The following is a 72,089-nucleotide window of genomic DNA, read 5'->3' on the forward strand; positions in this document are numbered from 1 at the left end:
TGTGTTTAAAGGAGGGATCCCTTCCCCTAAAGGGGATAGCAGTCCGGAGTAGGCCGTGAAGGTGGTTTGGTGTCTCAAAACCCCAGCCTTCAACACCTGGCCAAATGCAAGATTCCTCTTGAAGGCTAAGGTGGAGCATATATCCTTGACTTTGTAATCTATGGTCCAAGCTGGACCATAGCGGTTGAGGCATACAATTTACGGATCGTTTCACAAAACCAAAAAGGGATTGTATTCCTTGACATCTCTTTCTTGGTGTAGGGTGCTCTTCAGATAGCACAACAGAGACCACACAGGACACAAACGCATCTCCTCTCAACCACCATGAAGAGAGGGGATAAAGAAGGTCTTGAACCTGGGATTGTGCACCGACGGGTTTTGAGTTTTAGCCAAAAAACTTGGCTTAAAACTAAAAACCTCTTTCCATCCCTCAGTGTGGGTGACTAAGTAAAAGAGTCTGTGTGAAACTCATGCACTCTCTTTGCTGATGCTAAAGCTACCAAGACGACAGTCTTGAGAGTCAGATCTCTGTCTAACAACCTTCTCAAAGGCTTGAATGGGGTACACTTCAGATCCTTAAGAACAAGGATTATGTCCCACTCCGGGGTGGGCAAAACTGCTCGAATCTCCTCATTTGCAGAGACAACTCCTTTAGCCGAAAGACTATGCCTAAGGTTTAGTAGGTAGCCTTTGACAAACCTGACAAAGAGGTGCTTCCTTCATTGAAGGAAGCCGAGGAAATCCGCAATCTGTACTAGAGATGCTCTAGCTGGAAAAGTATCCCTTCTATGGCACCAATCGCAAAAGATGGTTCATTTTCCCTGTTAGACAGCTGCAGAGAACTGTTGCAGGTACAGTATCCAGATATCTCCTGTGCAGTACCATGCAAAAAGCCCCCATTTGTGAAGTTCCAGCAACCTCTTCCTCTTATTCTTCTTAGAAGAGGCATCTGAGTCCAAATAGGAAGTCAAAGAGAAGAACGAATAAGAGGAGTGGAGGAGGAAGAAGAATGTGTACATTTTTTCTTTTTTCCAACACTCACCTCCTACTCTGCAAGCAGTGGAGTTAAGTCTGAGTGACCATCAATGGCAACACTACCCTGAGAGGAGAAAGCAAATAGGTTGCTCTAACAGGAACCATAACACAGAGGAACACTGTCTCTGGGGAGACGGTAGGACCACTCACAGGGGTTGGCAGCACAGAGTAAAAAGAGCTGTGATCTTGGGCACAGAGATATAAGGGGCTTATGGCCCCGAAACTATAGGCACAAAGGTCGTGGTGACAAGCACAGTGGTAGGGGTGGCATACACAGGGGTGATACCCGCTACCAGTGCAACATGCACCCCTTTCGGCTCCGGGAGTTGACTAACGCCCAACTTTAGGTATGGCACCTACTAATGCCAGAGCTTTTTATGCTGGCACTGGCATCACAGGATGCAATTTAACAATCCTTTTGGGTTTTGGAGGTGACACCACTAGGGACATCACTGACACTAGACACACCTTTCGACAATGGCATCACCAAGGGAGACACTGGGGGCCAGGTAGCCTTCGCTACTAGCTCCCTCAGCAAGGTCATAGAGGGCCTACCTGAAAGACCTGAGGAGGACCAAACCTTTCTCAGGTCAAACTCCTTATCAACAGTCTGCACGGCAACAGGAGAAGAGCCTTCAACTTTTGATAAGGTGCAGCAGACAATGGGAGAACCCTACATGCCACCAGAACCTGAGAAGCCCACTCACAAAGATTCGGGGGCTACTTGTTCCTCACGCATACTACTTAGGGACTGAGCCAAGGGAATATGCCCAGAACTGGTGGTAGCAGGTGCACTCGAAGAGAGAAGCGCAGAGGCAAATTACTTCTCTGATGTCATTTGGGAGTTGCTAAGACAGACCCTGGAGAAAACTTAGCTCTCTTACTCTCCTTCAAGGCATACGCCTGCCACTACACAGGAGGCCACAGGGTTGATTGTGAGTAACTAAAGCCAGTTTAGCTATTAAGTGGTTACAATATCCACCCTTTCCCCAGAAAATACAAATTTCCTTGACATCCATACCAAACAGTAACAGCCAACATTCACTTTCTGAAAGAAACAAAAAGATAAAAAACTTTAGCTGGAGCACAATGGTATGCCAGTGCATGTTGTGGTTGAAGACAAAAGTGAAGAGCTTCCAACAGGTGGGAGGGGGTACTCTCTGAAGCTCACCACCTGTCGTTAACTATCTCGTTGACATTTTCAACAGCCGACCCAGCTCTGCTAAAGACATGCTTCATATTTAAAGGGACAAAAAGCTTGTATAAAAGTAGGAACAAATTTAAAATGGCGTGATTATGCAATGCTTAAATTCATGGCTAAAAGGTATTGAGAACATCATATTACAAAAAAAGAAGTGGGGTGAGATTTAGTGTTAAGAGGATGGAAAATAGACAGATCTAGATGTTTTGTAATGATTTGAGATTGCAATAAGAAAGTTAAAGAATGAGGACCTATGCCTGAAAGGAGTTTGTAGATAAGGTGCAAAAGGCAGGAGAATGAAAAGATCTCATTACAAGTCCACACTCCAAAAGGGAAAAAGCAGATGTAACACATTAATGATGATGAAGACATGCTTAGATATGAGGGAAATTATGCACATGCACTTACACCCATAAAAACCGTACCTGAATAAATACAGGATAATGATAAGGAGGGAAATATATGAGTTTTATAAAATCAATAAAAAAAGATACATGCATAATAAAAGTCAGACCATAAACATTGAAATAAATAAATCAGGAAAAGTTATTGCATCAGAATCATAGTGGGTCTACCCAAAATTGTAGCACATACATAAGTTATAAACCACTGGACTGAGCAAGCCAGGAGTTCACCCTCACTCCAACAATCCCAGCTGATAGCTCCAAGAAACTTCTGTCAAACTTTAGATACTTATTTCTCCACCTACATGAAAATATGTTGAGTGTCGAAACATGCATCATGCATTCATGCAAATGGAAACTAAATGAAATAGGCAGACAAGATAGCAGAAACAATTTATGTGCTGACAACACAAAATCCAGTAATAACCTGAAGGGTCTCGCTTATTTAGGATTGCTCCTTTTATGGAAAAGGATATTTAATCACCAATATCTATTCAATCTGTTTTTCCTGAAGGTACTAGCTTACCAATAAGCAACATCAATGAAGGCACTTATAAAATTATGAATTACTATGTATAAAGACAACTATATTTAAAAAAAAAAAGACACAAAACATTTCAGATATGGAAAAACCATATTCGTGAAAGACAACTGAGAAAAACAAAGCAGACGAATATGCTCGAATTTCTGCGATAACACGAACAGGAATCAAATAAAACTACAATCAATGCTATTTTGAAGGACACTTTTGTGGCAGTTACTGAAATAATCAACATATATCACAATCTTGCTTTGAAGCATGTAACCTTAACGTTTCTTGAGGTCAAGGGGTCTTCTTTGATAGGAACGCCAAACGCTTTTCTCGTATTTCTTGAAGGTCTGGTTCCTTTTCAGGGCATACTGAAATAGATTTCATAACATGAAATTAGGGACATGAAAGGGAGTATTTTCCTTAAATGATAACTCAAGCAAATATAATACATTAATTCTGTAAATAACCCATGAAAGAAGTCAGATACTAAGTATTTTTTAGTGTTCCTATAACTTTGAAAACAAGTTACTGGACAAATTATCATAATGGGGGATAGATATTACCTACAGTGTGATACTTTGTAAACTTTGCAAGGTGGGGAGAAGTACTGGTGCATCACGGTAAAAATTATCTCGGTTAGGGAGGAGTATTTCCTACGGTACATTACACTGTACAATTTAGCCCTTCTGTGGAGTACTGCCTTAGACTGTATAAATTCTTGAAAGAGAGAGGTCCTGTCTACGCTGTGTCTTCCCCACACACTGTAGATGATTTTTAAGATTTTTTGCTGTTCCTTTTACCCCAAAAGCTGCAATTCTTTCTGTTTAACTTCCTTTATTTTGTATTTTACCAGTCTTTACCTTATGTTCAATAATATATACTTCAGGTAAGCCTTATGAGATTCTAGAAACAGATCTCAGTGGTCTCAGCATAATAATAATAATATTAATCCAACTATATAAAATCAAAAGAGTATTGCACTGTATTTCATGTGTGCATAGCTGCTACCACCACCATCCCCCAGGGCCAGGATCAAATTGTTTCCATTGGCCTATTAAACATCAAGAATTAATATACCTTGGTCCAAGCTTTGGGATGGTAAGCAACGTCCTTTCAGGTTGAGACGACACTCTAGAGGTTAGGTCGACTCTCTTTCACCACTGGCCTGCCTATAAAGTACTGTATGCAAAATGATTGTGCCCTGGTCTAGCAAATATAAATGTAAAGCTTACTGCCTGTAAGACCATCATCCCTCCTCTTTTATATTACAGTATAGTCACACCTTAGGAAAATAACATCAGCGAATGTTGAAAATCTGCAAATAACTAATGCTCCCCTTAATGATACCCTCAGGCACCTATTTCCTTATACAATATGTGCAGGTATAACCATAACAATATTTGTGTATCTTAGCCTTGAGAGGAGATAAAAAGTAACAGTAGTAATATATAGTTACAAAACCACAAATACGGTAAAGCATTCAGTTTTACAAAGTACAGTATAGTACTGTATAACACCAAATATAACAACAAAATTACAGAATAGCACCTTGATAGAAAAGACAAAATACCATTATTATTATTACTAGCTAAGCTATAAACCTAGTTGGAAAAGATGCTATAAGCCCAAGGGCTCCAACAGGGAAAAATAGCCCAGTAAGGAAAGGAAATAGATAATCGATATAAGAAGTTATGAACAATTAAAATAAAATATTTTAAAAACAATAACATTAAAATGACAAATTCGGAGATAATTTGTATTTTTCCCTAACTAAAACAAACCTGTAGTTATCCCTGTAGACATATTTTCACTGGAGCTGGAAGGCATCAACCAGATACAAAATGCAAAGCGGTAACACCGTCCAACCACCCAAGTGGGCAGGCAGGGGGGCACCCAGCCGCCCACATACACCCTCACAGCTGCGAGCCACGTCACTTTTTTATTGCAGGCAGGACTTACTGGGGGACAGTTGATGGCGGGCCAATTTATATAAATAACTACAGGTTTGTATTAGGGAAAAATACCAATTATCTAAGAATTTGTCATTTGTTCCCACACTAACAAGCCTTACGTTATTTATGTGGATGACTCACTCTTAGGGGCGTAGTAAGTTTGACTACTGGCTTAGTCACTGACCCAGGTTAACCTAGTACAGTATTAGACTGTAATTAAGGGAAACCATGCCACCGCGCTTATCAATACAAGTGAGTATGATAGTAGCCTGAGCAACTAAGTAGTTGTGAGATATCATAAAATGTCTAGGTAAGAATATTCCTAGTTTAAATAGGAACCCTACACATAAATAGACATTTCCCAAGGCCTACCTCGCAGGAGGTGCTGGGGACGTGTACAAGTATACTGTACAAGAATAAACTATACTTGGTTACACAAGGGAAGTGGTTATTATACAAAAGGTTGAAAATCGACTTATACAGTAAGTATAACAGTATCAGGCTCAACTTCCTCTCTCCTGTCAAGTTACTGTATTGCAAACGCTATGCTGTATTTAGGCTCATATAATAAATTGCTATGAAAATAGTAATGGATGTATGTAAATCTTTAATAAACTTCAAGTCTTTGCAATTAAGGTACATATATATAACTGTAAATGCTTTCCTGTATTTGATGCGATACAATGTAACTGAATCATGCAAATACCCCAAAAACCAAAATTTTTAAAATTTGCATTTTCCCTAAATATACAAACACAAGTCCTTTGATAGGAGTATGATTTCAGCAAAACGGAAACTTGGCCGTAAATATTTATAATGAGGTATTGGTAGTTACTGTTGGGTGGCGGGTAAGCCAAGACTCGACTTTTCTTAATTGACTATGATCCCCAGATCATGGTAAAGGGAAAGACGTTTGTCTTGATCGTGACGTAACTGCCTCCAGGAAGGAGACAGAATCTGCCATTCACCCAGGTATCTCAGGAGCCTGAGACAGATACCATTGGCTTGTAACTAAGTTGAAATGAATGTGAACACTCAGGTCAAAACTTGGGGTGCGGTAGCCAGTCTGAAGCATGGAACTTTGAAATAATACACTACTTCCCCGTGGACAAAGTAGTAGTACATCCTGTAGGACCGGTGGATGCAGATCTGCAAAATCATGAAGTCTTTCTTCCTGATGGTGGATCATATCGTATTCGCAGTTTCCATCTTGAGGGGAGCCAGTTGGACCAACTCTTTCAAGGGGGAGAGGTCAGTTATTGATCTCCATCCCTCAGTTGCTTTCTACACTAGGAAAAGAAGACTGTAAAAGCATGGAACACCGCCCCATATGACTTTTAGAGCGCTTTATTCCATAATCATCTTCACATCTGTTCAGAGGGTAAGGGGTTTCCTTGAACTTGGGTGGTAGTAGTCGAAGGTAATTGAACAGAACGATGTATCCGTCCTGGAGGACTTCTACTGCCCAATTTTCCACTTTGTGGTATTGCCACCTTGCTCAACGGCATGACAGGCATCCTCCTACTCAAGGTAGCTGAAGGAGGGGAATGGCAATCACAGGGTTTCCTTCCTCCCTTCCTACTTTTACGCCTCTGGACTGCCCAGGATGGGACCGAAGGGGCACAGCATTGTCCCCATCTTTTCTAGAGGTTGAAGGGACGAGGGACAGACTTGGACCTGGATGTCTCTGGCTACTTCTTCAATGCCAACTTTATTAGAACAGGGGATGACACTCTAGAAGTTACCTTTGAAGTGGAGTTCCCTATTCTAAAGGGTAAGAGACTTGTATATATGTTGGAACAAAGATATTTCTTCAATGGAAAAAATAATGTGTAAAACATGCAATACAAATTATGACCAAAACTGATTAAAATGTAATAAAAGCACATCATTAAAATGCGTCTAAATGTGGACTTCTTACCCGCTTCCTCTGGAGTTTTCTGATCAAGGCTCATTCTAAGGGCAGCTTTTAGTTGATCGTCTTCACTCAATGCCTCTGTTGATGTGCTGGGACCTGCCGAGTTATTCCCTTCACTGGACATACTTAACTGAATGGCTCTTTGTAGATCACTTTCCTCACTGTCGTCTGCAATGCATATTTATTATTAATCTCTCTACTATACATACCTTTAACAATGAAAAGATATCAAAAGCAAATTCTCAGTCAAATTTGATAATTATAAAAAATACTGTCCAAAAGAAAAAACTTGAAGCACAAGATAATGTTAAATATTAATCATGGATAAGTTTGCATACAGAATTGTAAAAAAAATAAGTACATTAATTCATCTAAGGTTACAACTTTTACCCTTAGATGTTTTTATCATGTTTGTATGAAGGGTTTGTGACCTGGAAGTTTATCATGGTTATGAAATACCGTATCTATATTTTGTATGTTTGTCGATTTTTGTATCTACATGTACTTATATATTTCTCTTTCACATGGACAAGGGCACTTGATATGACCCCCTCATCTGGGAGCTCATTTCCAGAATACTACTACATTCCTATCTTCTTCTGTACATTTTAGTATGTAAATAATGATGAAGACTTTTGTGTCTGAGGATCTAACTCACTCCTATGTTCTTAAACCCAAAACCCCTTACTCGAAGACATACATGTCACATTTCTTCATTGAGGCAGTGTGCTCTACAAAGCAAGCAAAACTTAGACCTTTACTACATTTCTTATGAGATTCTTAACACTTTTAAATACACCCCCTTAGGTGCACCCCGTTTTAGATCTATGATATCATCCATTAAGAACTTTGAATTAAAGCATACAATAAGCTTTAATTTCCTTTTTGTGAGGGCGTACCAAGTTTAATAATGTTCAAAATAAACAAAAAGTAGATACTATACAATGTAGCAATACAAAAGTCCCCTTAACAACAAGATGATTCTTAATTTACAAAACCCTCATATCTAATCCATAATAGGAATTACCATATTTACCCGGTGAATCCGAATTCTGTAATGATAAATTGATAGCTGCATCAAGATCACCACCGTCTGTTGTCTGGCGGCGCGATGATGCGGCAACATTAGCAAGACTATTGGCTAAAGCAGCCTTGAGATCTTTTTCTTCTATATTATTCTTTGCTTCCTCAGCCAGCTGTTCAGAAAAAATAAATATCAAATTTAAGAAAAATAATTTGTATTTCTCATAATTATAGGCTACAAACCTCAGTCCTAATAGGAGTATGTTATCAGTACACCTAGAAATTGTCTGTTATAATTTACGATGAGGTGCCGGTAGTCACTGGCGGGTGGGTGATTTGTTCCCACACAAATGCAAACCTTCGTCCTTTAATAGGAGACTTATCCTAAGGAGGTAGGAATTCCCTATAACATAACTGGGTGATTTACTATCCCAGGAAATCCCCCAGTACTTTGGTCCTGTATAGGGGGGGGGGGGGGGGCGCTTCCCTACTACCCTCTAGTAACCACCAACACTTTGTTATAAATTTCAACCACCAAAGTTTCAGCCAAGCTCAAATTATACTCCTATTAAAGGACTGGTTTGCACTTGTATCGGAACAAATGACTTGATTCATTTTGTTTTAATGTGTTGCATGCTAGGTTATTTTCTGATTCAATCAAAATAAATAATTTGAGTACTTTTATTATGAATGTATCTTTCACTTATGTATACTACTGACAATTAGTAATTGGCCTCCCAAAAACCATAGTACAGTATATACAATGGTGTACTGCACTGAATAAAATATTTTCATTAAAAATTATATTGTACTGCCAAATAAATCACTTTAATAGAAGCAATAAAATGGCTTGTAATTAAACAATTCAGACACCTATCCTTTGCTGTGATTCTAGAAGCCAACGACTCTTCAGAAGTCTATCTTTTTTTATGATCCAAATACCTTAAGGGTTTTACTTACCTCTGGAAGAAGCTTCGGTTTGATGGTCTGCACAGCTGGCTGGACTCGTAGCGTCTGGTCCGCTTCTGACTCCGGCAATCTACCTTCTACTAAGAATATGGAATAACCTGTTGAAAATGAAATAAACATCATGAATAACATGTTACTTGAGAGATATAAAAACCAGAGGCTATAAATCATATACTGTATTGTACATTAACGAATAACCAAGTTTCACACAAATTATGTATATACAATAAACGTAAATATCATTATAAGGAAAAATATAAAGTATTTCGGTAACCATTTTTCCTGACCAATGTTCAGTATCATAAAAAAAGTGTTTATGACTTTTTCTGCACCATAACACTTTGCAATAATGTACTAAATATTACTGCTACTATTAAATACAGTATTCAGATCTGACCCTTTTTGCAATAGAATGAAAATAAGATAATCAGATAAAAATTAACAATTAATTGAATAAAACTATTAAAAACTAGATATTAAATACAGAACAGATAATCATGGTGACCAAAATTTACACAAACCACAATTGCAAGTAAATCAACAGAAGAAAGCATAAACTTAAAAATTCATCATCATCCTCATGAACAATTTATGGCATTTGTAATTCTACCTAAATTTTCTAGAAGCTCTGTAACAGAGAGAGAAAAAGAAAAAACAGGATTAAATTCAAAGGAAAATAAGGAGTTATGCCACAAAGTCTTACCTTCATGCTGCAACTGCGTCAAAAACAGCGACAAATATGTATCAGAAATTAGCTCAGGAAAGGAAAGTAGACTATTCAAGTTGAACCACTGGTAGCCAAGCTTTCTGACAGTAAACCAATGTTCTTTGAAGTTGCACACGTATGCCTGATGATCTCTAGAAGGAAAAAATGATAAAATGATATTTTAATTATAAAATAAATTTTTGAATATACTTACCCGGTGAATATATAATAGCTGCAACTCTGCGGCTCGACAGACAACACACTTAAAAAACTCGCGAGCGATCGCTATGCAGGTTGCGGGTGTGCCCACCAGCGCCAACTGTCGGCCAGATACCACTCTCGGATGTAAACAAAACCTTCAATTCTTCTCGTCCCACTGCGTCTCTATTGGGGAGGAAGGGAGGGTCGTTTAATTTATATATTCACCGGGTAAGTATATTCAAAAATTTATTTTATAATTAAAATATCATTTTTAAATATTTAACTTAGCCGGTGAATATATAATAGCTGATTCACACCCAAGGAGGTGGGTAGAGACCAGAGTTAAATATGTTTACATCGTATAAGCTAAGAGTTTTTTCATTTTGACAGTTATCAATATAACAAAACCAAAATAAATAGGTACCTGGTAAGGAAGTCGACTTAGACGATTACTCTGCCTTGTAAGTACGTCTTCCTTACGGAGCCCAGCGATCCTCTTAGGAAGCTGACAGACTCCCAGGAGCTGAAGTATCAAGGGCTGCTACCCCTCCAACAGGACCTCATCAAATCCCTAATCTGGGCGCTCTCAAGAAATGACTTTGACCACCCGCCAAATCAACCAGGATGCGAAAGGCTTCTTAGCCTTCCGGACAACCCATAAAAACAACATTAAAAAACATTTCAAGAGACAGATTAAAAGGATATGGAATTAGGGAATTGTAGTGGTGAGCCCTCACCCACTACTGCACTCGCTGCTACGAATGGTCCCAGTGTGTAGCAGTTCTCGTAAAGAGTCTGGACATCTTTCAAGTAAAATGACGCGAACACTGACTTGCTTCTCCAATAGGTTGCGTCCATGATACTTTGCAGAGATCTATTTTGCTTAAAGGCCACGGAAGTTGCTACAGCTCTAACCTCGTGCGTCTTAACCTTAAGCAAAGATCGGTCTTCCTCACTCAAGTGTGAATGAGCTTCTCGTATTAACAATCTGATAAAATATGACAAAGCATTCTTTGACATAGGTAAGGATGGTTTCTTAACCGAACACCATAACGCTTCAGATTTGCCTCGTAAAGGTTTAGTACGAGCTAAGTAGAACTTAAGAGCTCTAACAGGGCATAATACTCTTTCTAGTTCATTGCCTACGATCTCCGATAAGCTAGGAATATCGAAAGATTTAGGCCAAGGACGAGAAGGCAGCTCATTCTTGGCTAGGAAACCAAGCTGCAGAGAACAAGTAGCTTTTTCTGACGAAAACCCGATGTTCTTGCTGAAGGCATGAAGCTCACTGACTCTTTTAGCCGAGGCCAAGCATACCAGGAAAAGAGTCTTAAGAGTGAGATCTTTCAGGGAGGCTGAATGTAAAGGCTCAAACCTGTCTGACATGAGGAATCTTAGGACCACGTCTAAATTCCACCCAGGTGTAGCCAAACGACGTTCCTTAGAGGTCTCAAAAGACTTAAGGAGGTCTTGCAGATCTTTATTATTGGAAAGATCTAAGCCTCTATGCCGGAAGACCGAGGCCAACATGCTTCTGTAGCCCTTGATCGTAGGAGCTGAAAGGGAGCGAACTTTTCTCAGGTATAAGAGAAAATCAGCTATTTGGGCTACAGAGGTACTGGACGAGGATACGGAAACTGACTTGCACCAGTCTCGGAAGACTTCCCACTTCGATTGGTAAACTCTAATGGTAGAAGCTCTCCTCGCTCTAGCAATCGCACTGGCTGCCTCCTTCGAAAAGCCTCTAGCTCTCGAGAGTCTTTCGATAGTCTGAAGGCAGTCAGACGAAGAGCGTGGAGGCTTTGGTGTACCTTCTTTACGTGAGGCTGACGTAAAAGGTCTACTCTTAGAGGAAGACTTCTGGGAAAGTCTACCAGCCATCGAAGTACCTCGGTGAACCATTCTCTCGCGGGCCAGAGGGGAGCAACTAACGTCAACCTTGTCCCTTCGTGAGAGGCGAATTTCTGCAGTACCTTGTTGACAATCTTGAATGGTGGGAATGCGTAAAGATCTAGGTGTGACCAATCTAGGAGAAAGGCATCTACAGTGAACCCTCGTTTATCGCGGTAGATAGGTTCCAGACGCGGGCGCGATAGGTGAAAATCCGCGAAGTAGTGACATCATATTTACCTATTTATTTAATATGTATATTCGGACTTTTAAAACCTTCCCTTGTACGTAGTACTGTTAACAAACCACCCTTTAATGTACAGAACACTTAATGCATGTACTACAGCACCCTAAACTAAAACAGGCACAAATATTAAAGGCGATTTTATATCATGCGTTTCCTAAACACCTAAAAAGCACGATAAAAAATGGCAACCAATGTTTTGTTTACGTTCATCTCTGATCATAATGAAGAAACAAACTCATTTAGTGTACAGTACACATATATGTATAGGTTAGTTTTTGCATCGATTATATTGATTATACAGTACTGTATGTTGATTTTTTTATTACCAATGTTTTAGTTTACGTATTTTTCTTAGGACTTCCAAATGAAATGTTTTTCTTTATGACGCCGCCTGAAACGACGGCGTGTACTCAGTAAACAACCACGCTCAGAACAAACAAGGCATTTAACGCGCATGATGATAGTGATAAATAATGATACAGTACATACAATATTTACAGTAAAAGCATTTACAAAATATGTTACCTTACAAATATAAATTATACAGTATTGTACGTAGCAAAGCAGGAAAACAATTTACGAGAGAGAGAGAGAGAGAGAGAGAGAGAGAGAGAGAGAGAGAGAGAGAGAGATTGTTTTACGTACGTAAATGTAGATTTTAAACAAAAAAAATATGATAGGTTACAACATTTAGACTTTTAAAACCTTCCCTTTAACTTAATGCATACAGTACGTACAGTACTAAACTATAAAACAGGCACAAATACAGTTTTAGAATGTACAGTAAGAATATTAAAGTAAAAAATAAAGATTGTTACTGTACTCACCACGAAAGAAGTTGAAGAAAAACTTGAATGGTGATGGCGATGAATTTGCTGCACAGTAGAAATGATGATGATGAAGCTGATGATGTGTTCTACTGTGCAGCCAATGATAGTATTTTACGTCTCTTCAGACGGAGGTGTCTTTTCCTGGGACACCTCTTCAACTTCTTCCTGGGAAACTTCTTCAATTTCTTCTGAAGGCGTACTAGCAGGAGGAACTGGCTCTTTTTTGCGAGGCTGGAAGAAGATTGTGATCGGAAGTTGTTGCCGCTGCTTCTTTTTTCGATCCAAGAGCATTTTGTAGGGAGTCATGTCTTCATCGATCTTGTTGCAGAATTGCATCGAGCGAACCATATCCTCGTCCCACTCTTGCAACATTTCTTTCAACTCCTTCGCATGGTTGCAGGCCTTGGCAAGCCGTTCTAATGTTAAGCCCGTTTCTTCGACATTTTCTTGGGTCTCTTCCTGGGTATCACTCTCTTCCTCACTTGCCGATTTCATCAGGTCTTCGAGGTCTGCGTCAGTTAGGGGCTGGGAATGGCAGTCCAACAACTCGTCGACGTCTTCAGTCGTCATGTCGCCAAACCCGTCACCTCCAATTATGGCAGCCAACTGCACAGATTTCCGTATTGCAGAGTGTTGGATTTCCGACGGAGTAAATCCCTTGTCGTCGTAAACAATATCGGGCCACAACTTCTTCCAGCTCGCATTCACGGTTGCAGGTTTCATCTCTTGAAGTGCCTTCTGAATATTCTGCAGGCACGTGGCTATGGTGTACTGCCGCCAGTACGCCTTCAAGTTAAAATCTTCATCCTCGTCATCTTGGGCAGCATCCACACACGCAACGAGGTCCGCCAAGGTATTCTTCGTGTAGAGGGCCTTGAACGCCCTGATAACCCCCTGGTCCATCGGTTGAATTAATGACGTGGTGTTGGGTGGCAGGAACTCAACCTGAATGCCCTCATGCGACAGGTCAGTTGCGTGTCCACCAGCGTTATCCATAAGGAGAAGGATCTTGAATGGCAAGCCCTTCTCTAAGAGATATTTGCTGACTTGCGGGATAAAACACTGATGGAACCAGTTGGAGGTCAGCATCTTCGTAATCCATGCTTTTTGATTATGCATCCAGTACACGGGAAGGAGATTCTTATTTTTATTTTTCAAAGCGCGAGGATTTTTCGACTTATAAATAAGCACCGGCTTTAACAAAAATCCAGCAGCATTGCCACACATCACGAGGGTAACGCGATCCTTGAATGCTTTAAAGCCAGAGGCTTTGGCTTCCTCTTTGAACAGGAAAGTTCGCGACGGCATTCTCTTCCAAAACAAGCCAGTCTCATCCATATTAAAGACTTGTTCCGGCTTGTATCCACCTTCGGCGATAATATTCTTGAACGTCTGGTTCACGTAAGTTTCAGCAGCGGCAGTGTCAGCGGAAGCAGACTCCCCATGCAGGGAAACGCTTTTCAGGGCGAAGCGTTTCTGAAACTTAGCGAACCATCCTTTGCTTGCGGAAAAACGTTTCTGAGGCTGGGAATCAGTGGATGTCCCTGGTTGAGGATCATCTGCATCATCATCATCTTCAGCATGGTTGCCGTCGTCGTCTTTAGGTTCCTTTGCAGCAAAATTCTCATATAAGCTCAAAGCCTTTGTTTGGATGGTGTTCGTATCCAACGCTATGTTCTTCTTCCGGCAGTCGGCAATCCACACAGCTAAAGCACCTTCCATGCGTACGATCGTTTTATTACGCGTTGTAACGACTCGCTTCGCTGATCTGCTAAAGGTGATTGCAGCCGTCTTTCTAATGTTCGCCTCGTCCTTCTTGATATAGCGAACAGTAGATTCGTTGATGCCAAAATGGCGGCCGGCGGCCGCGTAACTTCTACCATCTTTTAACATGTCGAGAAGCGTAACCTTCTCAGCTATCGTCATCATCCTTCGGTGGCGTTTAGGCTCACTACCAGCCTTAAGAGAAGCAGAACGCTTGGGAGCCATTACAGTAGGATTTACAGTAACAAAAAGTTCAACTTAAAAAAGTCGCACACAGCACAGATTCACACACTTAAGAACGTCTACTCAGCGATACGCGGTAACAGAGAGTGGACGATCCAGCCCCGCGAGAACTTTGATGCTGCGGGTAGGAGATGCGGGCAAAACACCAATCACAGGCTAGATAACAAAACTTGAGTTCTGATTCGTCATCTATCAGCGCTTGAACCAATCACAACCCGTCTTACAGTACTATGATGCGTTGGTTACCTACTCATAGAAGATGCCCCGCGCATACCGAACGTACGTAGATTAAGTACAATACCGTAATAATAATAAATAATGATAATAATACTGTACAGTAATAATAATAATAATAATGATAATAATAATAACAATAATAATTTTATTAACAACAACAACAATAATAATAATAACAATAATAATAATACGTACAGCTTTACGTACGCTATTTTACGCCTCTCTCTCTCTCTCTCTCTCTCTCTCTCGTACGCTTATTCGAAATGTGATTTTTGCAACAAAGAATATTATTGGATGCAGTACTGTACTACGTACGTATACATACAAAAGATTCATGGAAAAAAAGCACATCCATTACAGTACACACCATTCTAATATGGTATGACTGCATCTGATTTGCGTTTCATGTTCGATTTAATTTTACTACGTACTGTATACAGTACTGAATTATCGTATGATCACATTCTCTTTTCGTGTTTTATTTCTTTCTGTGCCGAATTATATATCATATGTAATGCAATGAACAATCAGTAAGAACAGATATTACTAATTACAGTATTAATGGAATTACAGGTAACAAAATATCGTATTTGGTTGTCTTCAGATTTCGCGGTATTTTCGAATTTTCCGGAAAATCCGCGATATGTATATATATATGGGTTATGGGAAAACCCCGCGAAGTGGTGAATCCGCGATTGTCGAACCGCGAAGTAGCGAGGGTTCACTGTATATGTATTGCTGCTGGGTCTGGGACTGGAGAGCAATAGATTGGAAGCCTCTTGGTCAGCGAGGTTGCAAAGAGATCTATGGTGGGTTGGCCCCAAGTCGCCCAAAGTCTCTTGCACACATCCTTGTGGAGGGTCCATTCGGTTGTAATTACTTGCCCTTTCCGACTGAGACAATCTGCTAGGACGTTCAAGTCGCCTTGGATGAACCTCGTAACTAGGGAGATGCCTCGATCTTTTGACCAGATGAGCAGGTCCCTTGCGATCTCGTACAGAGTCAGTGAGTGGGTACCTCCCTGTTTGGAAATGTACGCCAAGGCCGTGGTGTTGTCCGAGTTGACCTCCACCACCTTGCCTCGAAGGAGATTCTCGAAGCTTATCAAGGCCAGATGAACCGCCAAAAGCTCCTTGCTGTTGATATGCATGCTCCTCTGACTCGAGTTCCACAGACCTGAGCATTCCCGACCGTCCAGCGTCGCGCCCCAGCCCAAGTCCGATGCGTCTGAAAAGAGAACGTGGTTGGGTTTCAGAACTGCTAGGGGAAGACCCTCTCGTAGACTGATATTGTCTTTCCACCAAGTCAGACAAGTCTTTATCTTTTCGGAAATCGGGATCGAGACCGCCTCTAGCGTCTTGTCCTTTTTCCAGTGAAAAGCTAGATGGAATTGTAGAGGTCGGAGGTGTAGCCTTCCTAGCGAGACAAATTGCTCCAGGGATGATAGCGTTCCTACCAGACTCATCCAATTCCTGACTGAGCAACGTTCTTTCTTCAACATCTTCTGGATGACGAGCAGGGCTTGATCTATTCTGGGGGCCGACGGAAAAGCCCGAAAAACTGGACTGTGAATCTCCATCCCTAAATACAGAATAGTTTGGGATGGGATCAGTTGGGACTTTTCCAAGTTGACTAGGAGTCCCAATTCCTTGGTCAGATCTAGAGTCCAATTGAGATCCTTCAGACAGCGATGACTGGAAGAGGCTCTGAGAAGCCAGTCGTCCAAATAAAGGGAGGCTCGGATGTCCGATAAGTGGAGGAATTTTGCCACATTCCTCATAAGCCTCGTAAACACGAGAGGAGCCGTGCTTAGGCCAAAGCACAGTGCCCGAAACTGGTACACCACATCGTCGAAGACGAATCTCAGAAAAGGTTGGGAATCTGAGTGAATGGGGATGTGGAAGTAAGCGTCCCTTAGGTCGAGAGAGACCATCCAGTCTCCCTTTCTGACCGCTGCTAAGACTGACTTTGTGGTCTCCATGGTGAACTTCGTCTTTGTGACAAAGACATTCAGAGCACTGATGTCTAGCACCGGTCTCCAACCTCCTGTCTTCTTCGATACTAGGAAGAGACGGTTGTAAAACCCCGGTGATTGAAGGTCCGAGACTTTGACCACCGCTCCCTTCTCTAGTAAAAGAGACACTTCCAGTTTCAGGGCTTGTCTCTTTGCTTCCTTTCGGTACCTGGGAGAGATATCGATGGGGGACGTCGCTAGAGGAGGTCTGCGTACAAAAGGGATTTTGTACCCCTCTCTGAGCAACCTCACAGATTGTTGGTCTGCGCCTCTCTTCTCCCAGGCTTGCCAGAAGTTCTTGAGTCTGGCACCTACTGCTGTCTGAAGTTGCGGGCAGTCAGACTCTGCCCCGCGAGGACTTGGATCCTTTCTTCTTTCCTCTCTTCCCTTCGGCACGAGCACCTCCCCTGCTGGGGGCTCTGCCACGAAAGGGCGGAATAAACCTGGACGCTGGAGTGTCTATCCTAGGTCTAGCAGACAAGGCAGGCAAAGGGGGAGCTTTGCGAGCCGAGGATGCAACTAAATCGTGGGTGTCCTTCTGCACTAAAGACAAGGCAATTTCCTTAACTAAGACTTCAGGAAACAAGCACTTAGACAAGGGCGCAAAGAGTAGCTCAGATCTTTGGCATGGCGTCACTCCTGCTGAAAGAAAAGAGCACAGAGACTCTCGTTTCTTTAGGACTCCGGACGTGAAAGAAGCGGCAAGCTCGTTGGATCCATCGCGGACGGCCTTGTCCATGCAGGACATAATGAGTAAGGAAACATCCCTATCGGTAGATGAGATTTTCCTACTCAGGGCTCCCAAACACCAGTCCAGGAAGTTAAAAACTTCAAACGCCCTAAAGATGCCTTTGAGAAGGTGGTCCAGGTCCGAGGATGACCAACTAGTCTTCGCACGTCTCATGGCAAGGCGGCGGGGAGAGTCTACAAGACTTGAGAAGTCGCCCTGGGCAGAGGCAGGAACTCCCAAGCCGAGAACTTCTCCCGTGGCATACCAGACGCTCGATCTAGACGAGAGCTTAGATGGGGGGAAGGCAAAGGCCGTCTTCCCTAAACTCCTCTTGGTTTCTAACCAATCGCCTAACAGCCGTAAAGCTCTCTTGGATGAGCGAGAGAGAACGAGTTTCGTAAAGGCTGGCATGGCAGCAGGAACGCCTAAAACGAACTCAGACGGCGGCGAACGAGGAGCCACAGAGATAAAGTGTTCAGGGAACAACTCTTTAAACACAAGCATGACTTTTCTAAAGTCCATAGATGGTGGAACTGCTTTAGGCTCATCTAATTCTGAAGGCTGATCCTCAGGCTGTGGTTCAGCAACGTCCTCATCTGACAGTTCCTCATCTGATAACTGATGAGAAAACGGCAAAGGGGTAGGCAACGTTTGACTCACAGCGTCCGGCCGCACTGGTGCATACGTGACGGAGCAGGACGCAGCGTCCTGAAACTGCTGAACAGTCTGGGAACTGTCAACAACAACAGGTGCGCGGGGACGCACAGCGTCCACCCGAGACTGTTTAGACCGTCTGGGTTGTGCAGTCAACACCATACTGGGTCGCGGAGGTTGACGCACCGCGTCAAAACAAGTCAACTTTGATGGTTGGTGACCGTCCTGAACGTCACCAGTCGCATCAGTGAGTTGCCTAACGTCAACGTGCGGCTGGAAATCCACACGGGATCACATCGGGGGAGGTACAACCCCAACTGGTTGACGCGAGAAAGCTACATCAACGTCAACAGGACGCACAACAGAACGCTTGGATGGCTGACGGCCAGTAGGTTCAACGGAAACCTTCTCTGAGTTGAAGTCCTCCATAAGGGACGCAAGCTTAGACTGCATGTCTTGCAGTAACACCCATTTAGGGTCTACGGAAGCGGGTGCGGTAACAGACGGGGTTAGCGACTGAGACGGCACAACTTTGCCTCTCTTAGGCGGCGAGCAGTCATCAGATGACGGCAACGGGTCCGAACTGTCCCAGTGGCTACATCCGGGACGTTGGACTTGTCCTGAAGGGACCGACTTGCGTTTTAAAGGTCTAGAGACCTGGGTCCAAGGTTTCTTACGTGAAACGCCTTCGGACGACGAGGTAAAAATGGGCTCTCTCGTCTTATGGTAGGGGCGATCTTGACGAGATACGCCTGATACCAAAGAGGGAACGTCTGTTCGCTGATCAAGGCCTCTCGAACCCATAAGTCGTACGACATTGCTTCTCCCCTGGGCTTGGGAGCTTGCAAGAGGTCCCGGACTAGGTGGACGACAGGCACGAACAGACGAACCCTCGGTCGCAACACTGTTCACAACACTTTGCGTAACACTAGGCACTTTCCCACTTTCCGCCGTGGCACTTTGGCACTTGAGTTCCTTCACGTCTGCCATGAGTTGGTTACGGTCACTTGCTAAAGCCTCAACTCTCTCCCCCAAGGCATGGATAGCACGCATCATGTCTTGCATAGACGGTTCCTGAGTGCTAGGAGGGGGGTTAGGAACAACCACTACAGGGGAAGGATTAGGTTCAGGGGCATGTGGAGAGGAAAAATCTACGGACCTAGAAGAACTTCTCCTTACCCTATCTCTCTCTAGTCTGCGTGTATATTTATCAAATTCGATCCAATCGAATTCCGAAAGGCCCACGCATTCCTCACACCAATCTCCCAATTGACAGGTTTTACCCCGACAATTGGAACAAACAGTGTGAGGGTCGAGAGAAGCCTTTGGAAGACGCCTATTACAGTCCCTAGCATTACACTTTCGAAACTTAGGAACTTGAGAAGGGTCAGCCATTTTGAATTAGTCAAAGGAAAATTCCAAAAAAACGATCTAGGTCATCAACAAATAATCCGATTCAAAAAAGAGTTCAAGGGTTTATTTTGAAGAAAAACACCTGTACTGCGAAAGCTCAAACCAAATTAAAGTACTTCACCAAATATGATGGGAAAACTCCAGGTTCTACAGCGAGTAAAAGTATGTCTTGTCGCCAACGTCGACAGAGAAGAATTGAAGGTTTTGTTTACATCCGAGAGTGGTATCTGGCCGACAGTTGGCACTGATGGGCACACCCGCAACCTGCATAGCGATCGCTCGCGAGTTTTTTAAGTGTGTTGTCTGTCGAGCCGCAGAGTTGCAGCTATTATATATTCACCGGCTAAGTTAAATATTTAAAAAGTGAGTTTTTATACTAATATTAATAATAATAATATAGTTTTCATCCCTTCCTAACTTTTTAAAGAGTTGTATGTCTGTCGTCTCAACTGAAGAATCTCGTCTTGATTTCAGATCTTTGTTTGCTTATGATATTACCGTATAGCTTTCACTTGACTATAAAGTACAAGGTGAAACAAAGGAAGTAATTTATAGTCAAATTCTTTGCAGTTTTCTTCTACCTTTACAGGTCAATATTCATTATTCTAAAAGCAACGCCTGTTTAACCTACAATCTACATGAGTAAAGACATGAAGAATAAACATACTGTATGCTGATTTTCAGGCATTATAAGCCTTTATGTACCCTCTCCATGCTGTTATAAACCTTTCCCACACTCCTGTAACACTTTTAGTTGTACATAATTTTTAATATATACATATATATATATATATCGTCGTCGGCGCCCACTCGTGTCCGAGTATTGGGTTCTGTCGTTAGCCATCAGCCTCCTATCTATGGGGTGGGTGCTTATGTCTGATGTGGCTGTTAAGTCCTAGTCTGAGGTGGAAGAGTCGCGGACAGTGTTCACAGGGGAGGGTAGGTGGTGGGCGGGGCTGTTCTAATCGCTCTCTCCTTCTTCTCCTCCTAGCCTCCTCATTTTGTCTCCTCCTCTCCTCGAAGTCCACGGTGCCATGGTGTGCTGTACTCCTCCATGTTTTCCTGTCCCTGGCTGTTTCTTCCCATGAGGAAGGATCGATGTCAGCTAGAGCCAGGGTGTGAAGTTAGGCTAGCCTAGCTTAGCTGACAGGTACACGGCTAGAGTACATTGTGCTATAGTACAAATTGACTATCATATATGTACGACATTAAGTAAAATATTTTAAGGCTACAGGACATGGAGAATTTCTCTGATACATTACTATGCAGTTTAAGGCTGCGAGACAGAGCATTTCTCTGAAATTATTTCAAAATGATATTTTGTTACATATGTACCTTATCTTATTCCTAAATAATTTCAACTAAATTCTGCATGAAACTTGAATGATGACAATGACGATGAATTAGCTGTGCAGTAGGTGATAATAAAGACGATTATATTTACTGCACAGCCAATCGTAGGTAATATCGTAGGGTCTGACTGAAAGTAATTAAAGAAAAAACTTTAACGAAAGTATCACAAAACATAAATAAAGTAACACTTGTAGATGTACAGCTTGCAAAATGCACAGTAGAATGCAACAACGGGAGATGCTGCCTAGCCTAGCATCATTCTTTTGGGAGATGCTGCGCAATGTGGGCCAATAATCAGCTAGGATACAGATTACCATATCTTAATTGGTTGACTCTTTGCCAATATTTTGTGGTATACAATTTCGTGTAAGCAACACAAACGACATACGCAGTCTCAGCAGATGCAGGGCTAGGGTATTTTCTATCACGCTCTTGTTCAATCATGCTTTCTTTATTTGTGATATTTTCACAATGTTTTGATCTAGTTTTATCATATTTTTATCATTTTTTTTTGTCGAGGTATAAAGTTATTATTTTACTGTTGAAAAACTCGTTAAAGTGAATTCTCAACAGACGAATTCGCAAAAAGTGGGGGAGGACTGTAACGTAAGTAATATGATTGTTCATGTATACAGTATTTATTATACTGAACAGTGATTAATTACATTTATAAAACAACGCCAAAATACTCGTTCATGCGGTTAATATGCATAGCTCAATAGGTACTGCTTGCCAGAGCAGAGGTGCAATGAGATAATGTTAAATTGAGAACAAAGCGAGCCATGGCAGAACAAAGACCAACTGAACTAAATAATTAACTAGATAAATAAAATAATGCCAAAATACTCAGCCGTGCAGCTAACGTGCAGAGCACAACAGATAACACTTACCAGAGCAGAAGATCAAGGAGATGAATGTTTAACCCTTTTACCCCCAAAGGACGTACTGGTACGTTTCACAAAAGCCATCCCTTTACCCCCATGGACGTACCGGTACGTCCTTGCAAAAAAATGCTATAAAAAATTTTTTTTTCATATTTTTTATAATTTTTTGAGAAAATTCAGGCATTTTCCAAGAGAATGAGACCAACCTGACCTCTCTATGGCAAAAATTAAGGCTGTTAGAGCAATTTAAACAAAATATACTGCAAAATGTGGTGGGAAAAAATAACCCCCTGGGGGTTAAGGGTTGGAAATTTCCAAATAGCCTGGGGGTAAAAGGGTTAATTGCAAGAGGCAAGCCAAGGCGGAGTACAAACCAACTGAACCAACTGATTAATTACATAGCTAAAAAAATGACAAAATACTTGCCCAAATGGCTAAGGGGCACAGCGGAACATGTACCGCCGGCCAAAACAGTGGAGCAATGAGATACAATAATGTTAAACTGTGAGTGAAGCGAGCAATGGCAGAGCAAAGACCAATAAGAGATTAAACAGTGTTAATTCAGTGGACCAATATACAAGAAAAAATGCATAATTAAATGGGGGTTTACGGTACGACAGATTACCTAGAAAATGGGATGGGAAGGCCTGATCTGTTGTTCTATTTGTAAAGCATCAGCTTGCACTTTAGAGAGAGTCATCAAAAAATATGAATTCATGCTCTAAAAAGGCATTTTTTTCTCAGGAAAACCACAATACTGTAGTTTCAATATTCAACTTGGAACAGATGTATGATCTGCAATGGCAGCTAGCTAGTTTTAAAATGTTATTTTCATTAGTAAAATAAATTTTTGAATATACTTACCCGGTGATCATATAGCTGTCAGCTCTGCTGCCCGACAGAAAAACTCTACGTTCAAAATCCGCCAGCGATCGCTATGCAGGTAGGGGGTGTACATCAACAGCGCCATCTGTCGAGCAGGTACTCAGTACTCAATGTAAACACAGAACTCAATTTTCTCCTCGGTCCACTGGGTCTCTATTGGGGAGGAAGGGAGGGTCCTTTAATATATAATCACCAGGTAAGTATATTCAAAAATTTATTTTATTAATAAAAATAACATTTTTCAATATTAAACTTAGCCGGTGATTATATAAGCTGATTCACACCCAGGGGGGTGGGTAGAGACCAGCATTATTTGTTTACATTATTATGAGCTAAGGATTTTGTATTTCATTTTAGCAGTTATTCAAAATAACAAACATAAAATAAATAAGTACCTGGTAAGGAAGTCGACTTGAACAATTACTCTGCCTTTTTTAAGTACGTCTTCCTTACTGAGCCTCGCGATCCTCTTAGGATGCTGAGCGACTCCTAGGAGCTGAAGTATCAAGGGTTGCAACCCATACTAAAGGACCTCATCAAAACCTCTAATCTAGGCGCTTCTCAAGAAAAGAATTTGACCACCCGCCAAATCAACCAGGATGCGAAAGGCTTCTTAGCCTTCCGGACAACCCAAAAAACAACAATAAAAAACATTTCAAGAGAAAGATTAAAAAAGGTTATGGAATTAGGAGAATGTAGTGGTTGAGCCCTCACCCACTACTGCACTCGCTGCTACGAATGGTCCCAGGGTGTAGCAGTTCTCGTAAAGAGACTGGACATCTTTAAGATAAAAAGACGCGAACACTGACTTGCTTCTCCAATAGGTTGCGTCCATTATACTCTGCAGAGATCTATTCTGTTTAAAGGCCACTGAAGTTGCGACAGCTCTAACTTCATGTGTCCTTACCTTCAGCAAAGCATGGTCTTCCTCATTCAGATGGGAATGAGCTTCTCGTATCAACAGTCTGATATAATAGGAAACTGCATTCTTTGACATAGGTAAAGAAGGTTTCTTAATAGCACACCATAAAGCTTCTGACTGTCCTCGTAAAGGTTTAGTTCGTCTTAAATAGAACTTAAGAACTCTAACAGGGCATAAGACTCTTTCTAGTTCATTTCCAACCAAATTTGAAAGGCTTGGAATATCGAACGATTTCGGCCAAGGACGAGAAGGTAGCTCGTTTTTGGCTAGAAAACCAAGCTGTAAAGAACATGTAGCCGTTTCAGATGAAAATCCGATGTTCCTGCTGAAGGCGTGTATCTCACTGACTCTTTTAGCTGTTGCTAAGCAAACGAGGAAAAGAGTCTTTAAAGTGAGATCTTTAAAGGAGGCTGATTGTAGTGGCTCGAACCTTTCTGACATAAGGAATCTTAGTACCACGTCTAAATTCCAACCCGGTGTAGCCAAACGACGCTCCTTCGAGGTCTCAAAAGACTTAAGGAGGTCCTGTAGATCTTTGTTGTTAGAAAGATCTAAGCCTCTGTGATGGAAGACTGCTGCCAACATGCTTCTGTAACCTTTGATCGTGGGAGCTGAAAGAGATCTTTCCTTCCTCAGGTATAATAGGAAGTCAGCTATTTGGGTTACAGAGGTACTGGTTGAGGATACTGATACCGACTTGCACCAGTTTCGGAAGACTTCCCACTTCGACTGGTAGACTCTAAGAGTGGATGTCCTCCTTGCTCTAGCAATCGCCCTGGCTGCCTCCTTCGAAAAGCCTCTAGCTCTCGAGAGTCTTTCGATAGTCTGAAGGCAGTCAGACGAAGAGCGTGGAGGCCTGGGTGTACCTTCTTTACGTGTGGCTGACGTAGAAGGTCCACTCTTAGAGGAAGAGTTCTGGGAACGTCCACCAGCCATTGAAGTACCTCGGTGAACCATTCTCTCGCGGGCCAGAGGGGAGCAACTAACGTCAACCTTGTCCCTTCGTGAGAGGCGAACTTCTGCAGTACCTTGTTGACAATCTTGAACGGGGGGAATGCATAAAGGTCTAGATGGGACCAATCCAGTAGAAAGGCATCTATATGAACTGCTGCTGGGTCCGGGATTGGCGAGCAATAAATTGGGAGCCTCTTGGTCATCGAGGTTGCAAAGAGATCTATGGTAGGTTGGCCCCATGTGGCCCATAGTCTCTTGCGCACATCCTTGTGTAGGGTCCATTCTGTTGGAATGATTTGACCCTTCCGACTGAGGCAATCCGCCATGACATTCATGTTGCCTTGAATGAACCTCGTTACTAGAGAAAGGTTTAGATCTCTTGACCAGGTGAGGAGGTCCCTTGCGATCTCGTACAACGTCATAGAATGGGTCCCTCCTTGCTTGGAGATGTACGCCAAGGCCGTGGTGTTGTCTGAGTTCACCTCCACCACCTTGCCTAGAAGGAGGGACTTGAAGCTTTTCAAGGCCAGATGAACTGCCAGTAGCTCCTTGTAGTTGATATGTAACATTCTTTGATTCGAGTTCCAAGTTCCCGAGCATTCCCGACCGTCTAATGTCGCACCCCAGCCCGTGTCCGATGCGTCCGAGAAGAGAACGTGGTTGGGGGTCTGAACAGCCAGGGGCAGACCCTCTCTGAGGTTGATGTTGTCCTTCCACCAAGTCAGTGATGACTTCATCTTCTCGGAAATGGGGATCGAGACCGCTTCTAGCGTCTTGTCCTTTTTCCAGTGAACAGCTAGGTGAAATTGAAGGGGACGGAGGTGCAGTCTCCCTAATGAAATGAACTGTTCTAGGGATGAAAGCGTCCCTATCAGACTCATCCACTGTCTGACTGAACATCGGTCCTTCTTTAGCATGTTCTGGATGCATCCTTGGGCTTGACTTGTTCTGGGGGCCGACGGAAAAGCCCGAAAAGCTTGACTGTGAATCTCCATCCCTAAGTATACTATAGTTTGGGATGGGACCAGTTGGGACTTTTCCATATTGACCAGGAGACCCAATTCCTTGGTCAGATCTAGAGTACACTTTAGATTCTCCAGACAGCGACGACTGGAAGAAGCTCTTAGAAGCCAGTCGTCCAAATAGAGGGAGGCTCTGATATCCGCTAAATGCAGGAATTTGGCAATATTCCTCATCAGTTTCGTAAAGACAAGAGGAGCCGTGCTTAGGCCAAAGCACAGGGCTTGAAATTGGTAGACAACCTTTTCGTAAACGAACCTCAGAAAAGGTTGGGATTCTGGGTGGATGGGGACGTGAAAGTAAGCGTCCCTTAGGTCTAAAGAGACCATCCAGTCTTCCTTCCTGACCGCTGCTAGAACAGACTTTGTGGTCTCCATGGCGAACGTCTGCTTTGTGACAAAGACATTCAGCGCACTGACGTCTAGCACCGGCCTCCACCCTCCTGTCTTCTTTACCACTAAGAAGAGACGGTTGTAGAAGCCCGGGGATTGATGGTCCCGGACTTTGACTACCGCTCCCTTTTCTAGTAAGAGAGACACCTCTTGCTTCAAAGCTAGTCTCTTGTCCTCCTCTCTGTACCTGGGAGAGAGATCGATGGGAGACGTTGCTAGAGGGGGTTTGCGTACAAACGGGATCTTGTACCCTTCTCTGAGCAACTTCACAGATTGTGCATCTGCGCCCCTTTTCTCCCAGGTCTGCCAGAAGTTCTTGAGTCTGGCTCCCACTGCTGTCTGAAGAAGGTGGCAGTCAGACTCTGCCCTTAAAGGACTTGGTACCTTTCTTCTTCCCACGTCTCCCTTCGGCACGAGCACCTCCTCTGCTGGAGGCTCTGCCACGAAAGGGCGGAATGAATCTGGACGCTGGAGTGTCCATCCTGGGTCTAGACAAGGTAGGCAAAGGGGTGGCTTTGCGGGCCGAGGACGCAACCAGGTCATGAGTGTCTTTTTGAATCAAGGAGGCAGCAATCTCCTTTATCAACTCCTCTGGGAAAAGGCACTTTGAGAGAGGAGCAAACATAAGTTCCGATCTCTGACACGGTGTTACTCCAGCTGACAAGAAGGAGCAAAGGTTTTCCCGTTTCTTGAGGACCCCGGAAACGAACGAAGCCGCAAGCTCACTGGAACCGTCCCGTATGGCCTTGTCCATGCAGGACATAATGAGCATGGAAGTTTCCTTGTCAGAAGGGGAGATCTTCCTGCTCAACGCTCCCAGACACCAATCCAAAAAGTTAAAAACCTCGAAGGCTCTGAACACTCCTTTCAACAGATGGTCTAAGTCTGAAGGAGACCAACAAATCTTAGAGCGTCTCATGGCTAGCCTGCGGGGAGAGTCTACTAGACTTGAGAAGTCGCCCTGGGCAGAGGCAGGAACTCCCAAGCCGAGAACTTCTCCCGTGGCATACCAGACGCTCGATCTGGAAGAGAGTCTTGCAGGGGGAAACGTGAATGCTGTCTTCCCAAGGTTCTTTTTGGACTGCATCCATTCTCCCAACACTCGTAAAGCTCTCTTAGACGAGCGGGCGAGGACGAGCTTCGTAAAGGCAGGCGCGGATGACTGCGTGCCTAAAGCGAACTCAGATGGAGGAGAGCGTGGGGCCGCAGAAACAAACTGATCAGGATACATCTCCCTGAACAGTGCAAGAACTTTCCTAAAGTCCAAGGAGGGTTGCGTGGTCTTGGGTTCGTCGATGTCCGTATGCGGGTCGTCAATGTGTGCAGCGTCGTCATCATCAGAGAGTCCATCATCTGAAAACTGAGGAGGAAGCGGCAAAGGAGTAGGAAACGGCTGGTCAGCTGAGTCCGGCAGCACGGGTGCATGCGTGACTGAACCGGACGCAACGCCATGGAACTGTTGCTCAGTCTGTGAACTGGCAACAACCATAGCAGCGCGGGGGCGCAAAGCGTCTACTCCAGACTGTCTAGTCTGCTGTGGGCGAGTTGTGGTAACCACACTGGGTTGCGGAGGTTGACGCACCGCGTCAAAACAAAATAACTTAGGTTCCGTGCGTCGCTGAACGTCAACATGCGGCTGGCAGGGTACACTGGAACACATGGGTGGCGGGACTCTCACAGCTGGAGTGCGGGAGAAGGTAGCCTCAGCGTCCACTGGACGCACAACCGTGGGTGGTTGTAGGCTAGCGGTTGGTGCAGCGTCAACCTTCTCCGCACGAAAGTCCTGCATCAATGACGTTAACTGTGTCTGCATGGTCTGCAGCAAAGACCACTTAGGGTCTACAGTAGCAGGTGCGGCAACAGACGGTGTTACTGCCTGATGCGGTACCGCTTTGCCTCTCTTAGGAGGTGTGCAGTCATCGGAAGACTGCAGCGAGTCCGAACTGACCCAGTGGCTACAACTGGGCCGTTGGACTTGCGCGGAAGGGACCGACTTGCGCTTAAGAGGCCGCGAGACCTTGGTCCATGGTTTCTTTCGAGAAACCTCTTCCGCAGACGAGGAATAAATGGGCTCTCTCGTCTTCGTGTGGGTGGGGCGATCTTGGTTAGATACGTCCGAAACCACAGAGGGAACGTCTGTTCGCTGATTAAAGCCTCTCGAACCCTTTGGTCGTACGACATTGCTTCTCCCCTGGGCTTGGGAGCTTGCAAGAGGTCCCGGACTGGGAGGACGACAGGCACGAACAGACGAACCCTCAAGCGCAACACTATCTACAACACTTTCCACAACACTACCACTCACTTTGTCACTACCCACTGCACTCTTACACTTCAACTCCTTGACGTCTGCCATGAGTTGGTTACGGTCACTCGCCAATGACTCGACTCTCTCACCCAGAGCCTGGATGGCACGCATCATATCTGCCATCGAAGGTTGTTGAGTGCTAGAAGGGGGATCAGGAGCAACCACTACAGGGGAAGGAATAGGTTGTGGGGCATGAGGAGAGGAAAAATCAACGGAGCGAGATGAACTTCTCCTGACTCTATCTCTCTCTAGCCTACGTGTGTATTTCTGGAATTCGATGAAATCGAATTCCGAAAGCCCAACGCATTCCTCACATCGATCTTCCAATTGACAGGTCTTATCCCGACAATTGGAACAAACGGTGTGAGGATCGATAGAGGCCTTCGGAAGACGCCTTGAATAGTCCCTAGCATTACATTTCCTGAATTTAGGGACTTGAGAAGGGTCAGCCATCTTGAATTAGTCAAAGGGGAATTCAAAATCTACCCAAAGTCGTCAACAAATAATCCAAAATCAATAAAAGAATGCAAGGATGTATTGAAGATAACGTCTGCAAAGCGAAAGCTCAAAACTAGAAATGTGTACTTCACCAAAATATGTGAAAACCAATCCAGTAAGCAACAGCGAATTTAGTAGGTCTTGCCGGTGGCACGACAGAGAGAAAATTGAGTTCTGTGTTTACATTGAGTACTGAGTACCTGCTCGACAGATGGCGCTGTTGATGTACACCCCCTACCTGCATAGCGATCGCTGGCGGATTTTGAATGTAGAGTTTCTGGGCTCCGACCTGTGCCGCGCAGTGAAATACTCCTAGAGCACTATTTCTAAGGAATATAACTGCTATATATTACCAGAGAAAAAAAGCATAGGAATGCCAGGTTGAACCCAGCTCGCTCACCTATATAAGGTGTCGGTACTGGGGCGTGATAATTCACAACCAGAGGTCTCGCACTATTTAGATATCTCCTCTTCAAAATCCCCGCCACAGCGAGGTGCCGTTCAACACTACTACCACTAACCCAACCCACGCCAGTGACGTCACTCCTTTATAGCACTTGTTGTTATTAAGTCCAACATGTTTTTTTCTTGTGTTTACCCTTGGATTTATCATTATTTTATAATCGATGGCCGATTCCCATGATACCCCATCGAAGTTAAGTACTTTATCCATGAGTTTTAGCGAGATTGGGCAGTGTAACCTCTGTTTTTATTAATTGAGAAGTGTTTATATATGAACGGCGTCCCCGTTCTTACCGTTCATGGTTCGGCTCTGCCCTTTTTCTCGTTAGTTCGTCCGTCATTAATATTTGTTCGAACTTTTAGGAGTTTTTTCCTTACATTTATATAGTACTCCATCTTTATGCTTTCATCTAGCATTAATTTTAAGTTATCCTATGATATCAGTGTTAGCGTTTCATCAAGGAGTAGGTTATGTTGGTATGCCTGCATTCGTGCATGTTGGTGGATTGCGTCACCTTTGAGATTGTTTCGCTAGTTCTAGGAAGACGACCATCTCACTCATTATTAAACCTTTTAGTTTTATTACGCTCCACCTAGTTTTACATTTGGTTCGAGTGGGACTCTCGCGTATTTTGTTGTTTTTACTGTTCGATCTACCGCTTCAGTAACTAGGTTGGTACCCCTGCTTTCCATCTGCTGATGGCGTCATGCTCCTCCCTTACCACTCGCCCGAGTCCCTCTCTCGCCATATTATTTCTGCATGCCTAACCTTACTTACGTGATTTCGCTTTTAATTCATTAATTATTTTTATGTATTTGTGCATTGATATTATATTTATTGCTTTACTCCGTTATGATCATATTTTTGGGATTTTCATGTCATGTTGAGGGGATCTCCAGTTGGTAGCCCTGTCTACCACTACGCACTGGTGATTCCCCGGTTCCATACCCCCCCCCCCCCCCACAGGTTGGGGAGGCTATTCCATCCCCCCCTCCTCCAGTGTACACCCATCCTCTCACTCGATGGTTGTTGGTTATGACATACGGGTCAAGTATGCTTGTTCCTCAGTCTTCCCTCAACGTTCCGACATATTGAGGACTGAGTGTACCCACGGGGTGTGACTTAGTCTCATTCATTCATACCGGGCGGTTTCGTCTCCCCCCCTCCCGTCGCCCCGATTGGCCATCGGTCGGGGGAGGGGGAGGGCCGGGACCACCGGGGACTATCACACGTGATTAGTCGGTATGACTGCACCTTGGTGTAAATTTTGCTTTTAGCTATGGTTGTAAGAATGAGCACTTATATTAGGAGTGTCCCCACCTACGGTACCTCCTGCTATTATCGTCCGCATAGGACTTATTAATATCCCATATCATTATATTATATTCTACATGAATCATTACCTTCGTCCCGGTACCTCCGGTTGGGTAGTGGGGGTTCCATTGGCTCCCCCCGCGCTCTCCAGTGGTACCCATCGTCATCAGACATCGGAGCCTTCGGGCTCTTAAATACAAGATCTGTTGACACTGACACAGTTTTGATTAATATCCTCCCTCCGGGAGCCCTATTCAATTACAGACATTAGTTTTAGATCATAACTGGAGTTTTCTATTTATGTATTTTAAGGATGTATCTTTGGTTACTTTAAGTTTACTTTAAGTTACTTTAAGTTACTTTAAGTTTACTTTACCAACCCTGTTCCCCGGCCCCGGAACTAGTTTTGATTATATTTATTCATCACTGTTTTTTGCATCCTTTTTCATCCCTTTTTATTTTATACCTCCCTGGTAATGACGGGATGGTATATTCCTCGCTATGACAATATTATTTCATTGATAATCCTAACTTATTACGGAATTGTTTCAACAATGTCTGTTAATTTTTATAATTTTTTCCCCGGTTACTATACCGGTTCGAAATTTTGTTCATAGCCTTTTGTCCCGATTTCATATCGGTCTATTTTAAGAATCCGGAACACCCGGATCTTTTTAGGTTATTAACCTATTAAGGGATACTCACGTATCTGTATTTTATTCTATACTTCCCAAGTAGCGACGGGATAGTGTATTTCAAGCTATGACAATATTATTTCATTGATAACCTTAACTTATTTCGGGATTGTTTTAACAATGTCAGTTTATTTATAAGTTTTTCCCCGGTTACTAAACCGGTCCTAGAGTTGTTCATAGCCTTTTGTCCCGGTTTCATATCGGTCTACTTTAAGAACCCGGAACACCCGGATCCTTTTAGGTTACTAACCTATTATGGGACACTCACGTATCTTTATTTTATTCTATACTTCCCAAGTAGTAACGGGATAGTATATTTCTCGCTATGACAATATTTTTTCATTGATAACCTTAACTTATTATGGAATTGTTTTAACAAAGTCAGTTAATTTATGATAAGTTTTTCCCCGGTTACTGTACCGATCTGAACTTTGTTCATAGTCTTTTGTCCCGATTTCATATTGGTCTAATTCAAGAATTCGGAGCATCCGGATCTCTTTAGGTTACTGACCTGCTATGGGATACTTATGTATCTTTATGTTATTCTATACTTCCCCAGTACCGACGGGATAGTATATTTCGCGCTATGACAATATTATTTCATTGATAATCTTCACCTTTTATGGAATTATTTTGACAATGTCAGTTAATTTATGAAAGTTTTCTCCCCGGTTATTATACCGGTCCGAAATTTTGTTCATAGCCTTTTCTCCCGGTTTCATACCGGTCTATTTTAAGAATTCGGAACACCCGGATCTTTTTGGGTTACTACCCTACTATGGGACACTGTAGGTGCCCCTGTCGTTACTATCTATAATTATAACTTCGGATATATTATTTTGGGATTTTCATTTTATTTCCTTTGTGATTGATCGATTTAAACATTATTCTCGATCTATTTATTTTACATTCCCAACGGAGTTACCTTGTTCATTAGTAACGATATACCCTCTTTCGGAGCTCGCAGTCTCTTCTACCTTGGCGACTCTTTAGATCTGGGTTGGCGGGTTTGCCTGGAGTGTCAGGGCAAAGAGACCCTGTGTCTCTTCCTTTTAGGGTTTTCAAGGAAGCACGTGGCTGATGTCTGGCCACGTCCCGTTGTCCCTAAAGTTAAAGCTACCTGCCAGCCCTACCAAAGACTCACAGGTCTTCAAAATCACCAAACCAGTTAAGACTTCTCTTGGGTCGAGAGCGAAGCCCGGCCTGAAACCTACGACCCCGGAGGCTCCCTTCGATCCGGCAACCCTTTCCAGATTGATGCATGGCCTCTCGTGGCATGGTTAGTTTCAACCTGACCTTTCATTAGAAGAGGCCAGCGACCGATCCCAGGGATGAGGTAGAAATTTATTTCTATTTGAACACGATGTTGTGCTGATATTTATCCATATATATACATATATATATAAATTACGGACCTCTGTAGCTCACTGGCTCAAACCTCGTGTCACATACCGAGTCACCACGAATTATAGGATGGAAGATTCCTGGTGCCTCTGTGAACTTGACAATTGAATGGAATTATTGCCCATTAGGGGGAAGAGAGAGTGCTAAACCAGATAGCCTCTTACAGGGTCTCATTTGTTATGGGCTACCTCAACAGCACAATATATCATCCCGGAATTCGTCGAAAGCAATCCGTGGAAGGGGGCCTTGCACTCTCCCTTCAAAGATGGTATGTTAACCATCGAAGGGTTTGGCACCCGGACTGTAGAAGATTTTGAATTCTACCCGCCGGGTCTACAGTTCCCTCTCTCTGGTTTCGCATGCCTTACCGAGGAGACACTCGTAAGGTTTGACAAGGTCCCCAAAGAAACCAAAATGTACCCAAAGGGGCAGGCTCAGTCCACCTGGGTCCGGCCCTTAAACGAGTGGGAGTGTGTTAACACTACGTTAACACCTCACAAGAGCCCGTACACGATGTTTCTAGTGGAGGAGTAAACCCCTACTCCGTGTGTCACTAAGATATCGGACCTTGCTCAGCAGGCAATAAACGAGGACAAGCCGTTACCGCAGCTGAAGGAAACGCATCCGACCTCCCTCCTGTCCCTGGGGGATCACGATTGCTGGACTAACGCCCCGGCGACCTTCACATCGGGTAAATTAAGCGCTGACTGTGCTCCCATTCAGTTCAGTGAGTGGCTACCCAGGCTTCCGGAATCTCTGATATGCCTCGAGCTCGAAGCCTGTATGCGCCTGAGTAGACATATCAACTCGGCTACAATGGCAGAAAAGACCTCTTTAATGTATGAAGAAGAACCACCTTTTAAGGTCTTGACGAAGTCATTACTTCAAACCTTACTGTCTGATTCCTACGACTTCTTTGCGGCCAGACGTCGTTGCTGTAGGCATGTCTTGTCTGAGGCCACTATCAGACATGAGCCTAACAAGCTCATTAAAGCCCCAGTCTGGAGCTGCTAGGGTCAATCAGAGCCTCAAGGTTCGATGGGCTTAGTCCCCAAGCACAAGTTCGAACCGGCCAGCAACCAATCTCGAGGTAGAAAGAGTCTGAGATCTTTCCATTCCTTCCAATCCGGCAGTCCCAACAGGTGGTTCAAACCATCCCGGTGGCACAAGGGAGTCAACCTTTCACTTCGAAGGGTCAACCCCAACAGCAATACGTGCTGGTTCCTCAGTCCCAAGTAGCAACTACCTCCTATGCTACTTCCCCAGCCCTTAGGCCCACCTTTGAAACTCAGGATGCTTTCCAGGGTTACCAGCGCCCCAGAGGCGCTAGCTCGAGAGGAACTTTTCGCAACAGCTACTCTCGAGGCCGAGGAGGTAAATCCGCAGCAAATCACTGGGAGTTCTCAGGTAGGGGTAGGACTTTACATCTTCCGGAACCGTTGAACGTTCAACATTTGGGCTTTCAGTATAATTTCCAAAGGTCTGGGGTGGAGTTGGATAGAATGGCCCCCTCCACCAACCAGTTTTCATCAACATCCAACGGAAGAGCTAGTCTTATATGAAAACGATTTATTGCAAAAGGAAGCAATAAAGAAAGTAAATCGTTTGTAATTTCAGGATCACTTGTTCAGCGGGCCAAAGAAAGACTCAGAATAGCGAAGAGTAATCCTAGACCTGTCGCTTCTGAATTCTTACATTTAATGCGACAAGTTTCACATGCTGACCATCTCTCAGGTGCGGACCTTGCTTCTCTGTGGGGCCGTCACCTCCCCTATGGATCTTGCAGACGTTTGCTATCATGTTCCGAAAGCAAGGCATTTTCGTCCGTTTCTAGGCTTCAACTAGGCAAACTGCCTCACAGCAACTACAGAGTGATCATCTCTTACAACAGTTTTGGTTCCAAATCAACTTCGAGAAATCTCGTTTGGTCCCGAGGACAAGTTTCATGGTTAGGATTCAATGGGTTCTATGCTCCCACACTCTGTCTCCCAACAGCCAAGAGGAACGATATAGCAAAACACAATACGTTTTCTCAAAGACAAATTATCTTCCAGAAGAAATCAAGAGAGAATCCTGGGTGCCCTCCAGTTTGCCTCAGTAACAGATATACTACTGAAGGCCAGACTGAAAGATATAAGCCGAGTATGGTGCTCCAGGAAAACGAGTAATATCGAGACAAAGGGCTCGACTCCAACCAATTCTGAAGAAAAGACTTCAACCATGGACAAAGGTCAAAATCTGGCAAATCCGTTTCCTTACAATATCCACCCCCAAGCTCGTCATTTACACAGACGCCTCCCTAACAGGCGGGGGGGGGGGGGATACTCTCAGTACACGAAAGTCCTGGAACTATGGTCGACAATATTCCGCCAACTTCATATCAATGTTTTAGAGGCCATGGCGGTATTTTTGACCTTAAGCAACCGGCTCCAGCCAAAAACCAACATATCAGGTTTCTTCTAGATAGATAGTGGCGGACGCACTTTCGAGGACAACTCCGCTGGAGTCGGAGTGGTCACTAGACCCAATGTCCTTCAGTTGGATTCTTTCTCAGGTTCCGGATCTCCAGATAGATCTGTTTGCAACAAAGTGCAACTACAACTGGAGTGCTACGTAGCTCCCAGCCCGGATCCTCGGGCTTACGCCACAGACGCACTATCATTAGTCTGGAACACTTGGGAGAGAATTTACCTATTCCCACCAATAAATCTGTCGATGAAAGTGTTAGACAAGTTCAGGACTTTCAAAGGCCAAGTTGCTCTAGTAGTCCCCATCTGGCCCAAGCACAACGGGTTTCCCCTTCTGGTGGAACTGGGTCTCCACCTCGACAGATCCCCAATCCAATACTAACACAAGCAGTACAACTCGCTGTGTGTTAGCTTCCTCAAATTCAGAATGCCCTACCTTTCTGGACTTTATGAAATTTGCAGCTCAAGAGGTGCAGATATTGATCCTCAAATACGTTATTTTTAGAATCAGATAAGAGGGGATCCACCCTTCGACAGTATGATTCGGCTGTTATGAAACTTGCCAGTTTTTAAGGGACTCAAAGGTTGAGACGATGACTATGAATCTGACAGTAACCTTCTTCAGAATTTTATTTGAATCAGACTTAGCGACTTGTACTATTACCACAAATTAAGTCAGCCTTGAAGGTTTTACAATTGGCTTTAATATTGCCCTTACAGATTCATACTTCTCATCCATCCCGAGAACCTGCGCCAGATTGAAACCATCAACTCACCCTAGCTCAGTTTCCTGGTTTCTGAATGACGTACTTAAGTTGGCTTCAGACACTCTTAACGAGACTTGCCATTATATTCCATTGGTTAGGAAATCCTTGTTCTTAATGAACCTGACTTCTGGCGCCAGAATATCAGAACTTTCAGCCTTGTCTAGAGATCCAGGTCATATTGAATTTCTCTCGTCAGGGGAAGTACTCCTTTCCCCTGACAAAAGATTTTTAGCGAAAATGAGGACCCCCAGGACAGACGGTTCCCCTGAAAGATTGTCCCACTTCCGCAGGACCCATCTTTATGTCCAGTAAACACTCTGGAAGCCTACTTAAACATATCTCCCGTTCAGTCCTCGGGGCCCTTACCCATTAGAGAAGCTGAAGAACCATCATCCTGAAAGGACTCAGACAGAAGATTCTGCATTTCATTAACGGGCTACCTAGAATCATTCCCACATCACTCCCTCACGTCCATGATATATGAGCTGTAGCTACCTCAGTTATTTACTATGAACTTCACTGGACTTACTAAATATATAGGCCGGAAGTCTCCAACATTATTTAAACGCCACTGCTTAAAACCTCTGGAAGCCTTATATTTGCTACAGTGGCAGCAGGGAATGTGATTCCTCCTGAACATAGTGAACCTTAATCAACTATGTCTTGCTATCCTCTTACCTGTTATTTTGGATTTTATTTTACTTCCTCAGGTATTGTTCCAAGATTTGGGACCATTTCTCTGGTACTATTTCACTGCGCGGCACAGGTCGGAGCCCAGAAAAGGGATTTTGACGAAGGAAAAATCTATTTCTGGGCGAGAGACCTGTGCCGCCCAGTGAACCCTCCCTTGACTTCCCTCCCAACATGGGCCCCAAACCTTGGGTGCTATGAGGAGTGACGTCACTGGCGTGGGTTGGGTTAGTGGTAGTAGTGTTGAACGGCACCTCGCTGTGGCGGGGATTTTGAAGAGGAGATATCTAAATAGTGCGAGACCTCTGGTTGTGAATTATCACGCCCCAGTATTTTATACCGACACCTTATATAGGTGAGCGAGCTGGGTTCAACCTGGCATTCCTATGCTTTTTTTCTCTGGTAATATATAGCAGTTATATTCCTTAGAAATAGTGCTCTAGGAGTATTTCACTGGGCGGCACAGGTCTCTCGCCCAGAAATAGATTTTTCCTTCGTCAAAATCCCTTTTTTCTGTCGGGCAGCAGAGCTGCAGCTTATATAATCACCGGCTAAGTTTAATATTGAAAAATGCAAAATTAAATGGGGGTTTACGGTACGACAGATTACCTAGAAAATGGGATGAAAATTCGCGTTTTTATGCATATGGAAGGCCTGATCTGTTGTTCTATTTGTAAAGCATCAGCTTGCACTTTAGAGAGAGTCATCAACAAATATGAATTCATGCTCTAAATAGGCATTTTTTTCTCATGAAAACCACAATACTGTAGTTTCAATATTCAACTTGGAACAGATGTATGGTCTGCAATGGCAGCTAGCTAGTTTTCAACCATAATTTACTTGATTTGGATGATCAAACATTTTTTTTTTTACAAAAAATTAACAAAAATATTGAATAATAATTCAATAAATAACGATAAATCAAGCAATGGTATTGATTTAACCTATCTTTCCTACAGCACAAAGCACCAGGGAAGCTTACGTTGGATTGCCACGGGCAGCTTTTGCCAACGCATGTGATGAAGCAAAGGGTATTAGGGTTAAATCCCATACACGAAGAGCTGAGGTAAGAACTTGGATACTGAACATTCCACTATCGTCCATATTTACAGATGGTTGCTGCAACAGAAAGAAGAAATAGAAGTCTTATCAAATAACAGAAAAATAACATTTCTTATTTCTATACTTGCCTGCTTTTCGTACTGCTGATTCTTCAGGAGCCTGGTTTGATCAGCCCTTACTAGGAAACTTTTCCCATTTTCTTTCACTTCAATGAATACATACATACATACATACATATACCAAGGCACTTCCCCCCAATTTTGGGGGGTAGCCAACATCAACAAATGAAACAAAACAAAAAGGGGACCTCTACTCTCTACGTTCCTTCCAACCTGACAAGGGACTCAACAAAGGAATGAAACCCTCCAGCAGTAAGGGTGAAGACCTGCGGTTGCTGCCACTATTATTCTAGTCTTCAGTTTTGACGTTGACATTATCTCTCCTCTTGGTACTATGAGTCAGTGGAGATGATGGTCAATATGTACTGTATATGAACATCAGGAGAGTATAGAAAAAAAGAAATTCTATAATCAAAATGATTAAAATTATACTCATTTCTAAATCTGCCCTGATATTCTTATTGCCGACTCCCACACACTGTTGGAGGCAAGGCGCAATTGAAGGATAAGCGTAAAAAAAATGAAGCGTCATTATTTCCTCAGCTCAAAGAAATTTCTGAAACACTAGAATAAACTGCTCAGTAAATCCTTCCAATAACATTTCACATATTCTTATCCACAAAGAGCCACTAGTCAATTATCAGGCAAACTACGCATCAATGATTTCGTTTAATAGCGTCAATAATAAACTTCCAAGACTGCTTTATGTTCTATAACAAAGTTAGGTAACTGATTAATTTCATCCATGCAAACAACTGAATTTAGTTAAAAGTTTGATAAAACTTCACACTACGCAGTGATTTTAATTGAAAGTGATAACCACCTAATACATAACGTAAATTTAGAGATTTTCTTTTATCAGGTATGATGATTGGATCAACTAACATATTTCTATAATAAGGAGGGTTTAATTCATAATGAAGTTGGAGAATTGCGGTGTGTAAACTTACTTGGAAGTAGCCACTTTATTTATTCAGCATGCTATGATACAGTATTCCTGAAATTACTGTACCTTAAAGCCTTCATTAGGTTTTATGTCAGCAATAAGGTTACGTAAAGATTACAAAGGTTGTTCTCCCTCACTTTCATTACTGACTCCTGAGTTTCCTCTACCTCATTTTCATGTCCTGTAGGAGGTTTACAGTAGAATGAACATCAGCCGATTTCTTGGTTTGTTTATGGTTTGAAAAGGAGGTAGCAGTGGGAACGGGTGGAATCATATCATATTTGTATTCGCTAGTGCCTGGTTAAAATTATGTAAGACGAGCTAGTAGCGGAGTTTGTAAGTGAATTGCGACCATTGTTGGCTGAAATATGATGAAAACAATCCAAATTAGTTGAAACTTTGTTCACCTCTTCAGAATTTTTACCACCTTTAGGGTGAGAAATGCTTACAGTACTTCAGCAAGGGGAGAAGAATTAGGATCAGTCCAACCTCCTCAGTCTTCTGCCTCAAAACCTAGTTTAGTTTTATAGAGCGACTAGGATTATGGATTGCAAGGATCTGGCAGCAGAAAGAAAAGTATGTTAAGATTTTGAGGTTGTGTGAGGTTTTCAAGTCTGTGGAGCACAGCGCATGTTCGGAACCCCTCCTGGATGAAACATGATCAATAATAGAATTACTATGGGGTAGTTGAGTTAGGTATGGCTATGGTTTGATAAGGACCAGAATTACATAGCTAAGTCTAAGGGGGGTCACTGAACTTCTGATATGTAACAAAGGAAGCAAGTGAAGTCAAAAGCTTATGAAGCTCACCACTATTGAAAGATGGCTGAACACTTGTGTTGTCAAAAGGTGGAAGCGTGCCAATATCGTCGTCATCTATATTCAACTAACCTAGCCTTCCTCGGCTTCTCCCCAGAACTAACAGCAAGGTTCTTTTTTCACTTAGAACTGATAACTTGACCAACAACCAATGCAAATACTTTTCCATAAATCTTATCAAGAGTGAAACAAATTCTTCACCATGATTTTTTTTAAATCATAGCATTGGCCCCGACACAACCCACAAATGGAATGGGGATCATGATATCCAAGAAATAATTAATGCACACATTCCATGTAATAATTGCTAACTAAAGCAGGGGAAGACATATTAATTAAGAGAGTAACCAATCATACTGTGATCATGGCCGGTTGATGAAGATAACTGAAGATAATTGATTAACAGCGGCAGCAACCTGCGGTTTTCACCCTTACCATTAGAAAGATCCATTCCCTTGTTAAGGGCCTATATTCATTGAAGTGAAAGAAAATGGGTAAATTTTTCACATTTTAAATCTAACGGGTAATTGTTAATCAAACCAGGCTTCAGGAGAAAAAGCAACATGAACATCATAGTCAGAAATAATAATAATTCATAATATACAAATTTCCTTAATTCTATATACACCTTTAATTCTGGTGGTAGCTGGCATTTAGGCCCACAAAAATAATGAGCCAATTATCATGATTTTATGTACACCTTCACTTACAATGCTATAGTAATTGGAAATTAGCCAATCAAAATAATTACAAATTCATTAATCAAGGGAGTTTTCTAATAATTGTGCACACTATCTACTATGAGTAAGCTCACTAGGAAAAATCAAACACAGTACTGTATATAATATCAACCCAAAAGGATAAATAATGCACACTGGCCTGAAAAAACTAACATAATCAAAGATCCATAAATTTGTTATGCTGCAAGACGCCGCCCTTCCAACAAGAAGATACCTATACAGAGTACTTTTGGTGATGTGGGTATGTGGTGGATAATACTTTTCAACATCAGTAGACCAAAATCAAGCCTAATATTGGTCACAATAGGGAAATGCCAGTTTTACTTACTGAGCCTCCATGGCACAGGAAGGTGGAAAAACAAAAAAACTACCAAGTGGAATCTGAGCCAATACCACTGGATTGATATAAACTACCAACCAGAAGAATGAGCCTCTCAAAAATGAGATGGGCAGTGTATAGGTAGAAGCAAATCATGATTGATGACCAGATAATTAACGATCAATGCTGGCATAAAGAAAAACACTAACATATGTTACCATAACATTGCTAACCAATGCACAGTCACAAAGACAGGAGACAGCAGCCAAACTACTAGAAGTAATTTTGAGGAAGTCCTGGTCAATTTTTGATCAAATGAACACTTACTGTATATAGAACATCTGACCTCTTCCATTACTCTGATCTAGTAAAAGCACTGGAACCTGGTACTTCCTGCAGGAGAAGGAGAGAAAAAAGTACAAACCCAATTAATTCTGACAATGAAGTACAAGAATACCTGTCATCCTCCTCAAACCAAATGATAGGAATGAGGAGAAAACAGGCTAGACCTCCTTCAAAAGTCTTGGCAGAGGCTCATCAATGTCGAGAGGATGGCTAATCACCTGATGATACCAATAATGGGAGGGCAACTGCAGGCAATCTACAGCGACAGTTCCTAGACTACTCCCCACCTCTAACATAAGACATATAGAGTACAATGAAAAGTGATCTCAGACACATGTCCCGGATCCATTTACTGTTGTTCTTATATCTCTATACATTGTAGGAAACAACCACATATATCACACATTTTTTAACCAATTTGTATCTTTCTTAATTATGCAAACCTGAGGCCATATACTGTATCATGCATTTTTTATTTTTCGTAATTATGCAAAGCTATGTCCTTTAACAGCAATATGGCTTCAATAAAGCTTGAATGGCTGTTCATAGTTTGGGTTGGTTCTCCACAGTACACTCTCTCTCTCACTCATAAGGGGGGTGAGATCAGTTAGTCTTGCACAACTCCTGTTGATTGGTCTTTCTGGATTTCTTCGATATCTCCTTGTTCTTTTTAGAATTAGCATTGTCTGAAGAATCTAACAAAGGAGGAGGAAGAACTAGAAAAGGAAGGGCTCACATGTTTTCACCTGTAAGCCTTCTTTGGGGTTGAGGTTGTGGAAACCAACAACAACACTCCCACAGTGGAAGAGCCAAAAGGAGACCCGAAAGCATCAGCAACAGCGACAGCATGTGCTACACCCTTCAGTGCCTCTTCGGGAGAAGCAGCAGTTGGGAAGACACTGCAGGTACTGTACAAAAGGAAGGAAAAAAAAATTCCTCCTCCCTGACAGAGTACCACTGATACCCATGGAAGGTTAACATCTTTAATTTCAGGTTGTTATCGCCTTCGTACACCCACTCACGGCGAGGTTGCAAACACTCATGCAACCCCCAATAGGCACATGGTCTATGAGATCAATGGCAGGTTTGCACAGTAAACCAGTCACACATTTGCGGTTTTTCCGAAAAACAACTGCATATCCTTGAACTTTTAATTTAGCCAGGTTTACTCAAACACAACAGCCTGTCCTCACAACTATCTTTCTATATAGAAAAATTAAACGAAAAAATTAAATATGAAAGGCAGTAAGGTTACATGTGTATATACTGTTTCGGCCAAAGAAAAACTTGAGTGTCTACCTGATTAACAGGTGGACGGAGCTTTGCTGAAGTCATATACTTATCAAAGGACAATAGTTTGTATTCGTGTAGGAACGAACCTAATTTACAATCCTCATGAGACTATTACAATATGCAATCCAATAATTTCATTCATCTCTATTGTAGCTTATCATCATTTCTAAATTAATTTTGGTTTGAGTCATTTTGGAATGGTCAATATATCAGAATAGTGGAAGAATAGGAATATAGAAATACATGTACAGTACAACGTTTGTGGATTGTACAAATAATACATTGAATCCTAACACTATTTAAAAAGTACTGTACAATACTGTCGTTTAATTATATACTGTGTCACAACAAAGCCAAAAAAGCTTACAAAATGAAAAGAACATTGAGAAACATTTGAAACAGAATTACCTCCATGAACCTTCTAAAGTCATCTGTGTGCATCCCTAGTTCTGCCATGTGCTGTTGTTCAGCCTGATCCATTTGTTGTGCAATGTCTGCTAGGTCAACCGCTGTGAAGTACTGTCCTTGCAAAAGATTATTGAGACAGTGTTGGCCACACAATAGACCATCTTGCTGAAATAAATGAAAGTTTCCTATGAGTTTTTGAACAATCTGTACCCAAGCAAAGTTAGAAATTTCCAAATTTTCTGTTGTAATACAACAAAATTTTAAGAGTAATTCATTTTTTCCTAGCTAAACAAACCGTGAGACCTTTAAAATACAAATATGTCTTCAGGGGCATTAGAACAACCATTGAATTGTTAACGAGGTACTGTACCAGCACTTTGCTGCAGTAGAGGGGCTTGAGTGTCTCGATGATGAGCTGGGCAATGGTGGTGGGGTAGTTTATCCACCCTGGCAGGCTCAACCATACCGCTAAGGCCAGTTCTGAGAGACCAGACCAAGACTGGACCCCTATAGGCCTTCTCCTTTATTTAAGATAGGCAAAGGCTAGGAGAAGGAAAACTCCAAAATCAAATAAAAAACAAGACCCCAACGGCGGAGCTTCCCAGCGCCGGCGGAAGAGGGCAATGCCTGTCGGGCAGGCAACAAGGCGGGCCTTGACATAACAAGAACCCGGCAGCCCGATGCAACCAACATCGGAGAAGCCGCCTGTCACATATGTCTTGAGCCGCGGTGAAAACGGTGTGGGCCAAGTGTGTGTGCGTGGCCGTTGCAAAGCCACGACCACCCAAAACAATATACCCAGCTACTGGCATTCTGTCGTTTTATCATCAGACAAAAGCACCCACCCCATAGATGGGAGGCTGATTGCTAACGACAGAACCCAATACTCGGACACGAGTGGGCGCCGACGACGACTGTACAGTAGTTGGTAATGACAGGTAGATCGAGGGGAAAGCTCTGCCAGGGACAGAATAGCCACTTTTGTCCTTATATCTAGGAGTGAAGGGGTGAACGAAGCTTTTTGACTTGGTAAAGCTTAATTAAAATATTGTAATCCATACTTAGCTTAATTACATATAATACTGTACGGTACAATAAATGGTTTGGAGAAAATACAACTGTTACTTAAGGTGGTTTATGGTGTTTTGAATATTTTCTATACTGTAATGATTTCTGGCAGAAATCCATGATTGTTTTAGTTATGGTGGGACAACTACTATAACTGAAAAAACTATGGGTATGAGAAAAGTAACGTCATCAATAACGGTTGAAACACCGTAAAACATACCATGTAGCAGTCTTATTTTATGTTATTTATATTAACTTGTTTAAACTTTGTTGTTTCCACCAGTCATCATCATCAAAAACCATTCATCGTAACAAAAAACTTCATAGTAATGAAACAATAAAAACATGAGCATTCGTTTGCTAGGCTTTCCAGTCACATGGAAAACGTGATTTTTAAATTTCATTTTCTCTGGAGTCATTCGTAGCAGTGTTCATCGTACTGCAAATATCTCCTTAAGGGCTCATATTTACCTGTATATTAGTCTTCGTTATGCCGCAGTTTGCTTTGCTCGCGATTTAACATTATCTCATTGCTCCTATGTTCTGGCAAGCGGAACACAGTTCGCTATGCACGCTAGCCCCGTGGGCTACTATTTAGAATAGTTTACGTATAACATTTTGACTTCAGTTCAAACACGTACACGTTCCCAAATCAAACTTACTCGACTTAAGATGATAAAACAGTACAGCATAATAAATCAATTCTATTACAATCCTTAAAAATATCGTAGAGTAACTGATTAAAACCACAGGGTTATATTCAGGAGAAAATTGTAGCTTTGCGCTACAGCATCAGTTTGAACATCGGACTTGGCTTCTATTTTCCAATATCGGACTAAATACATCAAACATAGTTTAAACCCTAACCTATCATTATTACCATAAATATAAGAGCAACTTTAATATAAGTATATCCCAATATTGAAAATGAAAACTTAGAGGTTTAGAATATATAACGTACTAGGCCACTTATTCTGTTGAAAAAAGTAAATTTCGACCGAAACACCAACTATAATTTTTTTCTGAATTATCTGGATGGAATCGCGTTCCGTAGCAGCTGATATGATAATAAGCAAACAGGAATATTTTATCAAAATCTTTAACTTCATTAATAGTTTTATGACATATGAGATACAAAAAAGTATATTAGCAAAAATCTATTTAATCATTAAAGTTATAGTGTCTTAACTACTATTGTACTATTCTATAATAAAACCCAGAGCCTTTGTATATCAGCGGCCGGTTCCTCACGCGTTCATTAAAAATGAACATCAACTAACCTAAACATTCCCCCCTAACCTAACCAACAAGCTGTGTCCTTACCTACTTCCCTAATGGGAGGGGGGCTAACAGCTCCCTTACACTGCCATATTCTAAGTTACCCATAATAATACATACAGGTGGCCGCTATCATACATATACCACTAAAACCCACAAGGCACACTAAATTTTCATAAATTAACCTGGAACTGGTATTTTTGTAGTGAATTACATGGCAATGTAACCTAGGAAAAAAACTACTGTTTCTTATAGAAAAAATTACGATCTCTTCAAAAATGACACTCGTTTCCGTCGCAAATGAATAGTTTCAGAAATATATATACATCTATATCCTACGATAATGGGGGACCCCCAGTGGGAACTCGGGGTTTTGGGTGGGGAAAACATACTGGGGAAAAGAAATATCTGCTTAGACCAAGAACCACTCAAAGACTTATGATGTATAACTATTTGGCATCTCGTAGTCTTAACCATATTCCTAATATACCTAAATCCTTTCAGTTTAACCCAAGACTACGTTCGACTAGCCTAAGGCTTAGTGTAGCCTGTGATACGGTAGGTGGGTCCAAGTTTAACACTACTTTCTCGGCACCCAATATTTAACTTTAAAATTTCAATACCAGCAAATATAAAAACTCTTCAAATGATATACTTTGGATAATTGTGAATTTTCATGAATAATACTTGTACTTTAAGTCAAAGTTAATTACCTTTTCGTGGTATACCAGCTCCATGGTATGACAACATTAGTACTGTAGCCTTGTTTACAGGGTTGCCAGATTATTCGACTGGAATATCCTACATGAGCCTTAAAATTGTCGTTTTTCAACCAAAATTATCGTACACAGTTTCAAAATAATTATTTACGAGTTACATGATTGACTTATTTCAAAATATTTTAGTATAATTGTTTAATCAAACACACACACACATTTATGTATATACATAAGGTATGTATCGTACATCGTACTAGACCTAAAATAATCGTACATGTATGATAATTATCGTACGAATGGCACCCCTCCTTGTTTATCTTCTTCCTCTTCTTCTTTTGCGTAATAGAGAACGTTGTCGTCCTGTTCTTTCGTATCTTATTAGCTTCCTTTTTTGTCTTATTTTATACCTTTCAATATATTTCACTTGTTCAAGATAATTAATAAAAGAAATAAATTTATAGATAGTACTGTATATCTTGCACACCTTTCTTGCCATGTTGTTTAACAGTTACTCTCTAAATCTGGTATAATTATGATTATTTATAACCTCTAAACACTTACTATCAGATGGAAAGGGATCTTGGGTACTGATTCATATGGATAAATCTAGTATTAATAATTATCGACAGATTGCTGTTCTAAAAATGTACAGTCCTGTTCAAAATTCCGTGGACACTCATATGGTTAATCTCTAGAACATTGCCACTGTCCCTTGCCTCTGCCATTCATGAGTGACCTTTAATCCTTTAAACCATAAATCCAGTATCATTCTCAGAGAACATATCTGAAAGGTTCTCCATATTCTCATTTACTCCCATACGTGCTAAATGACTATATCTTCTCTTTGACACCCATTTTTGGATTTAGATTACCCAGTACAACCACCCTAAATCATTTACTAAACACAGTCATGCATCTATTCAGACACATCCCTCATGCCCCCGGAAAAAATATTGATCTAAATTTTCCCACCTTGGATGATGTGCACTTACTATTATATCTCGTTCTCACATTAATTTTATTACTACAATTTAAACTACCACAATTGTATGCCATACTATGTTTACATGTTGCTCAACTATCACAGTTACATGATTTAATCTATCCATACATTCTTTCTGACACAAATGATAAATTTTTCCCTTTACACTTTGTCCTTCTAATTCTGTCTCACTTAAGTACTAGGCTATATTACTTTTGCCCTTCTCCATAAACAAATCAGCTGTCATAAATATTCAACCTTATGTATCTCACCCGTGCTATGATTTACTATCTACTATATTAAATATTTTGTAACATTGAGATACTTTCTTATTCAAAGGTCTTATACCATCTTACTTTACTCATTTACTTTAAAGGTAGCTATCCTAGTCAAATGTACCAACAGTTTATGAGACAACAAAATCTGAAAATAGGTTGATATCAAAGACATAGATATGTTTCAAAACTTTGTACAGTCCATGGAAATAAAGATTTACCGTAAATACAGATCATGATTACAATTTTTGATATTTCAAATTGTACCAGCTGTACATAAAACTGTTAATATGAGTTTATGAATTAAAATTCAATTATTGACAAGATTTTTCGCGGCTATGATAAGTTGAAATTAAATTCTGATTGTCTTGTGATTGCACTTTTAATTAGTAACAGTGCTTTTTTATTAAATCAAATGTAAGAATAAGTAAATACTAGCATCTCTTAAACAGTTTGTGGTCCTGATTTTATATTTTCAAAGGAAATTAGAATAAGCCGTTATATAGGTTAGATAAGAGCTACTAAGGTTCTACTACTACAATACCGTTCCAAGCGGCAAGCCTTGAAAGGCTTGAAGTAAACCTTAGCAAATTAGCTCTCAATCTTAGAGTCTGCAAAATTAGCCAAGAAAAATCAACATGAGTGACGCAGATGGTGCATCAGCAGGAGGCTCCGCAAGAAGAAGTGCAAGAAGCTTCGAAGGAGCAGGAGAAAAGGTTGTAGGACTCTTTGTGAGAACAGCGATTTCAAGACGCACACTGGATGCCATCAGTGAAGTGGGTTTGCATTTTCTTCAACAAGAAACTGGCAACACATGGACTCTGGATGTATACCACCCGTTGACTCTTAGCTCCTTTTTCCAACTTAATGGGCTTTATCTACCAGGGAAAACTAATGGGATTGTAATGGAGTTCAAAGAAGATGTCATGGAACTAGCACATCTTTTTCCAGTTGTTTGCTTATTGCCAGATGACCGCGAAGAACGAGTTCATGTGGGGGTGTTTGTGATTTCTGCAGAAGGAGAAGGAACTACCTATGACTGGATGATTTGTACATTCGGATCTGAGAAGTCAACCCGTAGAATCCTAGAGATGTTATCCTCTGTTTGGGATACCACACTGGCACTCCCCCAGAATAAGTATGCTAGTTTTATAAAAAGAATGTATGCTGAACAGAATTTTTTTTCTGCTTTTCATAAATCTTATTACACTGTGGTTTGTAATCAAACTGAATTATACTCTCTTCTCAAACACAGTGCAACCTCCTTAATAACTAAAACTTTATCAATTATGTGGTTCTACTACCCATGGACAAGGCACCGTCTGGTTAACAAGTCATCAATGAAGAGTTATTGTGAGTTATTTCAGAACTTGACTCCTTCTCCGAGCAAGAAGATGAACGAGGCAGACACCACTAATTTCCAACTGTATGTCACCACACTGATGCTTATGTCAGCCTATTCTAGACCTGGGGATTTCCCAAGACATATTGAGAGCAGATTTAAAGCACTCAAAGCTTCATACGGTAGTGCCATTCCAGCTCATCTTGATGCTGCCACGATAATAGCAAGCTTGAATATCAATGTTAAAAATAGATTAAATATACCAGTTGAGGCAGCAGGGTACTGGCTCAGCGTTGATCAAGAAGGCAATTATCACCCAGAGCTCACTTTGCAAGAACTTGGGGACCCAGTAACTTTAAAAAAGCAGGGACTTTTAGACCATCCCTTCCCCATGGCCCTCATGGAACAGGGTCGATTAGTTTACCTTAATTGTAGGCTGACAACCACCCAATGGGCACTGGATGTTTGTAAAAGAGTGCAAAGCCATTTAGGAGGAGTCTCATCTGGGTGGACAAATGATTACAAAGTGTTAGAAGAAAACGCAGATCTCATTTCTTCATATCCTTATGCTGGACTCAGAATCTTTGAGCATGAGCTGATCAAAACTCGAAGATTTCCAAGAATGGCTTTGCTAGGAGTGGCAGTTAGGAAGAAGATGCTAGATCCAACCCAGGCTGCGGAACTAGAACATTACGTGACCTCCAATTTCACTTCCAATTTGTTCCCCCATGAAATATTAGAATTAGAGCTTTTGACCATAATCTGTGCAGTTCCTGTAGAGGAGACTTATTTGGCATCAATTCAATATTCTCCAATAGATGTAGCTGAAGATCTTGTTGCAAGAATACCTGTTGAGCAGGTGGAAAGAATCAAGAGGCGATTATACGCTATGCAAAACATGGGGGCCTGGGCCACTGAGAAATTTGAAATAGATCACGCCCAATTAGCTGGGGCCCTTGCCTCCGAGTGAAGAAATTCCTGGATAGTAGGTTGAGTGAGAGAGAAGGCCAAGTGAGGAATATGGTCAGATATATCCAATCAGTTCAACAAGCAAACGATGCAACCAGGGAAATCAACATGTGGGCGGATGAAGTCAGAGAAGTTAGCAGTCGAATTCGTCCTCGTACATTCATAGTAAGAATACCCTCTGATTACACAGAGCTAGAGAAAGTAATGGAGGCTTCTTTCTCTTTAATATACCAAGCCATTAACTCATTTGTTCCCTCTATCTTCATAGATGAAATGGACTAATAGAAGGATCAATGTCAATAACATGTAGAAAAAAAAAAAAAAAGTGCCGATGGAAAGGCAAATCCCTCCGCCCAACCACAAGAACAAGTCCAACTTCCGAACATCAAGACCTTTTGAAACATTTGTGAATATGAGTATTGTGTTTAAAAAGGTTAAAAGCAAAAGTATTCACCCGAGGATCAGTGATGAAGATGAGGATAATTCGGCCGAAGATGAGAACCTGATGTGAGATTTATGGAATTTTTGTGAATTGTTTTAGTCTGGGGTTAGCCTAGGGTGGTCACTAGAAAGGGTAACTTCCTTAAATTATATTGAAGCGTCAAAGGAATTAATGTGAATTATTTTAGTGGTGTATGTATGATGACGGCCATGCCCCATAACTACACTATACATAAGAATACGGCTGTTTAAGGATGGATATTTTAGAAAATATCATACATAAAGTTATGAAAAACAGAAGTACACAATGTGTTGAATGCATGCCGATAAGATAATTTTAATTATTTGAGGAGTAAATTCCAAATAAATAGTAAAATCATCTAACATGAAAACTGATTCTGTTGTTTTCAAGCTTATTTATTGTCTAATAGGAATATTTTGGGTCGGATTTAAAGCTTCGTTAATCCTTTGTTTGCGGGGAGGGATAATAGTTAATCTGCAACAACATAACATTTAAACTACCATCTGTTCAGAATTCATGCCCTCATTAACAGAAACAATCTTTTTGCTATTTGTTATAGATTTTGTGTCTTCTCCCAATTTCATTTTACACATATCCTGCTTTTCATAAATATGAAACCTTCGAATAAAATTTACCAATTGATTTTAGTATTTTTTTTCCCTTTTTATCCCCTTGGACTCAAAATTTCCTCAAAACGGAAATTTTCCTCCAACTGGCCACATCATGACTAACAGTGGTTAGGGCTATATAACGGATTTTGAGCGAAGCAAAAAATCTATTTTTGGGCTCAAGCCATGGCGTCCTGATGGAAGGTTCCTTTTTGGTAGCTTCCTTGGGTAAATAACTACTAAGATATTCCCAGAGAATTTAACCACAGGTTATCACAGAATTCTAACTTCTGGAGCGAGTATCCTAAAGGTTTCCCTTTTAAGACATCGTATATCAACAGGGGACGCATGTATAAACGCGCCACATAGCTATCTACACCCCGAACAGAGTTAATGCTTCGGTGTGTAAGGGTTGAGAATAGCTGGGAGCCGTTCCATAGCTAATCTCATTCGTGGCTACTACTGATACTCGAGACGTAAACAAACGGGCGCCATTGCTTGAATGACGTCACGTCCGTCTTCATCCTTTGTTCAGTAGCTCGCCCTACTTAGACGGATTTTCCCTGTGTTCTACTTATCGCTTTGCATCTTCGTAATGTCGGTACCTTCAGCCTCGCCTTCTTCTGGAAAGTTGAGTACAAGGTTCCAGTATTGTTTAGTTAAGCTCTGACCGTAAAGTAAATATTACTTTCCGAGATAATTGCTGTTTTGTGGCAGAGCTGTGCCTCTACCGGACCCGCCATTTTATGGCGTCGTTGTTGTTATGCATGCCTTATTTAGTTAGCCACAACAACGCTTCCGGCCTTATTTACTAATCGAATACATTAGTTTATTTAGTCTTCATAGCTAGGAACTTTTATATCGTGTTTCGACGCTTTTTATCGGTCATCGATTGACCTCATACCAGTCGGCTACTATAGCCCCCAGGCCAGAGCGCCTGTATATAAGTGTTCATGCATGATTTTATTAGTGATCCTAGGCTAAGTTATGAAGATAGTGGCATTATTTTACAATACTTTTGACAGTGATGCAAGTGTTTTTTCGCCTTCAGGGACCATATAGGGGATAGGTTAGTTAGTGTCCCTAACTAACCTAACCTCCTCGTAGGACCCCTATATGCTTCCCTCATCTCCTGCCTTGGCACTCCCTCTGTTTAGCCTTGATTTCCTTTCTGAGTAAGGGGATCAAGTGTCTAATGGAGTATTCATCGCCTCTCAGTCCTCCCTAAGGGAATGACCCCCCCTTAGGGTTGCGTCTGAGAGTGAGGTTAGGCTAGCCCTTCCTCTATGGCTAGGAATAGTCTATGACCTTCCTACCATAGCAATATGTCTTCTATCCTTCCTAGTTCAGGGCTTCTAGCCCTGTTCTAGGTTAGGTTTTGGAAGGTTACTCTGTCCCCTGCTGAAACTGTACCCATGCACCGTTTCAGCCTGGCAGCCTTATCTTAGGTTAGGGAGTGTCCTCCTTTTCCCTAGTGTCTGCTCTGGTACAGAACCCCTTCCTTGGAAGACCCTTCTCTTCTCCCCTCCCCACCTATCCCTTGTATAGCCTAGCCTACACTTAGGTTAGTCTATACCCATCTGTCCCCTGTCCTACAACTCCTCTTTAGGGTGGAGTGATAGGGCTACCTTGAGCTTCCTTGTGCAGTCCGCTCTGGTACATATACCCTTCATAGTGTCCTATGGGGTTAGCCACTGGATGCGTTCTGCATGTGGAGGTCTCTCCTCTCTTGGGTGTCCCCTAGCCCTCCCTTGGGCTACCCTGCCCCCGGTCCCCTGCGACCCCAGCTCCTGGGTGATAGAGCCTGCCTCTATCATGGGTACACCCTCTCAGGGGGGGATGTTTGGATTCCATGACGACTTCTTACATCCCTCCCCCTGTCTCTCTCTCTATCCGGGTGCCGGTCCCTTGCCGCCTCCACTGTCGGCGATACCTGCCTCCTACCTTGGTGACTCTCCCCTACCCTCATGCCGTCAGCCCCTCCGCTTGCCGGAGGACTGTCGACCGCCGCCGGCTCCCGCCGACGGCCTTCCTCCTTCCTCCTACCTCACCGTCCGCTTGCCGGTCGGCCACCGGTGTGCCGGCATTCACTGCCGGCAACCGGGTTCAGCTATAACCATCCTTATCCTAGTCACCAATCCGGCATCCTCCGACCGCCGGAGCCGCCGCTCCCCTGCCGGCGTGCCACCGTTGTACCGGCGGCCGCCACCCTGGCTTTACTCTTGACTTACATTTTGTCTGTCCTAATGCCAGAAACTCTGCTGGAGCGGCCTCCGGCGTGCCGGAGGTCTGCCGGAACCTCCCGGAGGCGTCAAGGATACTTGCACCCCCTTCTCTTAGCTATCACTTGTATACTGATAGCCCTACACTGCAAACAGATAGCCTGTTTACACTCTTTAGATCAGTGCCTTGGTACTGTTCTATTAGTAATCATGCTGTCCCTTTGCATTCTTCAATATTCCAGCATGCTGCGTGCATCTTAGCGCGGCTGGTTGCCGGAAGCAGTTACCCTAAGGGACCTGTTAGTTCCCCAAATTAAGGACTGAGTGATCTCAGTCCCAAAACTTATCCTTGGTTTCCATGGAATTCCATTGCCCTGTGGAATTTCAGGGAATGCTATCCTGTGCCTTTGGCCATCTCGGATTACCCGGGGATAATGCTTGCGGTAACCAGACGGGCGGGATGCATGGAGTATGTTCTCTTTACTACTTCATTTTCTATGCATCACACCCTTTCTTTAAGTTAATATTAATGATTAATCTTAACTTAGCTTAAGAACCATTCTTATGACTCCCCCATACTCATTTTCTCTTTCTTCCACAGGAGGAGCAGATGAAGTGTGATTTCGACTTCTGCGCTGTGAAACGCCCGCACTTCTACGGGCATACGGCTTGCAGGACTCACGCCCCTTGTGCTAACAAGAAAGGGGATCTGAAATTCTGGGACCCACTGGATTGTACGGTCTGCCAGGCTCAACTAGTTGACGCCTTCCATAACCCTCCCTCAGCGGAGGTCAGGGACATTTCTCGGGAGAAGCTACGCAAGTGGGTGCGTGGCTTCCAGAAGAATGCCACCGGACCGTACTTGGCCACTGAAGAAATGAGGTCACTCTTGTTCCCTAAGGCCTCCCCTGATTCAGTAGTACCCAAGGATGTGATTCCCACTGTCCAAATTACAGTGGAACCTGATGTTGTCATGGCTCAGTCCATGCACGAGTGCCGCCTGGATTCTGAAGATGACGAACATATGTCGGACGTCTCGGAAGACACAGAGAAGACTCTTATGGCTCAAGGAGCTGAAGATGATGAAGACCAGGTGGAATACGCCGAGTCGGAGCAAGATGTCGCTCCTCCTTCCATCTCCGCTCCTACTCCTACACCGACGGAAGTATCTATCCCGTCTACCTCCACGACCCCGGATCCCTCTTCTTCCACTCAAGAAATGATCCGGTTGATTAGAGCCCTCATGGACGACAGGTTAAAGGAGAATCAGGAGTTCATCAGGTCCATGATGGGATCCAGAGAACCGAAGAGGATTTCGGTTAAGGATCTCCCCGCTTGCTCACATGCCAACCCGTGGAGGTATGCTGAGCATATGGTTATCGCGACCGGCAGGATCTTCGTCAGCGACAAGATCGGCACGGTCCCTTTGGAAGACGTGGAGTTCTTCCCAAACTTTGAGGCCTACCCGGACTGTTACGTCCGACTTCGTTCCGAACCCGCCTCTAAGGAAGAGACCGAACCCAAGGAAGAGATAGTGTTCGATCTCGCGAAGGCCCAGGCTATGCTAGCCAACACATTCAAGAGTAGGGGTTTTACCTGCTCCAAGCTTCCGGCCCTGAGCAAGAAGCACCCTACTTATGTCGCACCTGAAAATGCGATTCTTCCATTCTTGGAAAAGGCCTTCACTGCGTGCCTTAAAGCTGTGGAAGAGGGGAAAGCCTGCCCTGCACTGGAGGAGTGCAGACCCTTCTCCATAGTCACTCCCCCTGACGCCTGACACTGGAAAGATATCCAGCACACTTTCGTCGTGGGAAAGCTAGATCCTGACGTCGCCGGACGTCAGTTTAACGAAGACCTCCCTAAGCTCAACGATCACCTCCGTCGGGAACAAGACACGAAGGAGAGGCTCGCAGCATCTATGTCTCACCAAGTCCAACTTGAAATTATGGCCTGTGACACCAGAGTACCAGACCACTACATGGTACTCTCCAAATCCCACATGACAACCGTGATGAAGGACTTGTACCACTTCATAAAGGCTCGGAGAGCCTGTCGTGAATTCGTGTTCGTAGGTGCCACTGTGAAACACGAACCCCGGAGGCTGATTTCCTCCAACATCTGGGGCAAACACCTCTTTCCTTCTGACCTTGTGAAGGAAATCACCGACAAAGCCGCCACGGAGAATAGGAACCTTCTCCACAAGTGGGGCATGTCAAGAAAAAGGAAACCCTCTCAGGACGAAGGACCTCAACCTAAGAGGAAATCCCAAAAACAGAAACCCCAGCAACGTCAACCAAGACGTCAGTTTCCGGGACCCGCTACCTCCCAAGTGGCAGCTCAGCCACAACAGACCTCTCAATTGGTCCCCCAACCGGTGTTGTCACAGTCACCGGTCTTCACCCCTGCTTTCGAACAACAGACAACTACCTTTCGTCCCAAAGGTAGAGGCTCGAACAGAGGTGCAAGCAGAGACGCATCTCGCCGTCCCTCCAGAGGCAGAGGAGGAAAGGGAGCTAGCGGCCGAGGCAGCAAGCCCTCAGGACACCAGAAGCAATGAAGTGCTTCCGGTGGGAGGAAGACTCCGCCAATTCCAGGATCGTTGGACCTTCGATCCCTGGGCACACAGCATCGTCAAGAAGGGTCTAGGCTGGAGTTGGACTCAACCACCCCCAACCTTCCAGCAATTCTTCCAACAATCAACCCCCCTTCTGGAAGAATATGTCCTAGATCTCTTGAACAAGAAGGTGATAAGGAAGGTAAAGTCCACCAGGTTCCAAGGGAGACTGTTTTGTGTCCCCAAGAAAGACTCCGACAAACTCAGAGTCATTCTGGACTTATCCCCCCTCAACAAGTTCATAGCGAACGACAAGTTCAAGATGCTGACTCTTCATCAGATAAGGACCCTTCTGCCTCGAGGTTCCTACACGGTCTCCATAGACCTGGCGGATGCCTACTGGCACGTTCCAATGAACCATCACGCTTCCTCCTACCTAGGATTTCGACTCCAAAGGAAAAGCTACGCCTTCCGGGCCATGCCCTTCGGCCTCAACGTGGCCCCTCGGATCTTCACGAAGCTGGCGGACGCCATAGTACAACAGCTCCGCCTCCGAAACGTCCAGGTGATGGCCTACCTCGACGACTGGCTAGTCTGGGCTCCATCGCCCGAAGATTGTGTAAAATCTTGCAACAAAGTCACCCAGTACCTAGAACACCTGGGATTCAAGATCAACGAGAAGAAATCTCGCCTCTCTCCAGCTCAGAAGTTCCAGTGGTTGGGAATCCAATGGAACCTTCAGTCACACCGCCTTTCCATCCCCCAGAAGAAAAGGAAGGAAATAGCAGGGTCTGTCGAGCGACTGCTGAAATCCAAACGAATTTCAAGACGCCAGCAGGAACGAGTTCTAGGCTCTCTACAGTTCGCCTCAGTGACAAACCCAGTGCTTCGTGCACAGCTAAAGGATGCCGCGGGAGTCTGGAGACGTTCTGCATCCATCGCTCGAAGAGACCTCAAGAGACGGCTTCCAAACAGACTTCGACTTCTCCTAAAGCCGTGGTCAGAAGCAAAGGCCCTGAAAAGGTCCATGCCTCTCCAACACCCTCCTCCATCACTCAACATCCACACGGACGCTTCGCTGGAGGGTTGGGGAGGTCACTCCCACCAAAAACAGGCTCAAGGCACCTGGTCTCCCCTGTTCAAGACGTTCCATATAAACATCTTGGAGGCCATGGCGGTCCTTCTAACTCTGAAGAAATTATCCCCGCCGCCCTCGATCCACATTCGTCTAACCCTAGACAACTCGGTGGTAGTTCGTTGTCTCAATCGCCAGGGCTCAAGATCGCCCCAGATAAATCAGGTGCTTCTCCCAATCTTCCGTCTGGCGGAGAAGAAGAAGTGGCACCTGTCTGCAGTTCACCTACAAGGATTCCGCAACGTGACAGCGGATGCTCTATCGCGGACAAACCCGATAGAGTCGGAATGGTCTCTAGACGCAAGATCGTTCTCCTTCATCTCTCACCAAGTCCCAGAACTTCAGATAGATCTCTTTGCAACGAGCGACAACAATCAACTTCCTCGGTATGTGGCCCCGTACGAGGACCCCAAGGCAGAAGCAGTGGATGCCATGTCACTGGACTGGAACAGATGGTCCAAGATCTACCTGTTCCCTCCCACCAACCTTCTGTTGAAAGTCCTCTCCAAACTGAGAACCTTCAAAGGGACAGCGGCCCTAGTGGCTCCCAAGTGGCCCCGGAGCAACTGGTACCCCCTGGTCCTGGAGCTGCAGCCCAAGCTGATCCCTCTCCCGGGCCCAGTTCTCTCCCAACAAGTACAGAAGTCGACTGTCTTCGCTTCATCATCGAAAATCAAGGACCTTCATCTCATGATTTTCTCTCCCTAGCCGCAAAGAAGAGGTTTGGGATCTCGAAGAAAAGTCTGGACTTCCTAGAGGAATACAAGACCGAATCCACAAGACGGCAATACGAATCATCCTGGAGGAAATGGGTCTCCTTCGTCAAGACAAAAAATCTTAAAGAAATCACGATTGATTTCTGCATGTCCTTCTTTATTCACCTTCATGGACAGGGATTAGCAGCCAATACGATTTCAACCTGCAAATCAGCCTTGACCAGACCAATCCTATATGCTTTCCAAATTGATCTGTCCAGCGACATCTTCAACAAACTACCGAAAGCATGTGCTCGCCTACGCCCAGCACCCCCACCGAAACCGATCTCCTGGTCACTAGACAAGGTGCTCCATTTCGCCTCCAACTTGGATAATGATTCATGCCCTCTCAAGGATCTGACTCAGAAAGTTATATTTCTCTTTGCTCTTGCTTCGGGAGCTCGAGTCAGCGAAATAGTGGCATTATCAAGAGAAGACGGACACATCCTGTTTACCGATACAGGAGACGTTACCCTCTCCCCTGATCCGACGTTTCTCGCCAAAAATGAATTACCCACCAAAAGATGGGGCCCCTGGAGAATATGCCCCCTGAAGGAAGATGCCTCTCTATGCCCAGTAGAGAGCCTCAAGGTCTATCTTCGCAGAACTTCGAACTTTGGTGGAGGCCAACTCTTCAAAGGAGAAACATCGGGCAGCGACCTGTCACTGAAACAATTAAGAGCGAAAATCACCTACTTCATTCGCAGAGCAGATCCTGACTGTACACCCGCTGGTCATGATCCTAGGAAAGTTGCATCATCTCTGAATTTCTTTCAGAGTATGGACTTTGAAAGCCTTAAGAACTTCACAGGCTGGAAGTCCTCGCGCGTTTTCTTTAAACATTATGCGAAACAAGTGCACGAAGTCAAACATTTTGTGGTAGCCGCAGGTAGTGTTATGAAACCTGCACCTAACTCTGCGTAGAACAGTGAGTTACTTGGGACTCTAACTCTTCGGGTGCCTATGTTGACCCTCGAGCGATACATAGTGATGTTGAAAACACTTAGTGCTTTTATATAACTGTTCTTATCCCAGGTGAAATGTCATAGTTGTTACACAAGTGCCGCATGCCCTGAGCATGATGTGTTTTATTCAAAGACTTGCGTTCCTCGAGAACGAGTACCTACTAATGAACTTGAAATTCCTTTTCAGATTCAAGAGCAAGTCTTTATTACTATGTACATTTTAATTACTGTAAATGAACTTTACTTATTGCTGTAATTTATTTAATTTCTGCATTTGTGAAATAAAATTTCTATTTTATTATCTGTGCGTCTCAATCAGCTCCTACTTACTATGAAATACATGCCTGTCATAGTTTTATTATCCCCTTTTTCCTTACGGTTATGGAGAAATTAAGATACTAACTCTTAATTTATATTCACTCTGATTATGTAATGTTCCAATACGAATACTTACTCTTAATACCCTGGAGATGATTTATCTTTCTCAACATACAGTGCCCAACCACCACTGGTCTGCCTTTCAGAATGTTCCTATACAAATACCAAACATTCAGCTTCATCTCCAAGTTCTTCAAGTTCTTCTATCAGGATGAATAGCCCTTCAATACCACTTTGACGTCGGCATGGCCCGTGGGAACTTCACTGCCAAGGGGGGCAGGATGCTTCTTCCCTACGGTTCTTTACCAAGATTACTATGCTAATTTGTCAATGCCTTGGCACTTACTATTAGGGGAAAATCTACCACGATACATTGATTCTCTGGTATTCTTCCATCAGGACGCCATGGCTTGAGCCCAAAAAACGGATTTTTTGGGCTCAAGCCATGGCGTCCTGATGGAAGGTTCCTTTTTGGTAGCTTCCTTGGGTATAAGACTACTAAGATATTCCCAGAGAATTTAACCACAGGTTATCACAGAATTCTAACTTCTGGAGCGAGTATCTCAAAGGTTTCCCTTTAAGACATCGTATATCAACAGGGGACGCATGTCTGAACGCGCCACATAGCTATCTTCACCCCGAACAGAGTTAATGCTTCGGTGTGTAAGGGCTGAGAATAGCTGGGAGCCGCTCCACAGCCAATCTCACTCGTGGCTACTACTGATACTCGAGACGTAAACAAACGGACGCCATTGCTCAAATGACGTCACGCCCGTCTTCATCCTTTGTTTAGTAGCTGCCCTACTTAGACGGATTTTCCCTGTGTTACCTTTATCGTTTTGCATCTTCGTTATGTCGTTACCTTCAGCCTCGCCTTCTTCTGGAAAGTTGAGTACAAGGTTCCAGTATTGTTTAATTAAGCTCTGGCCGTAAAGTAAATATTACTTTCCGAGATAATTGCTGTTTTGTGGCAGAGCTGTGCCTCTACCGGACCCGCCATTTTATGGCGTCGTTGTTGTTATGCATGCCTTATTTAGTTAGCCACAACAACGCTTCCGGCCTCTTTTACTAATCGAATACATTAGTTTATTTAGTCTTCATAGCTAGGAACTTTTATATCGTGTTTCGACGCTTTTTATCGGTCATCGATTGACCTCATACCAGTCGGCTACTATAGCCCCCAGGCCAGGAGCCTACATACAAGTGTTCATGCATGATTTATTAGTGATCCTAGGCTAAGTTATGAAGATAGTGGCATTATTTTACAATACTTTAGACAGTGATGCAAATGTTTTCGCCTTCAGGGACCATATAGGGGATAGGCTAGTCAGTGACTCTTTCTAGCCTAACCTACTTGTAGGACCCCTATATGCTTCCTTCATCCCCTGCCTTGGCATTCCCTCTATTTAGCCTTGATTCCTTTTCTGAGTAAAGGGATCAATTGTCTAATAGAGTATATATCGCCTCTCTGTCCTCCCTAAGGGAATGAACCTCCCTTAGGGTTGCGTCCGAGAGTGAGGTTAGGCTAGCCCTACCTCTATGGCTAGGATTGTCTACGACTTTCCTGCGATAGCGATATGTCTTCTTCCTTTCCTAGTTCAGGACTTTTAGCCCTGCTCTAGGTTGGGTTAGGAAGGTTTCTCTGTTCCATGCTGAAACTGTACTCATGCACCGTTTTAGCCGACCTGCCTTATCTTAGGTTAGGGAGTGTCCTCCCTTTCCCTAGTGGCCGCTCTGGTACAGAAACCCTTCCTTGGAAGACTTCTCTCTTCTCCCTCCCCACCTATCTCTTGTATAGCCTAGCCTATGCTTAGGTTAGTCTATACCCATCTGTCCCCTGTCCTACAACTCCTCCCTAGGGTGGAGTAGTAGGGCTACCCGAGCTTCCATGTGCAGTCCGCTCTGGTACATATACCTTCATAGTGTCCTATGGGGTTAGTTGCTAGAATAGTTCTGCATATGGGAGTCTCCCCCCCCTTTTTGTTGGGTGTCCCCTAGCCCTCCCTTGGGCTACCTTGCTCCCGGTCCTCAGTGACCCCTGCTCCTGGATGTTAGAGCCTGCCTCTATCATGGGTACACCCTCTCAGGGGAGGGGGGGATGTCCGGAGTCCATGACGGAACTTCCTGCATTCCTTCCCTCCCCCCTGTCTCTCCCTATCCGGTGCCGGTCTCTTGCCGCCTCTATTGTCGGCAATACCTGCCTCCTACCTTGGTGACTCTCCCTAACCTTGCCGCCAGCCCCCCGTGTACCGAGGGACTGCCGGCTGCCGCCGGCTACTACCGGTGGCTCTCCTCCTCCTAGCTTGTCGTCCGCTCACCGGTCGGCCGCCGGGGTGCCGGCATCTACTGCCGGCAACCCGGTACCGCTTTAACCATCCTTATCCCAGTCACCAATCCGGCATCCTCCGACTGCCGGAGCCGCCGCTCCCCTGCCGGCGTGCCGCCGCTGTACCGGCGGCCGCCAACCTGGTATATGACTGACTTTAAACATTGTCTGTCCTAATGCCAGAATCTCTGCTGGAGCGAACTCCGGCATGCCGGCGGCTTGCCGGATACCCCCGGAGGCGTCAAGAATACTTGCACCCCCTTCTTTTAGCTATCATATGACAATGATAGCCCTATACCGCAAACAGATAGACTGTTTCTACTATTAAGATCAGTACCTTGGTACTGTTCTGTTAGTGATCATGCTGTCTCTTTGCATTCTTCTAATTCCAGCATGCTGCGTGCATCTTAGCACGGCTGGTTGCCAGAAGCAGTTACCTTAAAAGGAGGCCTTCTAGCCCCTAGCTTGGGACCGAATGATCTCGGTCCCAATCTTGCCCTTGGGTTTTTTCCACGGAATTCCAATATACTATGGAACTCTAAGGAATTATATCCGGTGCCTTCGGTCACTCGGATTATCCAAGGACCAAGCTTATGGTAACCAGCCGGGCGAGATGCATGGAGTATGTTCTCCTTTACTATTTCAATCTCTATGCATCACACCCTTCCTTAAGTTAAAATTAATAATTAATATTAACTTAGTTTAAGAGCCATTCTTATGACTCCCCCATACTCATTTTCTCTTTCTTCCACAGGAGGAGCAGATGAAGTGTGATTTCGCCTTCTGCGCTGTGAAACGCCTGCAGTTTTACGGGCATACGGCTTGCAGGACTCACGCCCCTTGTGCAGACAAGAAAGGGGATTTGAAGTTTTGGAATCCACTGAACTGTACGGTCTGTCAGGCTCACCTAGTTGAAGCCTTCCATAACCCTCCCTCAGCGGAGATCAGAGACATTTCTCGTGAAAAGCTACGCAAGTGGGTGCGTGGCTTCCAGAAAAATGCTACCGAACCTTACCTGGCCACCGAAGAATTGAGGTCACTTTTGTTCCCTAAGGCCTCCCCTGATTCAGTGGTACCCAAAGACGTGATCCCCACTGTCCAAATTACGGTGGAACCTGATGTAGTCATGGCTCAGTCCATGCACGAGTGCCGTTTGGATTCCGAAGATGACGAACAGATTTCGGATGTCTCGGAAGATACGGAGAAAACGCTTATGGCTCAAGTAGCCGAAGATGACGAAGACAAGGTGGAATACGCCGAGTCGGAGCAAGAGGTCGCTCCTCCGTCCATCCCCCCTCCTACTCCTACACCGACGGAAGTGTCTATTCCGTCTACCTCCTCGACCCCGGATCCCTCTTCTTCCACTCAAGAATTGATCCGACTGATTAGAGCCGTCATGGACGACAGGTTGAAGGAGAACCAGGAGTCCATCAGGTCCATGATAGGATCCAGAGAACCGAAGAGGATTTCGGTTAAGGATCTCCCCGCTTGCTCACATGCCAACCCGTGGAGGTATGCTGAGCATATGGTTATTGCGACCGGCAGGATCTTCGTCAGTGATAAGATCGGCACGGTCCCTTTGGAAGACGTGGAGTTCTTCCCAAACTTTGAGGCCTACCCGGACTGTTACGTCCGTCTTCGTTCCGAACCTGCCTCGAAGGAAGAGACCGAACCTAAGGAAGAGATAGTGTTCGATCTCGCAAAGGCCCAGGCTATGCTAGCCGCCGCATTCAAGAGTAGAGGCTTTACCTGCTCTAAGCTTCCGGCCCTGAGCAAGAAGCACCCTACTTACGTCGCACCTGAAACTGCGGTTCTTCCATTCCTGGAAAAGGCCTTAGCTGCATGCCTTAAAGCTGCGGATGAAGGGAAACCCTGCCCTGCATTGGAGGAGTGCAGACCCTTCTCCATAGTGACCCCCCCTGACGCTCGACACTGGAAAGATGTCCAACATACTTTCGTCGTGGGAAGGCTCGATCCTGACGTCGCCGGACGTCAGTTTAACGAAGACCTCCCTAAGCTCAACGATCACCTCCTTCGTCGGGAACAAGATACGAAGGAGAGGCTTGCAGCATCCCTATCTCATCAAGTCCAACTCGAAGTTATGGCCTGTGACACCAGAGTACCAGACCACTACATGGTACTCTCCAAATCCCACTTGTTGACTGTAATGAAGGACTTGTACCACTTCATAAAGGCTCGAAGAGCCTGTCGTGAATTCGTGTTTGCTGGTGCCACCGTGAAACACGAACCCCGGAGGCTGATTTCCTCCAACATCTGGGGAAAACACCTCTTTCCTTCTGACCTTGTGAAGGAAATCACTGACAGAGCCGCCACGGAGAATAGGAACCTTCTCCACAAGTGGGGCATGTCCAGAAAAAGGAAACCCTCTCAGGACGACGGACCTCAACCTAAGAGGAAATCCCAAAAGCAAAAACCCCAGCAACGTCAACAAAGACGTCAGTTTCCGGGACCCGCTACCTCCCAAGTGGTTGCCCAACCACAACAGACCTTTCAATTGGTCCCCCAACCGGTGTTGTCACAGTCACCGGTCTTCACCCCTGCCTTCGAGCAACAGTCAACTACCTTTTGTGCCAAAGGTAGAGGCTCATTCAGGGGTGCAAGCAAAGACGCCTCTCGACGTCCCTCCAGAGGTAGAGGAGGAAAGGGAGCTAGCGGCCGAGGCAGCAAGCCCTCGGGACACCAGAAGCAATGAAGTGCTTCCGGTGGGAGGAAGACTCCGCCAATTCCAGGATCGTTGGACCTTCGATCCCTGGGCGCACAGCATCGTCAAGAAGGGTCTAGGCTGGAGTTGGACTCAACCACCCCCAATCTTCCAGCAATTCTTCCAACAATCAACCCCCCTTCTGGAAGAATATGTTCTAGACCTCTTGAACAAGAAGGTGATAAGGAAGGTAAAGTCCACCAGGTTCCAAGGGAGACTGTTTTGTGTCCCCAAGAAGGACTCAGACAAACTCAGAGTCATTCTGGACTTATCCCCCCTCAACAAGTTCATAGCGAACGACAAATTCAAGATGCTGACGCTTCAACAAATAAGGACCCTTCTACCTCGAGGTTCCTACACGGTCTCCATAGACCTGGCGGATGCCTACTGGCATGTTCCAATGAACCATCACGCTTCCTCCTACCTAGGATTTCGACTCCAAAGGAAAAGCTACGCCTTCCGGGCCATGCCCTTCGGCCTCAACGTGGCCCCTCGGATCTTCACAAAACTGGCGGATGCCATAGTACAACAACTCCGCCTACGAAACGTCCAGGTGATGGCCTACCTCGACGACTGGCTAGTATGGGCTCCATCGCCCGAAGATTGTGCAAAATCTTGCAACGAAGTTACCCAGTACCTAGAACACCTGGGATTCAAGATCAACGAGAAAAAATCTCGCCTCTCTCCAGCTCAGAAGTTTCAGTGGTTGGGAATCCACTGGAACCTTCAGTCACACCGCCTTTCCATCCCCCAGAAGAAAAGGAAGGAAATAGCAGGGTCTGTCGAGCGACTACTGAAATCCAAACGCATTTCAAGACGACAGCAGGAACGAGTTCTAGGCTCTCTACAGTTCGCCTCAGTGACAAACCCAGTGCTTCGTGCACAGCTAAAGGATGCCGCGGGAGTCTGGAGACGTTCGGCATCCATCGCTCGAAGAGACCTCAAGAGACGGCTTCCAAACAGACTGCGACGTCTCCTAAAGCCGTGGTCGGAAGAAAAGGCCCTGAAAAGGTCCATTCCTCTCCAACACCCTCCTCCATCACTCAACATCCACACGGATGCTTCACTGGAAGGTTGGGGAGGTCACTCCCACCAAAAACAGGCTCAAGGCACCTGGTCTCCCCTGTTCAAGACGTTCCACATAAACATCTTGGAGGCCATGGCGGTCCTTCTAACACCGAAGAAGTTATCCCCGCCGCCCTCGATCCACATCCGTCTAACCCTAGACAACTCGGTGGTAGTTCGTTGTCTCAATCGCCAAGGCTCAAGATCGCCCCAGATAAATCAGGTGCTTCTCCCAATCTTCCGTCTGGCAGAGAAGAAGAAGTGGCACCTGTCTGCAGTTCACCTACAAGGATTCCGCAACGTGACAGCGGATGCTCTATCTCGGACAAACCCGATAGAGTCGGAATGGTCTCTAGACGCAAGATCGTTCTCCTTCATCTCTCACCAAGTCCCAGAACTTCAGATAGATCTCTTTGCAACGAGCGACAACAATCAACTTCCTCTGTATGTGGCCCCGTACGAGGACACCAAAGCAGAAGCAGTGGATGCCATGTCACTGGACTGGAACAGATGGTCCAAGATCTACCTGTTCCCCCCCACCAACCTTCTGTTGAAAGTCCTCTCCAAACTGAGAACCTTCAAAGGGACAGCGGCCCTAGTGGCTCCCAAGTGGCCCCGGAGCAACTGGTACCCCCTGGTCCTGGAGCTACAGCCCACGCTGATCCCTCTCCCGGGCCCAGTTCTCTCTCAACAAGTACAGAAGTCGACTGTCTTCGCTTCATCATCGAAAATCAAGGACCTTCATCTCATGATTTTCTCTCCCTAGCCGCAAAGAAGAGGTTTGGGATCTCGAAGAAAAGTCTGGACTTCCTAGAGGAATACAAGACCGAATCCACGAGACGGCAATATGAATCATCCTGGAGGAAATGGGTCTCCTTTGTCAAGACAAAAAATCCTAAAGAAATCACGATTGATTTCTGCATGTCCTTCTTTATTCACCTTCATGGACAGGGATTAGCAGCCAATACGATATCAACCTGCAAATCAGCCTTGACTAGACCAATTCTATATGCTTTCCAAATTGATCTGTCCAACGACATCTTCAACAAACTACCGAAAGCATGTGCTCGTCTACGCCCAGCACCCCCACCGAAACCGATCTCCTGGTCACTAGACAAGGTACTCCATTTCGCCTCCAACTTGGACAATGATTCATGCCCTCTCAAGGATCTGACTCAGAAAGTTATATTTCTATTTGCTCTCGCTTCAGGAGCTCGAGTCAGCGAAATAGTGGCATTATCAAGAGAAGAAGGACACATCCTGTTTACCGATACAGGAGAAGTTACCCTCTCCCCTGATCCGACGTTTCTCGCCAAAAATGAATTACCCACCAAAAGATGGGGCCCTTGGAGAATATGCCCCCTGAAGGAGGATGCCTCTCTATGTCCAGTAGAGAGCCTCAAGGTCTATCTTCGCAGAACTTCAAACTTTGGTGGAGGCCAACTCTTCAAAGGAGAAACATCGGGCAGCGACCTGTCACTGAAACAATTAAGAGCGAAAATCACCTACTTCATTCGCAGAGCGGATCCGAACAGTACACCCGCTGGTCATGATCCTAGAAAAGTGGCATCATCTCTGAATTTCTTTCAGAGCATGGACTTTGAAAGCCTTAAAAACTTCACGGGCTGGAAGTCCTCGCGAGTTTTCTTTAAACATTATGCGAAACAAGTGCACGAAGTCAAACATTTTGTGGTAGCCGCAGGTAGTGTTATGAAACCTGCACCTAACTCTGCGTAGAACAGTGAGTTACTTGGGACTCTAACTCTTCGGGTGCCTATGTTGACCTTCGAGCGATTCATAGTGATGTCGAAAAACACTTAGTGCTTTTATAACTGTTCTTATCCCAGGTGAAATGTCATAGTGTCACACAAGTGCCGCATGCCCTGAGCATGATGTGTTTTTAATCAAAGACTTGCGTTCCTCGAGAACGAGTACCTACTAATAATCTTGAAATTCCTTTTCAGATTCAAGAGCAAGCCTTTATTTCTATGTACATTATAATTACTGTAAATGAACTTTACTTATTGCTGTAAATTAATCAATTTCTGCATTTGTGAAATAAAATTTCTATTTTATTACTTGTGCGTCTCAATCAGCTCCTACTTACTATGAAATACATACCTGTCATAGTTTTATTTATTCCCCCTTTTCCTTATGGTTATGAAGAAATTAAGATGCTTAATCTTAAATTATATTCACTCTGATTATGTAAGGTTCCAACACGAATACTTACTTTTGATACCCGGGAGATGAACTCAATACACAGTGCCCAACCACCACTGGTTTAATTTCAGAATGTTCCTATACAAATACCAAACATTCAGCTTCATCTCTAAGTTCTTCAAGTTCTTCTATCAGGATGAATAGCCCTTCAATACCACTTTGACGTCGGCATAGCCCATGGGAACTTCACTGCCAAGGGGGGCAGGATACTTCTTCCCTATGGTTCTTTATCAAAGATTACTATGCTGTTTTGTCAATGCCTTGGCACTTACTACTAGGGGAAAATCTACCACGATACATTGATTCTCTGGTACTCTTCCATCAGGACGCCATGGCTTGAGCCCAAAAAACGGATTTTGAGCGAAGCGAAAAATCTATTTTTGGGTGAGATAGCCATGGCGTCCTGATGGACCCTCCCTACTACTTCGTCCAGTTTTTTGTTCCCACCCTGTGCTACTGTATCATGGTGATGGGCAGCAACTGGCTTCAGGATGAAGACGGGCGTGACGTCATTTGAGCAATGGCGTCCGTTTGTTTACGTCTCGAGTATCAGTAGTAGCCACGAGTGAGATTGGCTGTGGAGCGGCTCCCAGCTATTCTCAGCCCTTACACACCGAAGCATTAACTCTGTTCGGGGTGAAGATAGCTATGTGGCGCGTTCAGACATGCGTCCCCTGTTGATATACGATGTCTTAAAGGGAAACCTTTGAGATACTCGCTCCAGAAGTTAGAATTCTGTGATAACCTGTGGTTAAATTCTCTGGGAATATCTTAGTAGTCTTATACCCAAGGAAGCTACCAAAAAGGAACCTTCCATCAGGACGCCATGGCTATCTCACCCAAAAATAGATTTTTCGCTTCGCTCAAAATCCGTTTTGAGCGAAGCGAAAAATCTATTTTTGGGTGAGATAGCCATGGCGTCCTGATGGACCCTCCCTGCTACTTCGTCCAGTTTTAGGTCCCACCCTGCTCTGCTGTATCATGGTGATGGGCAAGCAACTGGCTTCAGGATAAAGACGGACGGGACGTCATTCAAGCAATGGCGCCCGTTTGTTTACGTCTCGAGTATCAGTAGTAGCCACGAATGAGATTAGCTATGGAACGGCTCCCAGCTATTCTCAACCCTTACACACCGAAGCATTAACTCTGTTCGGGGTGTAGATAGCTATGTGGCGCGTTTATACATGCGTCCCCTGTTGATATACGATGTCTTAAAAGGGAAACCTTTAGGATACTCGCTCCAGAAGTTAGAATTCTGTGATAACCTGTGGTTAAATTCTCTGGGAATATCTTAGTAGTTATTTACCCAAGGAAGCTACCAAAAAGGAACCTTCCATCAGGACGCCATGGCTTGAGCCCAAAAATACTGTATACACCAGAGTATTAGTACCCTCATTAATAGAACCAACTTCTCTACTATTTGTTAGAAATTTTGTAGCTTCTCCCATTCAAGTCTCGTGCTTTTCATAAATGCGAAACAGTAAAAATTCTCTGATGATTTCGAAGTTTTCTTCTCATTTTCCTAAAACAGGGAAATTTTCCTCTATTCTGTTTTAATGTTAATATTTAAAAATATTTTATTTTGATTGTTCATTACTCATGTCGTTTTTTTTTTTTTTCATTTCCTTATTTCCCTACTGGGATCATATCAATACACTATACTAGCCTATAGCATCGTCTGCTTACGGGCCAACCAAGGGAAAGGCCCGTGCCTTACTAATCGAGAAAGTTATAAGAAGAATGAACAAGGCAGAAATAAAAACGGAAACCAGAAAGTGGGAAACTGAAAAGTGGAAAGAAGAAATAGAAAGTAAAGTGAGCTTAGAAATATATAGAACGTGGAAGAAAGAAATTAAAGAAGAGTTAATTTATGACAATACATTTGCTTCAGTGATATTTTTTAGAGCAAGAACTAATACGTTAAAACTAAATATTGTAAATAGACACAATGGAGGGAATGTAAACTGTAATTTTTGTGAAAATGAGGAGGAAGATTTGATACATTTTTTGTTATTTTGCCAGGAATATAGAAAAGAAAGGAATGGAGTAATTGAGCTACAACAACCATACGACGAAGACCCAAAGAAAATAGTTGGATTATTTTTATTTAGTGAAACAAATATAGAAAAAAAGAAGTATTGAACATAATGTGGAAGAAAAGACAAAACAGTACAAGAAGATAAGCGTTAGAGGCGCCGTTGTAAAGGCTATGCCTCACCCCAGAACCTAAACCTGAAAAGAATTATAGAAAAAAATTGAAGAAACTATAGAAGAAAAAAAGAAAATAATGAAAAAATTAAGATTTATTAAAGGAAATGGCCCTATGCCTTATATTAGAGAAATGTATCTGGATAAGGCATCCCTTGTGATGAAAGCAAGATTAAATATGCTAAACTTAAAAGCAAATTTCAGGGGAAAATATGATGACAATTTGTGTGATCTATGCAAAGAGGAAGAAGACACCACCGAACATTTATTTTTATGCCCAAAGTTAGAACAGCTAAAGAATGTAGAAATAAGTTTAGGTATGCTGAAAAATCCTAGCAGGGATCTGGCTGCATTTATAGATAGGGCAATGAATATAAAAGAAGAGTTTAGGAACTGATTACCACAACAGGTTGCCAAAACTGATGATAGCAAGGTGTTATCGTATCCAATTTCAAAGTAGAAGCAATACAAAGTACATACTAGTATACTTAACTCTATAGCTGAAGTGTATGTGGGAGACTCGACTACGTTAGACATAGGGGAAAGAGTAGAACAAAAATTGAGCGTAAGTAGTGGAATAAAGCAAGGCTGTACTGCCTCTACAACATTATTCAAATTAATTACTTATCAGATTATAAAACAAGTAGAAAAGGAAGGTAATGGTTTTAAAAATGATATTATAAAGCTAGTAGTATTATTTTTTGCTGATGATGTCCTAGTGCTTGCTGAGAATATAGAGGATGCTGAATTAAACATAAGGAAAGTGATAGATATAGGAAAGCAGTGTGGTTTAGACATAAATAGAGACAAAAGTAGCGTACTTATATATAATATGAAGGAGAAACCAGATAATATAGAGGGAATAAGAGTAGTAAGCAATATTAAATACCTAGGTATCAAGGTAGATGATGGTAGGAATATGTTCAAAACACAGAAAAGTGAAATGATAGTTAAGGCGCAAAAGCTAGCCAATTTTACATATTCGATCATAGAAAAAAGTTGTAATAAGATACTGATAGGGAAAACATACTGCAAAAGTGTAGCACTACCTTCTATATTATATGGAACAAATGTGATTAACTTAACGGAAACGGAAATAGAAAAGTTGCAGAGAATAGAGAATGGAGTGTATAGAAGGATGTTAGGGGGTGTAAAGAATACAGCAATTGTAGCCTTGAGAGGGGATGTAGGAGCATCTGCTATGAAAACAAGGGTAATGGATGGTAAGCTGAGGTACCTTAATAGCATTTTTAAGGGAGAAAAGGACCTACTTACAGCAATAGTCAATGATATGGAAGAAAAAGAGAGGAAGTGGTGGATGCATGTGAAGAAGTATGCTGAAGAATGTGGGATGGCGATGAGAGAAGTCAAGAGATGTACGAAAGAGGACATAAAGAAGAGAACAAGAGAATGGGACACAAGCAAATGGAAGAGTGAAATGGAGTGTAAGGAGAGTTCAATTTTGTATAAAAACTGGAAAAGTGAAATCAAGGAGGAGGAAGTGTATGACAATACATTTTCGTCAATTTTATTATTCAGAGCAAGGACAAACTCATTGGGCTTGAATATAAGAAACAGACACCAAGATGGAAATATAAACTGTGTATTCTGTGATGTAGAAGAAAATGCTAACCACTTTATATTATATTGTCCACAGTTTAGTGATATAAGAATAAAAGCAATTGAGCTTCAACAACCATACGAAGAAGATAGTGCACAAACAGTTGGAAAATTCCTTTTTTGGGAAGAGAATATTGAAAATAAGAAAAGTATACTACAACAAATGTGGATGAAAAGAGAAAAACTAGTGAAAATAAGGAACACACAAAACTAAGAGACACAGAGGCGCCGTTGTAAAGGCTATGCCTCACCCCAGAACCTGAACCTGAACCTGAACCGGAGAGAAAGATTTCAGTTTCTGAACGTCAAGGCCTTTCAAAACATTTGTGAATATGAGTATTGTGTTTAAAAAGGTTAAAAGCAAAAATATTCGCCGGAGGATCAGTGATGAAGATGAGGATAATTCTGCCGAAGATGAGAACCTGATGTGAGATTTATGGAATTTTTGTGAATTGTTTTAGTCTGGGGTTAGCCTAGGGTGGTCACTAGAAAGGGTAACTTCCTTAAAATTACATTGAAGCGTCAAAGGAATTAATGTAAATTATTTTAGTGGTGTATGTATGATGACGGCCATGCCCCATATCCACTATCCATAAGAATACGGCTGTTTAAGGGGTCGCAACCCCCCCCCCCCCCCCGTTAGGTAATTAAGGGCATGTCTTGTAGGTTTGGTTAGGTTAGGTAGGAAAGTTTAGGGAGCATAGATTAAAAATGGACCTAAACTTTCCCCCCTAACCTAACCTACAAGCCGTGTCCTTATCTACATACCTAACGGGGCGGGCTAACGCCCCCCTGCGACCCCCCTTACACTTCCATATTCTAAGTTAGCCATAATAATACATACAGGTGGTCGCTATCCTACATACACCCAAAGTTTAGGTTAGATGGTAATCTGTGCATGTGTTCCTGCCCGTCATTATACAATGGCTCCTTGTTTTAGTTTAGTCTCACCCTAGGGTGGTCACTAGAAGGGATAGCTTACGTGAATTATATTAAAGTGAATAACGGAAGTTTGGGAACCTTTGTATATCGACTGGCCCGGCCTACTACGTGCACAGGAAATTGAAATGTTCCAGTTTTCTAGTTGTTTGTAGTCCCCGCCGTTGTACTGCAAAACTCCTACCTAATTAAGCATATTTATATGTATAATTGTGGCGAAATTTCACCGGTTTATACTAAATAGC

The 72,089-nt window shown here is 43.4% G+C and overlaps 2 protein-coding genes across 4 annotated transcripts in view; one reads left to right on the plus strand and one right to left on the minus strand.

The window, feature by feature from the left end:
- Positions 1-2,692: 2,692 nt before the first annotated feature.
- Positions 2,693-46,212, minus strand: LOC137617340 (ataxin-3-like). 3 transcript variants are annotated; one of them, XR_011039626.1, is made up of 9 exons: positions 46,088-46,212; positions 43,029-43,193; positions 37,960-38,096; positions 9,738-9,892; positions 9,026-9,132; positions 8,079-8,238; positions 7,046-7,210; positions 4,250-4,341; positions 2,693-3,540 (listed from the first exon to the last, which is right to left on the minus strand). XR_011039626.1 is itself a non-coding variant. In XM_068347363.1 (8 exons), exons 1-8 carry the CDS (start codon positions 46,109-46,111, stop codon positions 3,464-3,466), a joined length of 990 nt encoding a protein of 329 aa, XP_068203464.1. In that variant the 5' UTR covers positions 46,112-46,212; the 3' UTR covers positions 2,693-3,463. The 3 variants fall into 3 exon arrangements, 1 of the variants encoding a protein (XP_068203464.1); XR_011039625.1 differs by having other exon boundaries at positions 4,250-4,351; XM_068347363.1 differs by lacking the exon at positions 4,250-4,341.
- A 24,873-nt stretch (positions 46,213-71,085) lies between these two features.
- Positions 71,086-72,089, plus strand: part of LOC137617342 (splicing factor C9orf78 homolog) — a 43,224-nt gene continuing 42,220 nt past the window's right edge. The window contains exon 1 of the mRNA XM_068347365.1: positions 71,086-71,332. Coding sequence (XP_068203466.1) covers positions 71,238-71,332 — 95 coding nt within the window. The 5' untranslated portion in view covers positions 71,086-71,237. The remainder of the gene's footprint in view (positions 71,333-72,089) is intronic.

The sequence above is a fragment of the Palaemon carinicauda genome, chromosome 23 (genome assembly GCF_036898095.1).
Source record: "Palaemon carinicauda isolate YSFRI2023 chromosome 23, ASM3689809v2, whole genome shotgun sequence".
Lineage (NCBI taxonomy): Eukaryota > Metazoa > Arthropoda > Malacostraca > Decapoda > Palaemonidae > Palaemon > Palaemon carinicauda.

Excerpts from the sequence above, each read along its gene's own strand:
- LOC137617340 (XM_068347363.1), bottom strand. The coding sequence starts at position 46,111 with ATGGAGCTGGTATACCACGAAAAG. Across the intron at positions 43,194-46,087 it reads AGCTGGTATACCACGAAAAG|CAAGATGGTCTATTGTGTGG; the intron begins GTAATTAACTTT and ends CATTTATTTCAG. Across the intron at positions 9,893-37,959 it reads GCTGCCCGTGGCAATCCAAC|AGATCATCAGGCATACGTGT; the intron begins GTAAGCTTCCCT and ends TTTTCCTTCTAG.